Here is a 72,089-nt window from a genome sequence, read left to right on the forward strand (position 1 = left end):
ACAAGTTTTTCCACAAATTCAAATGTTAAGAAACTCTATATAGTATCAACTTAAATAATCTCATTACAAATGAAATAAAATGATCAATTTTATTGCCTATTAAATAATTTTAAGTGATTGATAAGCGTCCATGTAAATGGAATAAGTAGTTAAAAAAATGTCCATTTTATCATTCTTACAAATAAAATATAACATATTTACATAATATATATGAAAATAGTTTGGTTTAAGGCTTATTATTGAAAAAGAGTTATGAGTTGTGAGAATCAATAACTAAAAATATGACTATTCATATAGATTTCAAATATATTAAATAATAGAATCCACATGAATTGGATGGGCTCTATTACTATAATTCTCTTAAGACTTCACCGACCGAGCTAATTTAGCTTTTGAAAGTCAAAAAGATATAATTCAAATGTTAAGAAACTCTATATAGTATCAACTTAAATAATCTCATTACAAATGAAATAAAATGAACAATTTTATTGCCTATTAAATAATTTTAAGTGATTGATAAGCGTCCATGTAAATGAAATAAGTAGTTAAAAAAAATGTTCATTTTATCATTCTTACAAATAAAATATAACATATTTACATAATGTATATAAAAACAGTTTGGTTTAAGGCTTATCATTGAAAAATAGTTATGAGTTGTGAGAATCAACAACTAAAAATATGACTATTTATATAGATTTCAAATATATTAAATAATAGAATTCACATAAATTGAATGGCTCTATTACTATAATTCTCTTAAGACTTCATCGACCGAGCTAATTTAACTTTTGAAAGTCAAAAGGATATCAACTACTTGCCAACGGTCAAACTAAACATTTATTAAATTTATATAAAAAAAAAGTGATTTTGTAATATTATCTGGATTAAAAGAAAAGGGTAATTTAGTAAAATGAACGGGAAAGGAAAAGGTAGAATAATAGTGAAAGGTTTCCATTATTGAGGACAGCCTGACCTCACATGTCTCTGTACGGCTCCAAATTAAAGTCAATTAACAATTATTAATTACTATATTTTAATTTTAACTTCGTTTGAATGGTGACATGGAAAAGCATGTCGGTGGACTTTTGGGCCCCATACTCCACATGCCAATGAGATTTTCTTTTGTCTTTTTTATTATTATTATTGTTATTATTATTATTATTAAATACTCTTTCTTTGCCATTAATTAAATCATCCAAAAGTCTTGTTTCATGATCATATTTTTGTTTATCACATCGGGGCTAATTTATTATCTCTAATTTTAATATATATATATATGTGTTTTAAAGTTAAAAATTCAAAAATTTTTATTTTAAACTTAATGCTTGACTTTATCATTATTAAAAATAATAATTTTAAATTTTACTTTAATTTATTATTTTTAATTATAAATTTAATTATTAATATTGAAAGTTTTATTCTAAAATATATAATTATTTAATTTTGAAAATATAACATAAAATAAAAGAGAATTTATGTAATATAAATATAATTTCAATTTTTTTCACCTATATATATATATATAAAATAAAATTAATAATTTATTTTACAAATAATGCCTATAAGATATAATTAATATAGAATTTTTATTATTTTTAAATAGATACAAATATGTAAAAAATTGGTGTGAATATATTTTCAAATAAATATTTATATTAAAAAAAATCTTATATAAAGACTTACTAAAAAATAACTTACATATGTTTCATAGTTTTTAATATAGTTATTAAATCTAAACCAAACTAGTAAATTGGCCCTCAAATCATCTAAATTTGTAATCGAATTAAATAAAAAAGCAATAAGGTGTAACTCGATTAACTAGCCGTTGAACCGGTTCAATTAGTTAATAGAATCAATATTTTTTTTTTTAGTATTAGCAAGTAAAATGAAACTCAAATCTCATAGAGAATCTTAAAAATCAAAACTAATTAAACTAACTTGGTATTTATGTATTTGTAATTTCAAAATATATCATAATAATAATAATAATAACAATAATAATAAGTTTTTAAAATCAAAAATATTATATATATATATATATATATATATATATATATATATATATATATATATATATATATATATATTATTTTGAATAATATAATAAATTTAACAAAGTAATTTATTTACTTATTTTTTAATATATACTTAATATTTCATAAATATTAACAAGATAATTAAATATTTATAAAAAAATTTTATTACTTGAATTCTTTTATATAAAATTTAAAAATACTATTAAAATTTATGTAAATATAATTTAATAAATGATAAAGGTTGATTTTAAATAATTAAAATTTAATTAATTAATTTTATTTATTTAATTTTGTAAATTAATTTATATGTATTTAATTAATTTTTAATGACATATTAGTTGAACCACTAAACCATCAACCCAATCCCTTTATCGGGTCAATCTTTGGACCGGATTTAATATCACTGGCTCTTAACACTTGAATATCACATACCACATATGAACTTCTAAATTTCAGTTTTTTTTTTAAAGAATTATTTGTTTATAATTGATATTAATATATAAAAATATAAATTTACTTGTATCTACTATTAGTTGACACTTGACATATTAAAGCTAGAGACTAAAAGTTATTAACCAAAATTTGCGACTTGTATCTAACTAAGACATAATTAAAAAATAATAATTTTATTAAAAATTTCATTTTAATTTTTTTTAATTATAAATTTATTTATGAGTATTAGATAATCCTTAACTCGATAATTTCATCGTAATTGAGTTTGAACTTGCATTTTAATTATAATTTAATTTTTTATCAAGCCTACTTTTATAATTAAGAACTGAAAAAATTGATATATTAAGAGCCCCTTTTAAAATATTAAATTCACAGGACATTTCAACTTCATTTTCATATGGCTAATTTATCAGGCATGTTAGTAAATTATATTTTTTTATTATGTATATTAGTAAATATATATATATATATATATATATATATATATATATATATATATTAGAGATATTCAATCTTTAATCATATTTTTTACCGAATGCATTCACATTGTTTGATACTTTTAGATATGTTAAAAGATTTTTTTTTACTAATTATTTTTTGAGCTAATAATTATAATTATATCTTTTGAGAATCTTTGTTTATAAAATTTCTACTATATATTTTTAATTCGATTGATTATTTTAGTTTAGACAAAATACTACTAAATCAATATATATTAGTATGTAACTTAATATAATAACTAAATTTTTTATCAAAATAAATTATTTAATTGATTGAAGTCAACTTAATGTAAGTTAAATAAAAATTAAAAATTTAAATTATTACCGCACACCGTGCGGATAGATGACTAGTTCATAGTATAATGTATCTCATTATGTCATCATTAATGGCGACCTTTGCTCAACCATTATCGATCAAATATTCTATCCATATCTCAACATGCATGATTAAAATATTATAGGCATATAATTAACATTATAGAATAATTTTTAATAATTTATATATAAAAAAAATACAATCCAATATGACAAATAAATCCATTATGGAGAAGAAAGCAGTGACAACTTAAATGATAAATATTTTGACCTATCAATTGAAAAGTAGGGTGGGAGTTTGACATATAGAATTTGATATTGAATATTGCATGTAACTTCTATAACTAACTTGAAATTAGTGCAATCCTAGTAATAGAATGCACAAATATCACATCTTAGCAAATATTAAGACATTGCACTTGGAGGACAATATAAAATCACTCACACACCCAAATCAATTGCTAATATAATATGGGAATCGACCCCTTTACTACTCTCTCAAATTTAAATCTTGCTAGTAAATCATAGCTGAAACTAGACTTTCACTTAAATCAATCTGTGGGCGCTATTAATCCTCTACTTACGTCGGACCTACCCCGCCCACATCCAAATGCGTAATATATCGGGTTCTAAGAACTCTTAGCCCAAATTAGTCTTATCCGGTCCATATTCATAATCATATTTACCCATATATATTGTTTCCTTGGCATTATGTCTTGGTGATGTTTATTACAACATGCCAATGATGTATCTTTCACGTGAGTATGCCACACTCTCATTTTGACTATTTATAATCAATAACAACTCAATGGAGGAAGCTTCACCTTTGGCCTGGGGCATCCAAAAGGCAAAAAGGGTTGGCAAGACCTTAGGAAACCTTACGGGGGTCTTCACCAACCTTAAAGGAAGCTAATGAATCCTGCAAAACTTTAGAAAGTTGTATGAGGATCTTCACTGACCTTAGGAAAACTCTATAGAAGTCTTTAGCAACCTAAGGAAGTTGATAAATCCCCCTACACCACAGGAAGCTTGGTGACAATCTCTGTTAACCTTAGGAAACTAGAGGATCTTGTAACACCTTAAGAAGCACTACAAGGTCTTCGCTAACCTTTGAAAGTTATGGAATAGAGTGATCTTCAAAATCAAAAGGGCAAAAAAGAAAAGGAAAAAGATATTAAAAGAAAAAGAAGATAAGTTGTAATTTATGTTCGAAATGAATCACTTACAACAGGTATGAGCCCTTATATAAGCTTTAAGTTACAAATATATGCAATTATGTAATAACTTTATGACAACAACAAATGATGATTATCTACACAAATGATATCTATCTATATCTTATCTATATACAAATTAGAGTACAATTAGGAATAATATTTTGTTTAGCTCTATCCCATTCTATCTATGGCAAGTCTTCTATTCTACCAAGAAATGCATCTAGTATGCATTATTGAGAAAGGAGTCTACAATGCCATAGAAGAGTTCTTGGTGCTTTAGGACTACTATTCGAAGTGCAATTTTGTCTATGTGAGTCACTTTGTAGTTCAAATAGACTTCTATTTCATTAAGGATTCAGTCACTTATGCTCAATGAACTAATTTGTCTTTTGGTAGGCAAGAAAAATTAACATGTCCTCCTAATGAGTGAAATTGGTTTAAATGCATCAGGATTGACTTTTTGGTTTGAAGACATAATTAGAACCAAAAGCCTCCATCATTAATAATTCCTTAGAAAATAGAAATATGAGAAGGCTTTGATTGTGTGTGCACTATCCTTAAGGGAATCATAACCCTCACTATATTGTTGCTAGGTAGAATGGACAAATCCCTTCAAGATAACAAAGCCAAGATGGAATAATAGACAATAGTTCAAAAATTTCCCCAAGAAATGGTTAAAGAAGAGAATGGTTGATTGTATCCAGGAAAGAAGAGAAAGAAGAGAAAAATCATATGTTTTTTGAGTAAAACAAAAATGTATTTATAAAGCCTTTCAATCATTTTGCAATGAACACAATTGTTGGCAATAGCAGTTACTTTGGCACCTTTTAATACATACATAACTTTTGGGCAACACTATTATTATACAAATAACTATTAATTTAAAAAAATAAAAATTTAATTAATTTTTGGGTTTAAGCCCAAGTGCCCATCTTTTGACCATTAAATATTATTTAATTTAAAGGTGAAATCAATGCCAATTTCATTTGAAATTTTAGAGTTATCCTCTAAGTTTTCCCACCATCCACATTAAATTCATTTGGTTAGTAAAGGCTTATAAACACCTCTCACTCATCGCGCTCTTCCAATGTGGAATGAGTAACTTATCAATAACAATTATTAACATATGAACAATGATAAAAGGTAAATGGAGTGAACTCCAACATATTATGATTACTAGGGTTGAGTAAGGCTCTCTTATATGAATGGGCTATGTTGGGGTCCCCACAAATTATGATTTCAGGGTAGAGCTAGTCTTCCTTGTATGAGTGTGTTAGGCTGGGCTCCCCATATAACATTCCAGGTTAGAGCTAACTCTCTTATATGAGTGAGCTAGGTTGGGCACTCCACATATTATGAATGCCAAGGTTGGGTTGAGCCTCCCGATATGAGTGAGCTGGCTGGGGCCACGTACGCATGCATGCACGCCTACACACACGTGTACAAACGCACACACATCTCGAAATTATCTTGTGCATAGAATTGATGTGCTTTGTGTGTCAGTGCTACATTCCTAAAATTGCATTATACATAGATAGTTATAGAAATTATATTTATATTTAATATTTAAACCCATTAAGTCGAATGTTTATTCCTATTCAATTATTTTTTTTCAGGTGATAAGAGGAGTACTTTTATTTCAACCTATATGAGTATGTTGGGCTAAGCCCCCATATATTATGATTCCAGGGTAAAGCTAGGCTCTCTTGTATGAGTGAGCTAGGTTGGGCTTTCCTTACATTATGATTGCTACGGTTAGGTTAAGCTCCCCTATATGAGTGAATCAAGAAATTGAAATCCAAGATCAAGATTAAGGAAAAATAAAGAAGATGATTACTGAAGTTTAATGTTCCAACTTGGAGAAAAAAAAAGGCCATCTCTGATCGATCTAAAGGAGGAAGAGAACTCATTTTAAATTTGGAAAGCTTGCAAAATCAAAGACTTGTAAGAGGAATAAAACCTCTTACAGAAAAAGAGAAGAGAGAAGAAGAAAAGAAATTGAGGATGCAATGGTTGCAGATGGAGCTAGATTTATTGGTTTGGGAGAAGAGGTGCTAGACTGCTAGGTTCTTTCTAATGTAGGAGGAAGATAACCATTTTAAATTTTATTAAATAAACTTTTATTTTTTTTAATTATTTAAAATATAAAAATATTTTATTCATTAACCGTTAACTTTACTAATTTTTTTTATTAACAATGATAGTTAACACCATTAATTTTGGATTTATTTACCTTTTTTAATAATTAAGGGGTTCATTTAAACAAAAAAAAGTTTAAGACCTTTTTTTACTATCGAGTAATAGTTAAAGAATGAAAATGTGCCTTTTGCTTTTATTGTTTAGTTTTTTTATTATTATAAAATTATTGAATATATTTTAAATATAAATATTATCTAATTTATTACTTATATTGACATTATAAATATATATATAAAAAAATAAAACTCACAACATCGTGCAGGCTTTAAAGCTTATTATTATATATTACTAAAATATACAACATCTTTACTATTTCTAAAGAATAGAGTAAACACTATATTTTAGTCAATCTTCAAATTCATTGTTTGAATAATTGCAATTATGTCGATCCCCTTAATAGGCGTTTGACCGATCTCAACTAGTTATTCAACCCTAGGTCATTTTCTTTGAGCTAGTAACCTCCCAGATAAATAATAAACATCAAGTGCACTCAAACCAAGTGTTTTCCAATCTCCCGGACCTGTTTTGATTAATTTTCAGACCATCTGATTTTGTATTTTGTTTTTCAATCTCCTCATGTTCAAGATTCCAAATTCCGAGACGTCTTGTGATCAGTTACCTCCCTCGAATTGTTCAAGTGTTTAATCAAGTTAATGTTTTAACCAATCTTTAATAAGCGATCCCAAACTCATCAAATTCAGACTAAGACCTGTTCTCAAATCATTTTTATATGTGTCAAAGTTTTAATCAGTTCTCGGTCACAAGGCTTTTCGATCTCGCACTCACAATTAAATTTATTCGATCCCTTTAAATAGTTGTTTCACAATTAATAACCGATCTTAAGTTCTGTGTCCGAGCTTATCCGATCAAGTGGGAGTTGATTCAATACTCATTCATACTTAATTTAATATTTTCCGATCTCACCAAAGATTTGATCACAAACAAAAAAGAATTTTAAAATTCATTCCAAGAAATAAAATATACAAGTCATTTAGCAGGAGGATCTTCCCTAGCCTGCTCTTCAGTTACATCTTCAACATTTACTCCCTCCTCTCTCTCTTGTTCGCCCTCACTCATGGCTTCAGCACTTATAGCAAGTTCCTTGAGCCAAGAGAAGTCCTCGTTGGGATAACGTTTGACGAGCTCGACAAGGAGATCACTATGAGCTTTCACATAAGCCCCAACTTCTTTCATCAGAGCCTCCTTATCCTTTGCTTGAATCTCTTCAGAGAACTTAACCTGGACATCGTCAAGCTCCTTTTCTAGCCGAGCTGCCTTCTCTTCGTAAGACTTCATTTGTTCTTCTAGCTCGACGATTCGAGCATTCACGTCTTGAGACATGCTCGACAACTCCCTCTTCATAAGATAAACCTTCTTCTCTCTGACCACGTGCTAGGTAGCCATTACTTTCAAGCGCAAGCTCATTGAAAGGCTGAGAAGATCATCAATATTTTTAGGACCCATTCTGGTTCGATCCTCAGGGAAACAGATTGTGGCGCTCACTACTTTTGCCAAATCAAGATTGCCCCACACCAATTTGTTCTTCTCCAATGATTGGAGTAGTATCCTAGCGGCTTGTGAAAGAGGTCGTCTAGACGAAGCTCCCTACCCTAAGGATCCGCCCTCTGAAGCCGAAGTGATCAGAGGTTGGGAAGGAGTTTTAGATCGGGTGAGAGGCTCCACGGCAAGGATTTGCCCCTCTAGGATAGGTTGATCTTGGATTAGAACTTCCGAGCTCATCTCTTCAGTTCGGGCTCTCTTCTAAGCTTCAAATCTCTTCATTTCTAATACCTTCCTGCTAAGCTCTTTATTCTATTTCTGAGCTTCCTTCACTGCTTCATTTCCAGCCATACCTGCACAGAAAAATGAGATTAGTGAGATCGCCAGGGACTAAGAGATTAAAGATTTGGGTTTTACCCATCCAGGGACCCAGATCAGAGAGTTGCAGCTCATAGTCCTCGCGGGCAATCAATCGCATCATCCGCCATTTTAGCTCGGCCATAACCACATCTAAACATGAGTATTTATGAACGGTCACCTGATTTTTCAATTCCTCCACATTGGCATCCTCGTCTTTGTTTAAATTAAGCTTCTTTGGCACTTTGGGGACCAGATAATTCCAGCTACATGGAACACCCTCGAAACCATTCGAATCCTTATTCCTAAGTGTGAAGAACCGACCTTTCCAGTTCTTCAGTGAGGAAGGGAGATCGGTGAAGAGCCCGCGATTCGGTTTGGCTTGGAAAAACTATTATTTGTCGTCCTTTCGCTAAGTAAGCCTATGTAATTCAACAAAAACCTTCATCGTAGGATCAAGTCCCTTAGCTCAGCAAAGTCCTCTGAAGGCCACCATAGTTCACCAAGAGTTCGGATGCACTTGGGCTATATAGACATGCTGAAACTTTATAACAGCTTTGTAAAATTCATCTAGGGGAAACCGGAGCCCGGCTTTTAATTGTTCTTCATACACCATGATTTAGTCGGTCTCATCAAAGAAGTGATCAGCTCGCAGACCTGCATGGCATTTTATCAGCTCGTAAGAGTCGATTTAGAGGTTGTATTCTTGGCTAATTAATTAGAGATCGGCTTCCTCTAAAATCGATGGCAGTTCGTCCACAAGTATTTTTTTTTCCTTAGGGCTGAAGTCCAAGCCTGTTTGATTTAACCAGTTGACCAGAGACTAGAATAATGGTTGTGGTGAGTACAGGTAGCCCAACTTGGCCCCATCGCCTTTATCTAATGTCCATGAAATGTGGATGGAAGGAGGGCTTACAACTTTCTGACTTTCGGCGCTGCTCATTTTCAAACAACAAAGATAAATCTGACCGAAAAAAAGAACAAAACCCTTACCAAAGTATAGGTCATTTCCAGAAAATACAAGAACTGAGAGAGAGCATTGATGTTGTTCAGAGAATCAGAAAATAACATAAGTATGTAAATGGCTAACCCCCCCCCCTCCCCCCTCTCCTATTTATACTTATTTGAGCATTAAATGCTCACGAGGCCCTAGGTGACGCATCGGTTAGTAGGATATGATCATTTCAATGACGCAACAAAGGAAAATTCCAAAAGTATGGCAAGGAGATCGGACAAGTAAGATTGGCTAACGGGGATTGACCATATATCAGATAGAACAAGATTTTGAACCAAAGGGATCGGTAGAATGGGGATTCGATGAGCGATCAAATTAGACACAGTTATCAAAGATCGAGAAAAATAATCAATGCAATAATAATAAAAAAACAGAATAAACTGAATCAAATAAATAGGACTTCATTTCATTTTCAAAGGATCAGATTACATCATGTGGGCGATCTCTCAAGATCAGTAATTAAAAATGTCCCTGAACTACATTCTACCTATCTTGCTCTCATAGTTCGGATCACTCTCGATCTCAAAAAGCCGTTTAAGAGATATGTGGAGATCGGAAGGGTAGCTCTTGTCAACTATGGTAAAGACTACGAAAAGCTTGGTGTCATCATCGATGTCATCGACCAGAATCGAGCCACATGGTGATTGTCCGACATGGTTAGGAGCCAAATGAATTTCAAGATGCGATCACCGACATCAAGATTGAAATTAACGGTCTCCTTATCCGAGATCGGTCCGCAGAGCATATCAATAAACCGATTGAAGATCAACGTAGTAGTCATTTTGGACCCTGATCGGTAAATTAGCCTGATTCTCTCACCGTCATCAGATGACGCCCTGATAATTCTCTGGTCACCGGCACCATCCATTTTCAGGCGATGGGCAAGGAAGATGATCGGGAAAAGATCAAGGTGATTGTCATGATAAGAATTTTCTTTGGGAAAGTAAGGAACAGAAAGGGAAAACATTAGAAATTCACCAGAGAAGGAAGTGTGAGTGTGAGAATGACGAAATTCCGCCTCATATATATAGGGCCTTGGTATTTATTGCGTACAGAACTCGAAGCAGCTCATCAGTAATTAAAAAAAAAAATTTAATGCTTCATTATTAAGAGTTTGTCGATACAGGTTTGATACAAAGAAGAGATGAGAAGAGATCGAAAGTGAAAGGAGATCAGACATAAAAAGAGAGATCGGAATGAGGGATCTCAGAAATATAATGAGAGATCGGGTGGACCGAAGAGTAAACCTGTAGAGATCGGGAGGCTTGAGAATCAAATCACTATTGATCGTGACCCTTAGTCCATTCCCTACCGTCAGATCTGAGTATGGTATTTCTAGTATCAACGATCTTATATACTAGTTTGTTCCTCTTTGGAAGTGCTTAGTTTATAACTTTTTAGTAATACTAGCAGGTATATAATTTATTCTATCTGTATTGTATTTCAAGTGCATGCAGATTACGCAACTTATATTTTTGTTATGTTTCTTTTGCTAATCTCTTTTTCTTATTCATTCAATACTTAATTTAATTGTACTGGATTTTCATTATACTTAACTTAACTTAGCTGCCTGAATTGAATAATACTTTAATTGACTGCCCAAGTAACCTATACTAGACGACTGAACTGGATAACGGATCGTTGGCACTGGACACCGCGGTGCCTCAGGCCGTCATACCATGGGACGCAGAACGTCAACCATGTATGCAGTCAGTATGGCTAAAAAGCCATGATATCACATAATCGGGCATAAAAGCCATGCATACGGGCATAAAAGCCATGAATACGGGCATAAAGCCATGAATACAGGCATAAAGCCTTTCGCAGTACTGCTAAAACAATACCCTATTGGCATGCCAAACTATCCAAACCAATCTTGTTAGGTATACTAGGGCATTTGATACTTTAAAATATTAATATATTGTGCTTTATGACTTCATTATTTCATGATAAATTTCAATCATAATTCATACATTCATTTGATCATTTATATGATCACAATTCACATCAATTATCCTTTTATACCATTGTACTCAAAATACTTCTCCTCTTTACAATAATGAGAACTAATGTCTCATTCATACATTAATACGGTTTATTTGTCAATTCATTATGTTATTCATATTGATCACAATTCTAAACAATGGTTCACATGTACCATTGTATTCAAAACATTTTCCTTTCTCATTTATACATTCAAGAATCTACTTATGTAATTACAAATTTTATATTTCAAGTTGAGTTTCTAATATTTTATGAATTCCATTTGTGATGAGCATATGTGCTCTAACTATCTATTCACATCAATTAGGTGACTTATTTTTCATGTTTCAAGTAATCCATGAATATTTCATGGATTTCAAATTTATGGCCTAAATTTCTTTTTAACAATTTTGACTAGGATGCATAGTCCATATTTGTCATACAATTCTAAGCATTTAAGATTAGAATTGGTTCTAGGTCTTCATCTTAATTTACTAATCATTTTGATTACTATTCCTTACTAGTCAACCAAAATGTTGACCTTTTTATACTTAATGAATATATTAATTCCTATTACACCAAGATCCCACATTTTGAGTTTTACATTTGCTAGTATTAATTGCCAATTGCAATTTAAAGTCCCCTAGATGCATTTCTAATTTCAAATTTTGAATTTCAAGTTTTGGTGTCACTATTCATTTCATTAGTCAACTAAAATGTTGACTTTTGCATAAACAATAGGTACATTGGTTTTAATACTCCCAACATACCACATTTTGTATTCAAAACTTGTTGGTTTTGGTCACTTTCTCAAAGCTTAGGTCATTTTGGCAAAATTGCCAATTTTTTGTTTTGGTGACACTATTCACCTCATTGGTCAACAAAAATGTTGACTTTTGTATAGAAAATATGTACATTGACTTTGGCACTTCAAACATACCACATTTTTCATTTAAAACTTGTTGGCATTAAGCATTAATACCATTTCTAAGCTTAAACCAAGAGAAGCAAAATTTTCAATTTTGCTAACTCAACTTTACTATTCCATTGGGCACTATTGCAGTAGGAATTTGAGGAAATGGTAAACATGAAAGTTGTTCCTTATTTTGTCTAGTTGAATTTCATTTTTTGAATCACTCCATTTGGAGTTTTGTAGCTCAAGTTATAGCCAAAATAAGTTTACTGTTCAAGTGTACTGTTCCTGCTAAAATTTTGGGTTTTGGCAGATTTTGGTCCAATTTTGGTCAGTAATTTGATCAAGTTAAGTTCATAATTTGGTCTAACTTTCTTCATATTAAATGTTCTACTATGCCTTAGGTTTTCATCGGTTCAAGAATTGCCTAAATCCGAGTTTTCTAGAGAGAGTTATAGCCATCCAAACATTACTGCTCAAATGAAAATCTGCAGAGTTGCAGGTTTGAACAGTAACTGTGACTGCCATTTGGGTTAGGTTCTGGTCATAATTTGGGGTAGGTTTCTTCATGAAAGCTGTTTTTATATGTCTTAACTTGTTGCTGTAAAAATTTCAGGTCAATTGACCAAATCTACAGTGAGTTATGGCCAAATGAACAGTTACTGTTCATTTGGTCATTTCTGCAGTCTTTGTTGCGGGGATCCGGATTGGGGCCAAGTTTTGGTCCTCTTGCTTTGGTCTTTTGGGCATGGTTTCTTCAACAAAAATGTGTCATTATAAGCCTAGTTTCATGTCCAATTGGCCAAACACCAATTGGACCAACACAGCCCAAGTTATGGCTGTGTAATTGGACTGAATTTTCAGTCCCTCTGCTGCTGTCCTAGGGCAGCCTACATCTTCACTTTGCAATCCTATTTTTCAGTCCAATTCATGGTCAACATACCTAAAATGGTCACTAATTGACCATTAAAATGTGCTCTAACAATTTCCTAAGCCAAGTCAATTTTCACTCTTCAAAACCCTAGTTCCATTATAAGTTTTCACAACACCTTAAATACTAGCTCCTTCAATAATCACATGCACACATGGTTTAAACTTGATCTATAGCCCACTTTAAGTCCATCAAAACAATCAAAATAATTCCTTCACAAGGGCTGCCACAAATTCATAGTATGTATACACATAATTCTTGTTCATTTTAGTTGCAATTCTCACTCAATATAAGTTACAATTCATAAAAATAAGAAGTTTTAAGTGTCTAATGCACTAACCTTGATTAGGGCAGATTTTTCCCCACTCAAAACTTCACTTTCCTTCACTTTCTAGGCTGCCAAACACTTCCCCAAGAGGTGTGGTTAAGTTTTAATGAAAAGAAGAAGAGATTTTATGGTGGGAAGTGAAGGGAATCAAGCTTGAAACAAGAGCTTCAATGGAGGGAGAGGGAAAGATGGGTTTCACGTCTTGAGGAAGAAGAAGAAGAAGATGACCAGAATTTTTGGTCTTCTTTGACTCTTTTAAGTGATTTAAGAAAGCCTATTAACTTGTGATTGGTTGGGAGTAAGTGAGTGACATCATGTGATGTCATTATTTGCATTATTTTGATTTTTCTTTGCTTTTCTTTTCTACCACATTTCAATTTAATTTTTAGCAATATTTATTCATATTTTGAGTCATAATAATTATTTACTTAACTGGGCAAGTCGGCCAAAAATCACCTCTGAAGGCGAAATGACCAAAATGCCCTCCGTTTGGCTTAACGGGTCAAAATTGCCTGTACCGATTGAAAAATTTTTCTAAATATTTTCTTGGCATTCTAATGCCATAGGAATCTCAATGACCCTTCTCTGGAGTCCCAAAAATTATTTTATAATTTTTCCCCCGGGTCTAGGGCTCCTCGTTGCGAGAACCGCAACTTACCTCTGTTTACTCATCGCTTGGGCACCGGCTCGTTTAACATGATTGTATTTTATTTCTAAAATTTTTACTAAATTTTTCTTATTAATATTTGAGTTAATTATGGTCCCTGACTTTAGTTTAAATATTTTTCCAGACGTTCTAACTGTCCGGACCGACCCGGTCACCGGAATAGTAGAATGTACGGAGTTGCTACCGGGAGGGTGTTACATTAATATTATTAATACTTTTATATTTTTCATTTATAATTTTAATATTTTAATTAACACCTTTCAACTTTGTTAAAATATTTTTTATTAATAACATAAAATACAAAATATTTATTTATATCTAAAAACTTAAAATTAATTATAAGTTTTTTCTTTATCAACAATAATAATTACTTTATTATTTTATCTATATTTTTGAAGTTATTTAATTATTTAAAAAAAAAATTAATTATTTTCTTATTTCAATAATAAAATAGATGATATAATATAATAGATTAATAATTATATATTTATTTTAATAATATAATAAATGATATAATATATTAATTTAATAATTATATATTTAATTTAATAATAAAATAAATAATATAATATAATAAATTTATAATTTTATATTTATTTTAATAATAAAATAAATAATATAATATATACCATTATTAGTTATTTTACATATCAACAGTAATAGCTAAATATAATTTTACCAAACACTTAACATGAATAAACTATAATCAACTATCAGTTATCAGCTATCAGCTAACAGTAACAGCTATCAGCTAATAGTTATCAGTTTTATTCAATAGTTAAACCAAACAGGCCCTTCATCTTTATCTTCACTCTATCTAAATAATTCAACAAAAACTTCATTAACTCTTCTGTTGTCCCTTTAACCTGATTGCTGTTCATAACTCATGTTGTTGCTATAACTGATTTGATCTTGAAGATAATTGTTATTTCACTGACTGATTGCAACTTCAATTATGTTGTTATTTTTATGGCTCCCATGGCAGATTAGAGCATCCATTGATAGATAAGTAAGAAAAGAAATATTTGTTCAATATGTGCTTTCTTTTGTAACTGTTATAATAATCTTCATAATCTCTTTTCATTCAATGGATTAGTTGGAAATGACAAAGTCATAATGAAGTTGTTTGCTCATTCTCCAAAAATTAGTGAAATAAAAATGGAGGCAAAGGCATTGAATAGGGAAGGCATTATAGACTTTTTATGTTGCTAGGATCCCTTTGATCCACATTAAGTGTGGATCAATTCGATCCACAAAGCATTACTCATATTTTAAAAGAAAGAAATTCCCAATTCGTTGACGATTTACAGTGACAATAAGCAAGGCTCAAGGACAAACAGTATCAAATTCAGTTTATATTTGTCGTAGTATGTTTTCTCCCATCGACAACTGTAATAATACTAACACTATCAAAAAAAGTATCTGTCATACCTTACCCCTTTGTAAGGCATAACATGATCCAATAGTATACTTAATGAATTACCGACTCCGTCTACCGATAACCCATTAAATACACTACAAGGGATTTTAAAACAATTTTCTTACTTTTTGAAAGTGGTGAGCATTTCTAGCAGGCATTAAAAACATTTAATTTAAGTTTAAAAGTCATGTAAATTTTTTGTCCATTTTTATTTTTGTACAAATTTTGGAAAAATTTCGGCAGAGTGCCGGCTGTAATTGAGAAAAATAAAAAATTTTACTTGTAGAAAACACTTACAATATAACACTTTATCAATTCACAACCACCATTATAACTCAAATCAGCACAATTTTCTCCAAACTCCACAATTCAATCAATATGTCACAACTCAAAATTTCAATTCAATTATTTCTAAAAATACTAATAATTAATTACATACACATTACATTAAAGAAAAATTAATTTATATTTATAAGTCCAAAAATTACATCAGAAAATTCAAAATAATATTATTACAAAATATGTACAACTTCTCATGGCCAATTTACAAATGTACATACAGTTACATACATCAAAATAATCATGTACAATTAGGGTATAAAATTATACCCGACAAAAGGTCCAGAAGTAGCTCTGAAATCCTCAGCAGCTCACTCCGCTGCTTTACTAGTCTCTTTATCTGCGATAGCAATAAACAGTCATCGCTGCATACTATGACTCAGTGGTGCACAACATACTAAAATAAAATTTATGCATAAATCAAATCATGTTTATTCCAATATGGTACTGAAAATGAAAACAAATACAAAACACAATTTATAATTTTAGTCAAAACAGTCTCATTTCAGAAGTCCCGAAACAAATTTCATAAAAACAGACAGTTATATCATGCTATCAGTGCAATGTTCATCTCAATAGCCGGAGGCTTATGAGGAATCTCAAGGCTAGCTAGCTCAATCTATGGGTACCCATTCAATTTCTTCCTTTACTAGCACACACCTTAATACTTCAGCCAGAGAGGGAATTCAAAATTCAAAACTAATTCCTCCCACTAGGTATGCTAGTGAGGCATTCAAATATATAGTCATGACACTGTGGTTTCAAAACTATCTTAACATTTTACTAGCCATTTATTGACAATTCAAATACATACAATTAAATTTTCAATAATTTAGGTCAAAAGCATAATATTCATTCCAGTTACAAATTTGCAGTAAAAATAAATCACAATTTATTAATCAAAACAAATTATCAAAGAGAATTTACAGAAAAATTTTTGTGTTGTGCACAAACCTTGTGCGAGTCGCCTCTAGGCCTTGACTCGATATCTCGGGTTCTTTCTCGGTATTCTTTTCAACTGAAACACATAATTTTACAGTGTTTTAGTATCATAACATATAACAAATTCACAATTACTTATGTCTAGCTCTAATATGCTTAATTTAACATTATTTGAATTTTGCATTTCGAGTTTACTATTCACGATACTATTTAGTCAAATTGTTGACTTTCTTATGTTTAATATGTATGGGAATTTCAATTTCATCAACATACCACATTTTGGTTGCTTAATTTGTTGATTTTGGTTGCCCTTTCAATTTTTAGGTCTCCTCGGCACAATTTCAAATTTTTAGTTTTGATGTCCTATTTTGCACTATTCCATTGGTCATGTTGCTGTAATAATTTAGTTAAGTGTTCTTCATAGAAGTTGTTTCTTATTATCTTAGCTTTATTTTCCTTTTTGAATCACTCCATTCGGAGTTTTGTAGCCCAAGATATGGCCATTTGAACATGGCTGGCCGGATTAGTTTAACCTAGATTTCTAGGCACCTAATTTGGTTCTGGCAGTTTTGAACCACTAACTTTAAGTGGTAAAATGACTGGGTTATGGGTAGAATTTGGGTTGATGTTCTTCATGAAAGTTGTAATCCTATGTCATACCTTCTAATGCCACAAAAATCAGGTCATTTGGACCTGGATAGCCCAAGTTATGGCCACACTGTTCATTTGGTAATTTTGGTACAATGGCAGTGCACAACACCCGGGTTTGACGTAATTGTTCACTATGTTAATATCATTTTCTAGGTATGATTTCTGAATGAAAATTGTGTCTTTATGTGTCTAATTTCATTCCCAATTGGCCTCATACCAATTGGGTTAGTAATATTTTAGTTTTGGTCCCTCAAATGGACCTAGGTCAAGCTGCTAGATTAGGACCCCTAACCAATCCGAATTGCTTTTCATTCTACCAATTCTAACACATCACAATTGGTCCCAAGTGACCATTTCTAATCTCAATTAAGGTCATTTGTACCAATTGACTATTTCCTACAATTTTTCTCCCAATTTCAAGAGGTTTAAGAACCCTAATTACACAATTGTATAATCTAATACAATTAAAGTTTATAATCAACTTCTATACACCCAACTCAACTTAACTAACACTTCAATTCCATCAAAATCATGAAATTTCAATACCCCTTAATATATATAGTCCCCCATAGTTGTTTTCTTTTAAATTTTAAGTTAATTTCTAGGTTAAATGAATTAAAAGCACAAGTATTAAACTAGAATTTCAAATTAAACTACTAACATCAACTTTGATTTTCCAATCATCAATTTTCTTCACTTTTCCTTCTTGGTTTCTTCTTCAATCTCCTTTTTAAGTTGAGTCAATAAGCTTTTATGAAGTAATTAGGGGGAAAATTAGGGTTAAGTGAGGGATTTCAAGCTTGAAACAAGCTTTAATGGAGGTTTGCACATGGAGGAGCTATGGGAGATGGGGCGGCCGAAGTGAGTGGGGAAGAAAGAGTGAAATTTCTTTTAATTTGTTTGTATTTTATGTCTTATTAAATGTTTTTGACTTGGTTAAAAATGTAGAGAAATTAAAATTTCATTTATGATGTCACATATATGAGGTAAGGTGATGTAATAAAGTAGTTTTCCTCACTTTTTCTTTTTCATTATTTTTCCTTGTTTCTTTAATTTAATTCCCAATTCTGAAATTTTCGTTTCTCCGATTTTATTGGACAGTTAGGTCAGGAGTCACATCTAGGGGTAAATTGACCGAATTGCCCCTCGCTGATCTGATCCGGTTTGTTAGTTATTCAATTTTTTTTTCTAGATTTCTAACCTAATTATTTAGCCTGCTTAACAATTCTTTTCTGTGATTTTCTCTTTTTCATTGTGTTCACAATAGTCTTAAGGACCGCAGCGTCACATTTTCCAATTCAAAATTTGGGTTAAGACTGACCTCGCAGTCACTTTTCGAGAAGGTCACCCATCGTTGTGACTCCCAGCTCATTTAACCTTTTATGTTCTGTTTTTCTTATTTATACTTAACTATCTAGCAATCACTAATTATTTACATTCTGGGCTTATCTAGGTGTCTTAGTTGTGGTTCTAATTCTCTTAATTGTGCGAATCGACACCGATCACCGAAACAGTAAAATGTACCAGACTATGCATATAGGGGTGTTACAGTATCGAGGTCAACTATAAAAATCTGTATCAAGTCAAATAAAATAAGAGAAAAAAAAAAGAGAACATATGCTAAGAACGTCATCTACAAGGAGGGTCTTACTCCCATAATGATATAGAAAAATAAAACTTATATTTAAATATATTCAAAATACTTGGTACTTTCATTAAAATAATGGTAACTAATATAAAGATTTGAATATTACGGTGAATTTGTATTCTGAAGGCAATTGATCTAGTATAATAATGTCATAAAAAATTGAAAAACGCTACAAAGTTAAATATGAAATTATATTATTTTATATAGGTACTTATATTATATCAATTATCTTCTTAAATTTTTAATAATGTAAAAATTCTATATAATATCTATATCTACACACATATATATATTAAATAGTGAATATGTACAATGACTACAAATAACGTGTAATACATGTTAAATAAAAAACTAGCTTATATAAATTTCTTTGTTAATTATTTAATTGTTATTATTATTATTATTATTGTTATTATTATTATTTATAAAATAATTTTAAAACAATTTTATTTATAATAAAGTGTAATTCACAGTTTAATAATAGTATTATGATCATTTTAGTCTATTGTAATTTTTTATTTTCATTGTCTTATTTTCTTAAAATTTTTTATTTTATTATTAAAAATAAAAATTATTTTTAATTTTTACATGATACATTTTAAAATCTTTTAGCATATTTTTTTTCCTTTTCAATTGAATTTTTCATAAAATAAGGAAACTTATTTCCTTTTTAATTTTTATTTACGTTTTTTTATTTTATTAATTGAATGTTGATATTTCTATTTATTTATTTCAATATTTGTTTATAAATAAATTGGATTTTCTTTTTTATAATTTTTATTTTTTTGTTATTTTCACTTTAATTTTTTAATTATTTAATTACTAAATTTGTATTTATTATTATTATTAATTTCATAATGATATCATTTTTTGATAAAATTAATTTTGCTTTATGAATATCAGACTTTTATATCATTGAACAATGTTTCTTGCACATGTTTTATTTTTATTTATTTTGTCACAAACTATATTTTAAAATAGTAAGATTTTATTGATATTATTATTCTTTTTTATATTATTATTATTATTATTATTAAAAAATATCTATAAACTTTGGTCATATCTATACAGTTGATAATATTTATTAAATATATAATTTAATTTTTAAATAGCAAATAATTAAATTTATTTGTGCTTACGCTTAAATTTTGATATAGTTTATAATATATTTAATTTTTTAATAATTAAAAAATATTTTACAATATATAAATATATTATTTTTATATACTAAACATATTCCATAAGGCTTATTTTTTATGAATTAATTAATTTACTTTTTTAAATATAGGATTGAATATTCAAAATGCGTGTTATTCTGATACGTATATCAAATTAAATATCTTGTAAGCTCAATTTTACAATTAAAATTTTTTATTGTACAATCGTATTTTATTCCATTCATTATAAAAATTAAATAATAACTATTGTACTATTACTATTAATTGGTCTTAAACTAAATTATGTACATACAATTAATATGCAATATAATGAATGATTGAATTCACCAAGTGATTTAGATTTAATTTTAGTGTAAGTTATTGATAAATTGTGTATTTCAAAACAAACCATTTTATTTATTAAGAACTTTTTAGAATGAATTTGAAAGAATATCATTTTATAAATTATTTTAAACTCATACTCAAATAAAATGCTCTCTATATTTATAAGGCTAATATAATATCTAATTAATTGAATAAAATATATACTTTTATTAAATATAAATCTCATATTTCAAATTTTCCAATTCAAAAGTTAATGATTTTAATAATTATTTATGAATAATTTTTTTTAATACATAGGTATAATATTTTATATTATTATAAAGCACAATTAGATATGTTTTCAATATAAATATTTTTTTTCCTTTATTTATCACGTTAACATAATAAATATAAATATAAATAATATCCGTAGCGTAGCACGGATGTGAAGCTTGTTTCTCTTCTATAAAAGGGTCAGGCTTAAAAAATGACACCGCCTCACACGCAGAACCTAACCTCAGCCCATTCCCCTTTCACCCTATTTGCTGATTAGACCCATCTCCCCTCTCCTTTGACCAGCTCTACACCGAACCGCTATACCCGATACCACGAACCAGACCATCTCCCTCTCTCGACAACTTCACCTCCGTTGACCTCAGCCTCTCTTCATGCCACCTCCACCATCCCACTCTCACCCATCTCAACCTCAAGCCCCCGGCCAGACTGCCCTTCCCTTCGATCACCTGCACAGCGCCAGCGTGCAGGTACGATTCGATTTAGAATTTATAGATTTTTAAGCTTGATTTGTTTTCTTTTATTATCAGCACCTCTATTTACCTTCTGTGCAGTGTAATTGCCTATGCTAGCGGTGGTGTATTTTCCATGTCTCTTGGATTGGTTTAAAATAACTTGAATTGTCATTCCCCTATACCAGGAATTGTTTATAAATTATGTGAAAATTTGGATAGTATTGCAATTAAGAATTGCCTAACTGCTTTTACTTTGAGATTGCTTTTGGACTTTTTCCAAAGTTGATCACTGGTATATGTTGAATGGTTTTATAGTTGAAATTTGTTGTCATTGAAAATTTGAAATATGGTTTGCTTAATTGATTTGGTTTTGCAGTGATTTGGGTAAAGTGGCATGGTAATATTTCATTTCATTTTAAATTACAGAGATTGCAAAAGGTTAATTGAGTATATTACAATGGAAGGATTCAGCACTGATAAGATACTATTTGATTTACAATTTATGCTTCCATGGTTGTTGACTTGTTGAGATTATAATATTTAATTGTAATATTCAATTGGACCGATCTTGAGATTCAGCCTTTTTTCTTGTCTAGTCCAATAAATGTATTTTATTAAATTGGTCCAACTGATCTGTATTTGCAGGCCATGATTCTCATATGCAACTTTCGCTCATAAATTTTAACATGATTTTCGTAGTCAAGATAAGAAAATGTGTCAAAAATGTCCAATTCAGATGTATATAATAGTTGCTTGTTGATACAAATTTTCACATAAATCTTCATCCTTTAAAAGCGAGAAACTTCCATTTGTAGTTTTAATTGCAGTAGCTAAATCTTCCAGAAGACTTTCAAGTTCATTTATTATGCTTTTTGCTGTAATGCCCATTGACATACTTAAATACCACTTTAATATAAAAATTCCTTTAATTGGATAAAAAAAGAGAAAAATGAAATAGGCAAAACAAACATGGCAAAGAAAAATTATAACAACATTGTGATCACTTCCCTAGGAGGCCAACTAGAGAGTCATAATCAGATCCATAGTAAAATTTTGTTTGTTTAATTTTTACAATGATTTTGAAAGTAGACATTTCTGATTTTGATTGAGTAAAATTATTCTTGGATTGTCACTTAAATTTCAACTCTTAGTGAGTACGTGTCTGTTTTAGCTATAGTTTCATTCGATTGACTTTCTGGTCACAAGATGATTAAGATTTTTCTTCGTCATTAAAGTTCATAAGAGGATAGTATGCAGCAGTATATGAATTGATTGAAAATTAATTAGTGTTATGTAAATGCATTTCATTCATGCATTTCTCTACTTTCATAATTTGGATTTGTTATTCCTTGTAAATGCATTTCTCATTCTCATTCATTTGCATGCAGGTTTATTTGAAGGTTAAGTTACTTAAAATATATATTATGTATAAAATTTGAAAAATGATCATCCACTTAAAATTCACATTAATAATAGAATTGCATAATGTATGCCTGGTTGTTGTTCTTTCTTTCATTTGGCTGTCTTTATCATGGAACTGCAGGAAGGGGTAAAAAAGACAAGGAAATAAATGAACAATAAACTAGTCCAAATTTTTAACCCTGCTTTTGTATTCCTATATTCAATCAAATACTAAAATAATGTCAATGAGACTAACTTAATGGCAAAGTTGTAGTCTCGAAAACCTAAAGGTTTCTGCAGGTTCTATTCCCATTATTATTGAATTTGTGTATTAATTTGGTTATTTCACTTAGTTAATTAATTTATTTCGACACAATTTCTTTAAGATGACACTTGATATATATATATATATATATATATATATATAAACCAAACATCACAACATCTGCAGATTTTGTTTTTTCAATAATAAGTTTCTGATTATTACTTTTTTTCAGGGATTTATACTATTGATTTCATCAAGTTTTGCAACTAAAGTTTAGTCAGCCAATAAATTCTGTGGATGCTAGTGTTGTCGTCACACTTGAGAACTACTCTATATTGGTTTTGTCAGGTATATACTGAATAATTTATGAATCCATTCAAAATTTAAACTGAACTTGTTCTGTATATGTGGAAAATTCCAATTTTTTAAAAAGGAGTTGATGAAGCATGCCCTTTCCCTGTTTGTCTTACATTTTTCCTTGTTCGTCTGGCTAACTTGTTGTTTTTGTGTCCTGCAATTTTTTTAATTATGAATCGTGAGAAGAGAAAGATCATTTTTTGTGTATCACATTAATTCGTGTTCAGTGGTTGACCAATTATTTTGTCTTTGTCATAAAAATATAATTATTAATTCAAAATATGTAAATGAGATCGGAAGAGATATTAATGTGATAAATAATCTAAGATATTGCATACCGCATATACTCATAGCTCCATGAAAGAGAAGCTATATTATTCTAATGGCTATATAACAAATGTTTTTTCGTTGTATGTGCTAGTTATATGTCCTATTTGTTAAGTATGAAGTTTGCAAGAGATTAAGGAAAAGAAAGAGTTGATCTCATCATATTTAAGTGGAAGATGTTAGATATAGATTAGTTCACTCATGATGGGTCAACCTAGTCCAAATTCATATAAATGGATATGGATAATACTGCACAATAATTAAGATTATCGTGTCTGTTATTGATAAGGACCATAACAGTTAGATATTCTATTTGTAACAAAAAAGAGATACAAAATCTTATTGGTTGAGAAAAAAAAAACACTCAATAGAGAAAAGTAGCGTGATTTTTCTCTTGATTTTCTCCCTGTGACTGTGGGTCAAGAAAATCAATGAAGATAACAAAGGAAACAATTTTTTGTGGAATTTTGGAATTCAATCTAAGATAAGAGTTGCGGAGATGAGAATGTTAAGGTGGATGAGTGGCCATACTAGACTAGATAAAGTCCGTAACGAGAGTATTAGAGAAAAGGTAGGAGTGGTGCCAATTGAGGATAAGTTGAGAGAAGGGAGATTAAGGTGGTTTGGTCATATGAAGCGTAGACATACGGAGGCTCCAGTTAGACAAGTAGAGCACATTAGGTTAGAGGATAGAAAGAAAAAAAGGCGTAGACCTAAATTAACTTGGAGGAGACTAGTACAACATGACCTAGAAGTATTACACATTTCTGAGGATTTAACCCAAAATCGTTTAGAGTGGAGAAAGCAAATCCATATAGCCGACCCCAAATTTTTGGGATAAAGGTTTAGTTTAGTTTAGTTTAGTTGAGTTGAGTTGAGTTATAATTTGAACTGTGATTCAAACATGGTTATATGGGTTTATGCATGTTCATGGGTTACGATCGATGGAGTTTTATTTTTTGATCGTATTTATTTAAAATAAAACTTAAAAAATATTATTTGCTATCAATCTCTCTACATAATATCTTTTTGTTATTATTAACCAAACTATGAATTCCAATATCAAGTCTCTAAAGCACCATAACTCCTGCAATTTATTACCTTCAAGTTGAAAATAAATGTTTAGTTTGGGAACCAACAAACTTGTGAACTAAATTCAATATTGTTAGAGATGTTAAAGCTCTCATTGGGCTCTTATGTATAAATTTGAACTTTAGATTGAATGAGTGTTTGATATGGTATTAGTGTTTGACAAAAAAAAAATTAGAAAATTTGAACCTTAGATGCTACACTTTATTAATTAAATCTTAATACAAGACAAGCCTATATTAAAATAAAATGTTAAGGAAGTAGATTTTTATTGGAAGAAGTGGAATTAAGATAATAGTGTAGAACCTAGAGTAAATTTCTAGACTCTCCTTTGTCTCTAGATTTTTATCTGCCAAAAAAGAGGGTAAAATAGGAAAAAGAAAAGAATCTTTGAAGTTCTGGAGCACCAGACCAAGAAGGGTAGAATTTGGGTTGGGGGGGGGGGGGGCGCGGCGACGGGAGAGAGAGAGAGAGAGAGGTAGGTATTAAGACAACTATCAACTGGAAATTGAAAACAAAGAGTGGGTGTGAGTGAAGAGCACTAACCAAACAAGTCCATCTTCGGCCACTTATCTGGCAATTTGGCAGTGTCAAAACCAACCAAATCTTCCCTGTATCATCGATTAAACCTGGTTGGTTTGCCTTTCACCAAAAATGTGAGTTCCAATCAGAAAGGAGAAGAGGAATTGCTGCTGCCTTTTTTTTCTATTTAATTTCTGTAAAATCAATAATGATATTTTATGATTTACAGAAAGAATGATGGAGATAGAATCAATTTCCAAGGGAGATGAGGATATTGGCTACAACAGCAGCAATGTAAAGAAGGCAAAACTGCAGTCAACACTCGCAGCTCTTCTTGATGATCCTATTCTCACTGATCTCCCTAAGAAACCGACCTTATCCGATGTTGATACTCTCATTAGCGTTGAATTGGGCAGTGCTATGCGCATCTCCGTCCTCAAACTAGATGGCACCTTCTTTGGTATGTGCATCATACTCTGTTCTTGTTGGTATTATTACAATCATGTAAGATGCCACATGTGACCGCTACTAATTAATTGATTTTGTTGAAGATGTGGCAGTGATGAATTCGGCAACAGTCAAAGATTTGAAGCTTGCGATCAAGAGGAAAGTGATTGAAATGGAGCAATCCAAGATGGGTCATCGCCATATTTCGTGGTAATTTAATGTCACTGAAGAAATTCCCTTCTTCCAATTCTTTTTGCATTAATTGACTACAGTATGAGAAATACTCTTTCTGGTAATGTTAAAGTATCAATTCAGTGCTGTCGAACTTTACCATGTACAAATTTGGGTTTTTTCCTCTTCCTTTGATCAACAAGTTTTTGTGTTTGCAGGAAGCATGTTTGGGCAAATTTTGCCATATCCTACCACAATCAAAAGCTCCTTGATGACAACTCTGCACTTCATGGTTTTGGCATCTGCACTAATTCTCAGGTTTTAGTTCTGCTTGAAAATATTTAAGACCTATTTGGCATTGCTGTTGAAACTGCTGTAGAGAAAATCATTTTTTTAAATAAACTAGTTAAAGAGTTTTAAAAAATAATTAAAAATTAAATTTGATCAGTTTTAAAAACACTAAAATAATAAAACAGCTTTTTTAAAAATGCTTTTTTTAACGGCGTCTAAAGTGGTGTTTTTATTTAGAAAAGTAGTTTCAGACTCTGAAACTCAATGCCAAATAGGGCTTTAGTGGAGGTTTATAGGTTGCATGTGTATGTTTGCTCATCACAGTTCATTAAATTCTACTGCCACATCCATTATGGCGTCCATTTGCATTTCTCATATCATTTGAAATTAGAAATCCTTCTTCACTATGCTCATCATAGAAAGGTCAGACCATGTTGAGCTTGAATGAATCATTTCAAGGGTCTCTCACAACTGGTAGGAATAATGGCTTTTGGCTTTTGGCTCCCACATCACCTTTAGCTACCTAATATCATGCATAACCTAGTGAAGCCATTCAGATTAGCTGAAGATACTAGTATGCTATTCACATTTGTTAATCAAAAGAAACTAATTCCTCAAATCACTTGCATTTCCTTTGTGGAAACTGGAAATATCAAGTGAAATTGGATTTGTCTATGCTTTCCAAGTAATTCTTTTAGCTTATATCCCTAATGCAGGTTAATTTTGCCCCCTATATCATGTCAAAGGGTTTTGGAAAGCATTCCAGGCGAAGAAAACATCGTTTCTTTCATGGGCTTAACAACCTTGGCTAATCACTTGATTCATACTGTTTCCCCTAATGCTGCTACTGCAGCTGTGGAACTCTCCCCGAGTCTTCTTGGCTAACAAGTTTCTTTGCATCATGTTGTCCTGGAGATCGATTCCTTGTTGCTTGTTCAGGCTATTCGAGGAGGTACCATGCGGTGGATGCTTCTTATTGGAATGAATTGTTGGTATGTTGTTTTTATCAAACAATCAGTGAATCCTGTCGCTAATTTGTTAGCTACGGCAGTTAATTTTGAGTCTGGTTTGTACTTGTTTCTATTTTAGATGCTGCTGCTCTTTATGATTTAGTTTGATTAATGCAATTGCTGAGGACAGTGGAAAACACGGGAAACTTTCAATGCCAAAATCTCTCGTGTCTGCATTTATTAGATAAAACTATGGCATTGTTGAATTCACTTGTCTTTATTTTTGCAAAATTGAATTAAAATGATTCTCAACTTTTTAATTCAATTACACTTTAGTATTTTGATCAAAATATCATGTTTTTTATTCCCTAACATTTTAATCCTTGATTTTTTTTTTCAATAAAATTAATTTTTCCTTCTTGAAAAATCAAAATGCGAGAACCTTATAATGACGGATTAAAAAGTGTTTTATTTTAAAGAGAGATTAATATATGATTTTTTAAAATTTATATAAGTAGTACTTAATTTATTTTTCAAAAATAAAAATGCAAGTGTAAATTTTGCTTGATCTAAGTGAGGTTTCAGCAATTTGTCTGATATTTTAGTTTGGGTATGTAAAATCATTATATCCTTGAAATTTTAAAAATCTCAGAAATCATTGTCCCTACAGGGTGTGTATATATATATTCTAAAACTAAAAAAAGATTAAAGTAGGAATTGTAATTTTATTAAATATAATCATATAGTTGTACCATGTTACCTTTCTTAGTTTAATATCTTATTTTGATTATAATTCTAAATAAAATAAAATTTTATTAACTCAATTTAACTAAGCCTTTATCTCAAAAATTTGAGGTTGGATATATATATTCTCTTTTTTCATTTTAAACGATTTTGGGTTAAATCCTCAGAAATGTGTAATGCTTTTAGGTCATGTTGTACTACTCTCCTCTAGGTCATGTTAGGTTTACCCCTTCTTTTCTTTCTATCCTCTAATCTAACGTGCTCTACTTGTCTAACTGGAGCCTCTGTATATCTACGCTTCACATGACTAAACCACATCAATCTTCCTTTTCTCAACTTATCCTCAATTGGCACCACTCCTACCTTTTCTCTAATACTCTCGTTACGGATTTTATCCGGTCCAGTATGACCACTCATCCACCTCAATATTCTCATCTCCACAACTCTTATTTTAGATACATATGACTTCTTCAGTGTCCAACACTCACTACCATATAAAATTTTATTGATGAATAAATTTTATTAATTTTAATTTATATTTTCTTAATGTAACTCATTGTTTTCTTCTTTACGTAATTAATTCCTTCTTTCTATTTATATATGTTATTTTACACGTTGAGCATGTGAACAAAGAGCAAAATATGATGGATGCCTTTGCTATGACTAAGGAATACAGCCACCACAGTAGACAGGGTTATGCCACTTAAAATGGACAAGAAGTTTCTTGATTTATTTTAGTAACAATTTTCTTTGATAGATGACATTTCATGATGAGCTCAAGGAGGTGACTTTTGAATTTATCTTTGCATCTTCTAGATGTAGAGAATTTTCAAAATCCGTCAAATTTTTCTAATAAATATTTATCTAAAAAATAAATTTATTTCTTTTCTTTTTCTACTCCCTGCTCTATTGAGTTGTGCATAACTGTGGAGTGAGTTCCAAGGTAAAGCGTTTAAGATACATTGGCAGTTTGCTTATAAATTTTGTTATCGTTACGGTACTTCTTTGATTTAGATCACAGAAAAACTTTAGGCATGATAGTCAATTTTAATTTTGTGATAACTCAGGAAGCAGCTATTCTTGACAATCTTTCCTTGCTTGTATAAAGTAGATCATGTCATTAGATCAAATTTTGGCATGAAAAACTCTTTGAAAGTTGGTGCAGCAAATCTGTAGAATGGAAAACTCTCAAGAGGATATGTAGAGCATACGAATATAATGAAGAAATCAGGGCATGTTCAGGGATCGTTGAAGTGGATCATTGATTATCTCATTAATGCCTATCCTTCTCTAGATGTGCTCTATATATATTCATGTTGCCCACTTGGTCTTATCTCTTATTTATTTTGAATTCATGTTTTAATTAATTTTTATAAATATCTTACTCTAAATTTCTTTTTTTTGAAGGTGTGTGATCCTATATGCATTATTTTACTGTTTTAAATATATAACTACTTGTGAGAAAATGCTATATACTTGTGAGGAACTCCTTCGACTACCGGTAATTTTTCAATTGCAGCATGATGTTTCTATTTTATTATTTTCATTTTTTTAGTTATAATAATTATTTTTAACTTTAACTTTTTAAAAATTTTTCATCAAGCTTTAATTTTGGAAAACAAAAGATTGAATTTTGTTATAATATAATTCTATTATAACTTAGGAATTAATATAAATATATTTTGAAAAGGAAAGAATAATGTATGAAAAAATACATACAAATAAAAGAATTGACAATTATAATAAATATAAGATTATTATATATTTAATTAGTAATTTATCTATAATATATATAAAAATATATACATTTGAAAACATGAAATTAAATGCACTAAAGTGATTTTTAAAAGATCTCAAACTAAGTAAAAAATAGTTTTTATTGAGAGATATTTATTCACCTTATATTCTCAGGTTTTCTATATAATAATTCTTATAAAATTTGATTTATTATAAATAATTTCTTTCACGTAAATATTTAATTAATTAAATTATTTTTTATTGTTATTTTATTTTTAACTTACTTTATATATTTTATAATTACGTTAGACTGAATTTCAAAAATATAATTAGATTAGACTTTCATAATTTATTCAATAATAATTATTGTTAAAATACTATATCTTTGTAAAAAAGAAAATTAAAAATATAACTTAAGTATTATTAAACTGATGAGTATCATGAGGGCAACATGGTTGAACCACTTTCCATGTTCCAAGGAGCAATCACAAGAGTTAGGGCCCAGGCATTGCAAGCACTAATTCAAGCACATATTGATCAAGTATGGCAGCCCAACATGCAAGGAATTCAAGAGGAGCACAAGTGTGGCGTGTCGATGTAATTCGTTATTCAAAGTGAACTGAACCATGGTCCAGCAAAGTGAGCCAAGCCAAGGTCCAGCCAAGTGCGCCAATCCAAACCTCTTTCATCCCAAAGAGATTCTAATTCTGTCCATTTAGCAGCCTTGCACCTTGTGAGCTTTATCTAAGTTGGAAAGGAAAGTGAGAGACTTTTTTGTCCAAGATATAAAAGAAAAAACAACATTGCCATTTTCAGTTACAAGCAAAAGAAACTTTTGTATTTAGATTTGGTTTAGACTTGTAAATGTGGTTTTTACCTAAAATGGGGGTGAATGTATTTTATCCAATACTTGGAGAAACTCTTGGATAAAGGCTTTAAGTGTTGGCAGAACCATGGGCAGCCTTATAAGGCTTTTTTCTTCATTTTGTTAGTTCAGTTTTTGAAGAATCTGCCATTGTTATGCTTACAGCTTGTAAGCTTAACAACTCATTTGAGAGAGTTTATGTATGTTCTTCCTAAGTTCCACTAAGAACTTAGATTCAATATAAGTTAGTTACTTATATTGTCTCATTTTGATGTCTGGTGTAATTTGGCACAAGTTGCCCTATTTGTATAAGATCCTTGACTTTCTTTTACTAATCAAAGTGGTTATTCATTAAATGTTGGTGTTTATGTCATCTTATTAGTAAAAGAGTTGTTTAAGTTGTGATTGTTGATTGGTTTTGGAAGTTCCATGGGAAAATCATTTCAATAGAATGTGAGCTTACTTTTAGCCTAGGCATGAGCTTTCATCATTTGGTATCAGAGCTCTTGGCCTTTAAAACCAAGTGAGTTTTCATTTTTGTTTTTTTCTTCTTTGGTTTTAAAGTCTATTCCTTTGTGTTGAGCTAAACTTTTATGTCTCTTTCTCAAAATTTTCTTTTCGTGTTGTTACTCTTCCTTGCTGCCTTTCTTCAACCTATTTTACATCTTGTATTATCTTGAATATATGTGTGCTAGGAGTTGACTAAAGTTTTCAGAGTTGAAATTTGCCTTGGTTAGTCCTAGAAGTGAAATTGGCATATTTGGCCCAATAGGAGGTTTGGGAGTGAATTTTGGGAAATCTAAGCAAACCCACCCAGAAAATTGTGAAACTTAGTAGGCCAACTAGATAATATCTAAGGAGATAACACATAGAATTTCAGGCTGAAATTCCCCTCTTTGGGTAAGGTACTAAAATTTGGCCATAAAGTGGGCTTTTACTAGTTGACATAGCAAACCCTCCCAGAAAATTGTGAAATTTGTTAGGCCAACTAGACATTTTCTGAGAAGATACCATGTAAAATTTTAGGCTGAAAATCCCCTATTTGGGTGGGGTACCAAAATTTAGCCATAAAATGGACTTCAAATTCAAACAAAGCAAACCCACCTAGAAAATTCTGAAATTGCAGGCCGTCTATATAGTGTATCGGGAGTCTCCATACCAAATTTCAAGTTAAATTCAACCGTTTACCTGTAGAATAAATTTCGGGTATCGAACTATAGGTCACACTATTTCATGTAGTAAACCAACTTAGAATGAGTTGAAATTTTATGAGACATGTAATTTCTATGTGGGGAAGTTGGTGGTAAATTTTGGGAAAGAAATTTTTTTCGTTTGCTTGAATCTCTTTTCAAACAGTTTCTCAAAATTACTTCTCTTGTTTGTCATAACATTTCACTAAAGCTTTTGAGATTGAATGTGATGCTTCTAGGAAAGGTATTGGTGCTGTTCTTATGCAAGAAAGGAGACCAAAAGCCTATTTCAGTGAGAAGCTTAGTGGGGCAGCATTGAATTAGTCCACCTATGACTAAGAGCTTTATGCCTTGGTGAGAGCCTTGGAGACTTGGCAACACTATCTTTGGTCGAGGGAGTTCATCATTGATTCGGACCATGAGTCCTTAAAGCATATCAAGGCGCAAGGCAAGTTGAACAAAAGACATGCAAGGTAGATGAAATTCATTGAATCATTCCCATATGTGATCCAGTATAAGCATGGTAAGGAGAATGTAGTGGCGGATGCTCTTTCACGTAGGTATTCTCTTCTTAACACTCTTGATTCCAAGTTACTTGGATTTGAGTTTGTTAAAGAGTTATATGCTGATGATGAGGATTTTGCCACTGTATATGCTGCATGTGAAAAGGTTGCATTTCAAAAATTCTTTAGGCATAATGGATATTTGTTTAGGGAAAATAGGTTGTGTCTGCCTAAGAGCTCTTTAAGAGATTTGCTTGTACATGAATCACATAGTGGTGGGTTAATGAGACATTTTGGTGTTGCTAAGACTTTGGACATTTTTAAAGAACACTTTTTTTGGCCTCACATGAGGAGAGATGTGGAGAGGGTGTGTTATAGGTGTGAAACGTGCAAAAAAGCCAAGTCTAGAGTAATGTCGAATGGTCTTTATACACCTTTGCCCATTCCTAAGGAACCTTGGATTCATATTTCCATGGATTTTATCTTAGGAGTGCCTTGGCCCAAGAGGGGGCATGATTCCATATTTGTGGTAGTGGATAGATTTTCTAAAATGGCACACTTCATTCCGTGTCATAAATTTGATGATGCCACATACATTGCTAATTTGTTTTTCAGAGAGGTTGTTAGATTACATGGCATACCCAGACCAATGGTGAGTGACAGAGATGTCCAATATTTGAATCATTTTTGGAAGATCCTATGGAGGAAGTTAGGGGCTAAATTATTGTTTTCCACTACTTGCCACCCCTAAATGGATGGTCAAACAGAGGTAGTCAATAGAACCTTATCCACACTTTTAAGGGCTGTAATTAAGCAAAATCTTAAGTCTTGGGAGGATTGCATACCATTCATTGAGTTTGTATATAATAGGGTAGTACATTCTTCCACTGGTTTTTCTTTATTTGAACTTGTTTATGGTTTTAATTCGTTAACCCTTATGGATTTGTTGCCTTTGCCCATTAATGAGCTTGTTAAATCTTTCCAACCTATCTATGATTCCATTGCACACAACATTCATTCTTTCAAATTGTTGTCTGACAGCCTGCATGTAGAATGGATTTTCACCTTCCCCCTCACTACCATCACCCCTTCTAGACATGTTTTCAGACCTGCAAGAAAATGGTTAGTGTAAAGAAAACACCTCACTCACTCCCTTACGTGTTTAACTCAACAAGGCTTTTCCCCTCTTATGAACTCACCACTCTGTGCCTATTACCTCTCTTGGCTATGTCGGGTCCTCTAAATAATGGCATAGGCACTGGTGCTTCTTCATCAGAAAGTGAATGAGAGGAGGGCAGCCCAAGCTAACAAGGGGAGAAAAAAGATGGTGTTCCAACCTGGTGATCTTGTATGGGTTCACTTGAGGGAGAGGTTTCCTACACAAAGGAAATCAAAACTTTAGCCTAGGAGTGATGGACCTTTTGAAGTGCTAGAGAGAATTAATGACAATGCATACAAGATAAACCTTCCAGGTGAGTATGGTGTAAGTGCTACATTTAATGTAACTGATCTTGCTCCTTTCTATGCAGATGATGACAATTCGAGGACGAATTCTTTCGAAGAGGGAGAGGATGATGAGGAACTGGTTGCACCAATTCAACATCAAGGGCCAATAACTAGAGCAATGGCTAAGAAGCTTCAAGGCTTGGTGCATAAGCACATCACCAAGTCCAACCTCTTGCAAGTATTCGGTTTGGACTTGGAAGAGGGAAGCCAACCTTACTGTACATTCCTTTGCATATTTAAGGAGCCCAGAGACCAAGTGGCATCCGTCCAAGGTGGCATACATGTGGCAGCCACGTCAGCAAGTCCATCCTAGTTGGCATCCAATGTGGCTCCCGGGTGGAGTGCCTAGGTGGCAGCACAATTGGCAGCCCATCTCCACCAACCTTTGAAGATGCTTTTGTCCATTTTGCAAAGATTGGAAGCCATAACTTTGTCCAAGAGCTCCAGCCATGCTTCAACTATTTATAGGAAAAGTAAAGTTACTACTTTTAGCTTCAAGACAAAACATCTATTTTCAGATTATCTCTCATTTGTAGCCTGCCAAATCTAACCTTCCTATTAATGTTTGAACTTTGTATCTATTTTTAGGAGAGATTGGTGTATTAACCAAGACTTGCACATGTCCCATGGTTGTTGAAATGTCTTGGCAGAATATACCAACCCATATTTCTGCCTTCTTTTGTTTCATTTGGGGGATATATTGTAATTTTTTGAGCAAAATTGCTAGAGCTTTGCTTCAGAGTTCTTCTTAGAACTCTCTCTATTTTTCTTAGCAAATTCTTGCCCTGATTTGTTAAGTTTTATTATATGTTCAAGGTTGTTCATCAGCATAGGTGAATTGGTCTTGTTCTTGGCTATCTTTCTTGGGAATTATATTTTCAGTTCTCCATCTTCAAGGTGAAGGGTTGAAGGTTCAAGGTAGTATCTTAGCTTGTTTTGAAGACGGTCCTTTGGTCTTTCTTCTTAGTGGAATCAGCAACTAAGGGTAGAAACCGTATTAGTATGTGTGTGTGACTCACTAGGCTCATCACTAATTAGCAATAAGATATGATATTAACTCTTAATATCATCAGAACTCTTTCTTACCATAAATGATTTCTCTAAATCATCTTAGGCATCTCATAGACCATGGTTGACACCTAGCATAGCGTGCCATGGCCACCTAATCAGTAGCAAGGAATACCTTAAATGAACCTATAATCATATGCTACCATGCACTAGAATCTCTCTGTTATAAAATCCCAATTCGAGCTGGAGTCATGGTTAATGTCAAACCCCATTTGCCATGAATATTATGTTTACTTTTATTCCAGTTCTTGATTAATTAGATTTTCTTGTCAGAAACTCTTTTCTAACTAAATCTGTCTGTCCTGGCCAGGAACTTGAAACATCAAGAACAATTAAATGAACATAGGATTTTATCCCTATTTACTTAGGATAACAGATTCCATCTTGATCAACACCTATCTCCATATATAACTAGTAGGAGCCAACACATGCCCATATGGGCCCATATACAATACAAGTATGAAAGCAGTATTAAACTCAAACCACCTATATACAAGATAACTGTGTTATCTCAGGTCTAAAGATTTTATGCACTTATATGATATATGACAATGCATTGACAAGAGTAAACTCCATGTGCTTGTCATATGCGTCACTGGTTCGACCTACTTATCATGTATAAGTGCCTATCATGTTTGTTATATGGCATGAAACTCACCATTCCATCGTATTTATATCTCATATAAATACCTTGGGAACAAACATGATTATAATTTTTCTAGATAAGTCATGTCTTGTGTGAAGTATCCTCGATTGTGAACCAATTTATAATACTTTGTGCTAGAAATACTGTCACTCATTTTCTTAACGACTTAAGAATAAAATTTCTAACAAAATATCAATGGACTTTTTCTATTACATATAAATATTTTATGTAAATGGAAAAGTGAAATTGCCTTTTATTAATAAAATATGGACAAGATACATACTAAATGATATGCTCTAGGGCATACTGCTAACAAGAGATAGTTGGAAGAGGCGATATTGCCATGCAGAAAGTAGCTTCGGCTGACAACCTGGCTAATCCACTAACCAAGACCATGACACAACAACAGTTAGACAAACATCTTAAGAAGATGGGTCTTAGATACTGTAGTGAATGGCTCTAGGCCAAGTGGGAGATTGTTAGTTATGTGTGCCCTAGAGCATGCACTAATCTTGTAACTTGTAAATAACATTGTAAATATTATAATGGCAATGAACATTTCATTTAAATGTTATGTGTGTTTAATACCATATTTATTTGAAATTGTCCATTAGCAATATGTTATGTGTTCTATTCTTATGAGATAAGAATATGAGTGGCAGAATACATGGGACATTTGCTATAAATCAGAATTCGCAGCTAAAGGATATTTTGGTGGGCACATTATATCCAAAGAGCTGTCACCTCTTTTTATCTCCATTGATCAATATGAGATACTGATGAATATGGAATGGTGAGCCTCATGCCATCTGATATGAGATATCGGGATAAATACAGTGGGCACTTATGAGATAAGTAGGTCGAACTTGTGACGTTCAGATAACATGAACATGGCGTTTACTTGAGTCAATAAAATGTTATTTGTGTCATACTAGTGCATATAATTCTTAGACCTGAGATGGCACGGTTGTCTCTTATATGGGTGGTTTGAGTTTGATACCACTTACATATCTGTACTGTGTATGGATATTTCGGTGTGTGTTGGTTCAGATTAGTCATATGTTGGGACAAGTGTTAAGTAAAGAGGGGATCCATAGCCTTGAGTAAACAGGGTTAAAAGTCCTATGTGGATTTGAGCTATTCTTGACAAGATTAAGTTCCTGGCCAGGACGGATGACTTTGTTAGGAAAGGTGTTTCCTAATGGTAAAGTCTTATATGTCAAGAATCAGATTTCAAATAAGTGCATAAGATTCTATAAAAGGGGTTTGACTCAACCATGACTCTAAATGGAATTGGGACATAATACGGAAGGATTTTAGTGCATGGCAACGTATGATTAAAGGTTCATTATTAAGATATTTCTTGTTGCTAATTGGGTGGCCATGGCATACTATGCTAGGTGTCAACCATGGTCTATGAGATGCCTAAAATGATTAGGGGAAATTATTTGCGGTCTAGAAGAGTTCCAATGATATTAAGAGTTAATGTCATTTCTCATTGCCAATTAGTAATGAGCCTAGTAAGTCACACACTTACACAAGTTAACCACTAAGTAAATTATGATTTAATTGATTAATTAAAGAGTTTAATTAATTAATTAATTAAATAGATTCGGTTTGTAATAAGATTGCAAAGTCCCTAGCATGACTTGAAATCAAATCTTGAATATTGGATGTATGATGAAAGTTGAATTTATATTTAAAGAGTTTAAAAATGAATTCAATTGTAAGATTAATTAATGGAGATTAATTAATTAATTAATTTATATGTGATATAAATTAATTTGAGGTAGAAATTACAATTTTGGATTGAGAATTCAAAATTCATTATAAGGGCAAGACGGTAATTTTATAAGATGACACGTGGCACAATGAGATGGTGACACGTGTCACTCATGGATGTATGCCATTTGTCTTCCATGTGATGGAACATGATTGTTGATGATTTAATCTTGTCTTGACAAGTGTCATTATGAGATTAAAACACATAAAAAGCTAGATTAAATTAGAGCTTGACATGTAGCACTCCATTAATATTTTGTGTCTTGTATTAAATACAAGATAAGAAGAGGACCAAGTGAGTTGAATCTTCTTCTTCTTCTTCTACCTTGGACGATAACCTCTCTCTCTCTCTCTCCTTCTTGTGTTTTTCCTCCATTGATGATAGAAAGAAAGCTTGTTTCTTTCTTGAATCAAAGACACTAGAAAAGATTTCTAATTCAAATACATCCATAGAAATCACCTAATGCAAATACCCTAATTGTTAGTGGTTGGCAAGCATCAAAGAGAGGACTTGGGCTGCCTGAGGTAATCTTGGTGGAAGCTTGTGGTGGGCAAGCTAGAGGAGCAACAAGTGGTGCTCTTGGAGACTACTAAAGGGAGCAAAAAGTTAGATTCTGCGCCCCTTCAAGTTAGTTGTCTTTAAACCCTCTTTTAGTTAGGGTTTGCTAGGTTTAATTGTTAAACCTCAACTCTTAATGGAAAATGAATCACAAATGCATGTTAAAAGAGTGTTTTGACATGCTTTAGGGCATTAGAGAAAGGCTAGGATCATAATACACTTGTATGTATGCATGAAACCCTAGATAAAATTTTTGAAATCCATCCTCTAAGGCCCTAACCACGCTTCCTAATGCCATCACCCATTGGGCTTCCCTCAACACCATTACTTTCTTATTGGGATATTCTGAAGCAATCTGTCCATGGCCAAGGCGCTTGAAGCATTTTATGTCTCTACTTCTTTTGAGAGGGGCTAGATCTACTTCCTTCTCCTTGCCCTTGCTCACGCTAACTGGTGCTTTGGTAGATCTCTCCCTTTTATTATACTTCTTCATGCCACCTTTATCACTAGTAAGTGGGGTGCTAGTGTTAGAAGGTTTTGTGAATATTTTGGTAGTAGTGCCGTTGTATCCACTTTCATTCTTTGCCTTTCAACCTTAATGGCAAGTTTGATCACATCCTGCAAAAACACATATGGTTGCAATTCAATAGTATTAGCAATTTCATAATTCAAACCACTAAGTAAATGGGCAGTGGTTTGTTCTTGTGGTTCCCTCACATCACATCTCAACATCAGCATCTCAAATTCTTTAACATAGTATTCCATACACATTTCACCTTAGCGTAAACTTTAGAGTTTGATATACAACCCTTGTTTGTGATATGAGCACAAATCACTTCTCCATGATTCTTTTCATCTCACGCCAAGTTTGTACATCATCAAGGCCATCCCTACATCTTTGAGCATTTATGTTCTCCCACTATAAGTTTGTATAATCAACAAACTCAATGGCAGCAAGTTTGCACTTCTTTGCTTTGTTGTACTTCTAATACTCAAAGATTTTGTCAACTCTTTATACCCATTCTAGGTATTCTTTCAGGTGAGCCGATATCTCGAAAGGTTGGAATCTTCATCTTAATGTTGTCTCTTTGGCCATGTGGACTCCTAGGCAGGTGCTGATCATAAAGCACCTTCTTCAACTCCAGGTTCATCATCATCATCATTACCACGCCCTTGTTGCCTAATACGATTATGCTCTCTTTGTGGTTGGAGTGTAACTAGTCTTGACAAAGCTTGTGTGATCTGAGCAATTTGTTCTTGCATTGCATTTTGCTATCTTTCAAGTCTCAGCATATGTGCCTGATCTAATGTGAGACCTCTTAGAACTGGTGGAGGCACCTCTCTTTCATCAGACATATTGCAATCACAATCAAACTCACTAAGTGTTTCACTCGGTTAAAGGATAGGTTGGTTCACTCCCTCACTTGTTTGCAATCCAAAGGCTTCAAAGTGCTTCTTAACCAAGGCTCTGATACCAAACTGATGTGCTTTGTGAAGGAGAGAATGAAATTAATTAGTTATGAAAGATAAGAATTTATGCTAGAAGGAATCGAGGAATAAGAATAAGTAAAAATTAAGCAATATAACACCCAAATCAACTTCCAAAAAAAAACAGAAAGGATTTCTTTTTGGTATTTTATGAATTAAGAAGCAACAGTAATAAAAGACAAATTTAGAGGATAACTAAGGAATGTAAACTTTGATAAGAGTAATCTTGCCACAAAGAATACAATCCTAATGAAGATGCCACACAAGAAAATCTTGTGATAAGTCAAAACTTTGCCACAAATAAATAATATTTGATAAGAAAGAAAAAGTAGCACTTACTATTATGATTAAAAATTCAGAAATGCTTTGAGCTTACAAGAGTTGGCCTTTATATAGGCTTATTACAAGCGAGGTTACTAAATAGAAAGTTTGAATAATCTTCTAAATAAGAAATAATATTGAATTTTTGAAAAAAAAAAACACTTCAGAAATCTGCCTATAAAGTAATGCATGATTTTGAGCAGATTCAGTGACTTTTCAACCTTATTTCCTTCTTTATTTGAAAGATATTTCAATCTCCTTCTGATTTCTTTGACTTGGTCAATTCCAAATAGCAAATAGGGGCCTTTTACACACATATGGGCTTGTTTTCTTCATATCAGTCCATTATCTTTATTTTAACTTAAGCCCAAATATTTTAGTATGCGCTCATCTCACATGCTCCATGGACTTACCAAGTCTAGCCCAACTTCTTTAATTCTAAATACAAGCAAGCAAAGTAATGAGCTTAATTTTGGACCTGGTCAATGGGCCCTCATATGTCATTTCATTATGTGGCATATCACTGTTGAACTAACCTTCGCAATCTTTGGTGAAGCTCCCTATAGTAGTGTGAAGGCACAAATCTATCTCTCAATAAATTCTTCATCTTCTCCCAAGTTTGTACCATTTGGCCCCTATTCTCCTCCTCCTAGATTATAATTGGTCCCACCACACAATAATGTATTCTTTAAATTCAACTGCTGCCAACTTCACCTTCTTTTCCTCTAAATAGTGAAAGCGCTAAAAAATCAATTCTACTTGCCTTTCCCTTTCCAAATATACATCTGGATCATTCTTGCCAGAGAATGGTGTTATCTTCATCTTGATGCTTCTTATGTTCTATCAACTCTCTCCCTCTCTCTTCCATAACCATAACCATCTCTCTCCCCAAAGTCATCTCTCCCCAATTACTCTCTCATAGGAAATCTACCATCTCTTCTACCTCTCATTCCTCTTCCTCTCAGAGGTGGTGGTCGAAATCCTCTCCCACTTGCATGAGAGGCATTGATACGGTTTCTACCCTTAGTAGCTGATTCCACTAAGAAGAAAGACCAAAGGACCGTCTTCAAAACAAGCCAAGAAACTCCCTTGAACCTTCAACCCTTCACCTTGAAGATGGAGAATTGAAAATATAATTCCCAAGAAAGACAGCCAAGAACAAGACCAATTCACCTATGCTGATGAACAACCTTAAACATATAATAAAACTTAACAAATCAAGGCAAGAATTTGCTAAGAAAAATAGAGAGAGTTCTAAGAAGAACTTTAAAGCAAAGCTCCATCAATTTTGCTCAAAAAATTACCATATGAATTCTGTTCCCAAAATGAAACAAAAGAAGGCTAATATGGGTTGGTGTATTCTGCCAAGACATTTCAACAACCATGGGACATGTGAAAGTCTTGGTTAATACACCAATCTCTCCCAAAAATAGATACAAAGTTCAAACATTAATAGAAAGGTCAGATTTGGCAGCCTACAAATGAGAGACAATCTGAAAAGAGATGTTTTGTCTTGAAGCTGAAAGTAGTAACTTTGCTTTTCCTATAAATAGTTGAAGCATGGCTGGAGCTCTTGGACAAAGTTATGGCTTCCAATCTTTGCAAAATGGACAAAAGCATCTTCAAAAAGTTGGTGGAGATGGGCTGCCAATTGTGCTGCCACCTAGGCACTCCACCTGGATGCCACATTGGATGCCAACTAGGATGGACTTGCTGAGGTGGCTGCCACATGTATGCCAACTTGGACGGATGCCACTTGGTCTCTTGGCTCCTCAAATATGCAAAGGAATGTACAGCAAGGTTGGCTTCCCTCTTCCAAGTCCAAACCGAATACTTGCAAGAGGTTGGACTTGGTGATGTGCTTATGCACCAAGCCTTGAAGCTTTTTAGCCATTACTCTAGTTATTGGCCCTTGGTGTGGAATTGGTGCAACCGGTTCCTCATCATCCTCTCCCTCTTCAAAAGAATTCGTCCTCGAATTGTCATCATCTGCATAGAAAGGAGCAAGATCAGTCACATTAAATGTAACACTTACACCATACTCACCTGGAAGGTTTATCTTGTATGCATTGTCATTAATTCTCTCTAGCACTTCAAAAGGTCCATCACTCCTAGGCTGAAGTTTTGATTTCCTTTGTGTAGGAAACCTCTCCTTTCTCAAGTGAACCCATACAAGATCACCAGGTTGGAACACCATCTTCTTTCTTCTCTTGTTAGCTTGGGCTGCCCTCCTCTCATTCACTTTCTCCATTTGTTGCTTTGCTTTTTGATGCATTTGTTTCACCATTTCAGCTTTCCTTTTGCCATCTAAACTAGCAAGCTCATTAGTAGACAAAGGCAACAAATCTAAAGGAGTTAGTGGGTTAAAACCATATACAAGTTCAAAGGGTGAATAACCAGTAGATGAATGCATAGACCTGTTGTATGCAAATTCTATGAATGGTATGCACTCCTCCCAAGCTTTCAAGTTTTGTTTAATCATTACACGTAGAAGAGTGCCCATGGTCCTATTGACAACTTCTGTTTGCCCATCCGTTTGTGGATGGCAAGTGGTGGAGAAACAAAGTTTGGTTCCTAATTTTCCCCACAAGACTTTCCAAAAATGGCTTAGAAATTTCACATCCCTATCACTAACAATTGTTCTAGGAATGCCATGCAATCTAACTATCTCCCTAAAGAACAAAGAAGCAATGTAAGATGCATCGTCAGTCTTATGACATGGTATGAAATGAGCCATCTTGGAAAAATGATCAACAACGACAAAAATACTATAATGGCCTTTCTTTGTCCTAGGTAAACCCAAAATGAAATCCATGGATAAATCTACCCAAGGTTCACTAGGAACACTCAATGGCATGTGTAGACCATGCGGCCATACTTTGGACTTTGCCTTCATGCAAGTCACACATCTAGCACACACTCTCTCTACATCCCTCTTCATGTGCGGCCAATAAAAATGTTCCTTTAAAATTTCTAAGGTCTTTGCAACCCCAAAATGTCCCATTAAACCACCAGCATGTGATTCTTTAACAAGCAACTCTCTAATTGAGCATTTAGGCATACATAATTTATTTTCCCTAAACAAGAAACCATTATGCCTATAGAATTTATCATATGCAACATGTTCACAAAAGGCAAACACTTTTCCAAAGTCATCATCATTAGCATACATTTCCTTCACATGTTCGAAGTCTAAAAGTCTATTGTCAAGCATGGAAAGTAAAGTGTACCTCCTTGAAAGTGCATCAGCCACCACATTCTCTTTGCCTTGCTTGTATTGAATCACATATGGGAAACCTTCAATGAATTCACTCCACTTGGCATGGCACTTGTTGAGCTTGTTCTGCCCCTTTAAGTACTTGAGTGACTCATGGTCACTATGAATGATAAACTCCTTCGGCCACAAGTAGTGTTGCCAAGTCTCAAGTGCACGCACCAGAGCGTACATATCTTTGTCATAAGTGGAGTAGTTCAATGTAGCCCCACTTAGCTTCTCACTGAAGTAGGCAATCGGTCTCCTTTCCTGCTTCAAAACAGCTCCAATACCCACTCCAGAGGCATCACATTCAATCTCAAAAGTTTTAGAAAAATCAGGTAAAGCAAGTAAAGGTGCAGAACACAATTTCTCCTTGAGTGAATTAAATGCATGCTCTTGTTCTTCCCCCCACTTGAATCCCACATTCTTTTTTACAACTTCATTCAAGGGTGAGGCTATGGTACTGAAGTCCTTTACAAATCTCCTATAAAAACTAGCCAACCCATGGAAGCTCCTCAAATCACTCACGGAATTAGGTGTAGGCCACTCTCTAATGGCTCTTACCTTGTCCTCATCAACCTCAATTCCCTTTCCACTCACCACAAATCCTAAGAAAATAACTTTGTCCATACAGAAAATGTATTTCTTAAGATTAGCATACAAGTGCTCTTTTCTCAACACCTCAAAGACTTGTCTCAAGTGCAGCAAATGATCATTCATATTTTGGCTATATACTAGGATATCATCAAAATACACTACAACAAATTTTCCTAGGAAAGCACGCAACACATGGTTCATAAGCCTCATAAATGTACTAGGTGCATTGGTCAAGCCAAATGGCATGACTAACCATTCATATAGTCCATATTGAGTCTTAAAGGCAGTTTTCCATTCATCTCCTAATTTCATGCGAATTTGGTGATAACCACTCTTTAAGTCAATTTTAGAAAATATGCATGCACCATGCAACTTATCAAGCATATCATCAAGTCTAGGTATGGGATGTCTATACTTTACAGTGATTTTGTTGATTGCTCTACAATCCACACACATGCGCATGCTCCCATCTTTTTTTGGCACCAAAAGAACAGGTACGGCACATGGGCTCATGCTCTCCCTAACATGGCCTTTTGCTAGGAGCTCCTCCACTTGTCTTTGAAGTTCCTTAGCCTCTTCCGGATTGGTTCTATAGGCTAGCCTATTTCGAATTACAGCTCCAGGCACAAAATCTATTTGGTGCTTTATGCCTCTAATGGGTGGTAGCCCATTAGGTATTTCTTCAGGGAAGACATCCTCAAACTCCTGCAACAAGGGCAAAGCACAACTAGGAATGGATGGGTCAAGGTTAGAAACATTGGTGTAAACTCCCTTACAAATTAGCAAAGCCATTGGCATACTAGAAAAATATGCAGTCCTCACATCCTTGGCTTTTGCTAGCAAACTGACTTTATTCTCTCCACTCTTCTCACAACTCTCCTTTTGCCCCGAGCCCTTTTCTTTTGGTTTCACTCTTTTTGAATTTCCTCTCTTCTCTCTCTCTTCCTCATTTTTCTCTCTCACTTTTTCCTCTCTTTCTTTTCTTTCTTTCTCTTTTTGCACTCTTAGCTCAGCCGCTCTTTGTTGTTGCTCATTCATTGATATGAACCTGCCTAACTCCACCTCAAAAACTAGCTCACAAAGGGAGGTTTGCAAACTCATATATATAACACCCAAGACCTCCCTGCAGAGCCGATGTGGGACGCATCATTCCCGACCCCTTTAGACTGAACATCCTCGTGAAGTAACCGGGGTCATGACTCGTTCACCCCGACCTCTCCCGAATAGCGTCAGGGAACCTTTGTACATGGCCCACCGACCCATACAGAGTGAGGCTCTGATACCAAATGATATGAACCTGCCTAACTCCACCTCAAAAGCTAGCTCATAAAGGGAGGTTTGCAAACTCATATATATAACACCCAAGACCTCCCTGCAGAGCCGATGTGGGACGCATCATTCATGGTCTGTTTTATCCTTAATTGATCTTCAAAAGCTTGTGCGGGTGATAATGCTGCTAAAGTAACCCTTCATCCATCATGATCAAAGGAGTACCTATTCCTAAATCCATCATGCACTACCTTCCTATCATATTGCCATGGTCTCCCTAGCAAAATATGTCCAGCATGCATTGGCACCACATCACACAACACCTCATCCTTATACCTTCCAATAGAAAAAGCCAACATCACTTGCTTGTTCACCTTAATTTCCCCATATTCATTCAGCCATTGCAACTTGTATGGTCTAGGATGCTTCATGGTGCGCATGCCAAGCTTCGCAACCATGAGTGTGTTGGCAACATTCACACAACTACCACTATCTACAATCATGCTACAAGTTTTACCATTCACCAAGCATCTAGTGTGGAAAATATTTTCCCTTTGTACTGCATCTCCCTTTTCTTCCTTTGCTTGTGCACTTAGTGCACGCCTAACCACCAGAATATTACCTCCCATGACATGCTTTATATCACTAGCTTCCTCCAAAGGAGGCATACTATCGCTAGCATCATCATCATCGATATCATCATCTTCTGATTCGATCTCCCCATTCTGCCTCATCACCATCACCCTCTTGTTAGGACATTGAGATGCATAATGTCCCTTCCCTAGGCACCTAAAACAGTGGATATCCCTAGTTCTACCACTAGAGGTATTCTGTCCCTTGCCTTTCTCAGCCACACTAGGCTTTTCTCCACCCCTAGTCTCCTCTTTCTTTTCCTTAGAAACAGCCTTGGAATCATAAGTTTCACCCTTCTTCCAATTCGGTTTCCATGGAGCATTGTTGCTCGAATTCATACCTACACCCATCTTGAATGCTTTCTTCTTCTTTATTTGTTTTTCTATCTTGATTGCCATATTTAACATGTCATCAAGCTCTACATAGTGTTGTAGCTCCACTATGTTGGCAATATCAAGATTCAGCCCCTTTAGGAACCTAGCCATAGTGGCTTCCCTATCCTCCTCTACATTAGCTCTTATCATAGCCATCTTCATCTCCTTGAAATATTCTTCTACACTTTTGTTTCGTTGCACCAGCCCTTACAACCTTTGGTGCAACTCCCTATAGTAATGTTGAGGTACAAATCTATCCCTCATGATTTGCTTCATCTCATCCCAAGTTTCAACACCCCTCATCCCATTTCTCCTTCTTTTAGTGAGCAATTGATCCCACCAAACTATGGCATAATCTGTAAACTCAACTACTGCAAGCTTCACCTTCTTTTCCTCACTATAATTGTGACAATAAAAAATGAGATCCACCTTCCTCTTCCACTCCAAATATGCATCCGAATTGGCTTTGCCTTGGAATGGTGGAATTTTCATTTTGATCCCACTAATGTTACCATCCACTCTCCCTCTCCCTCTTGCTTCCTCCATATTACCTCTTCTCAAGTTTCTGCCTCCACCTCTTCCACCCTTGTTACCTCTCATCCCTCACGGTCTATGGTGGTCATCATGTGCAGCAGAGTGCTGGTCATCCTCTTCATCAGAATCATCATCATTTTCATCCCCCCAATCATCTGTAGGTGGTGCATTGTTCACTCTAGATCCCCTAGCCCTATTCTACCCTTCATTTGTGTTTTGTCTACCATTCACACTATTCTGCTCAATTCTTTCAATTCAGTCAACTAAGTTGCTCAATTGTCTACCAATTCTTTCCAAAGGTTGAACAAGTGCTTGTTGCTAAAAAGGATTATCCATATTAAGTCCACTAGTTTGTTCTTGTGATATTTTTAACACCTGCACAAAAAAGTTAGTAAAATAGAAAACAACCTCACAATTTCACTCAATTTTGGTCACTTAAGTGTTTGTACTCAATTTATAGGCTTTTACCCTCTTGGAGTTCTTGCCACTCAATGCCTTTTTCCACTCAAGCTTGCTTACCAAGTTCTTGTTAGAACTAATGCAATTCCAGAAAGTTTAAATCAAGTTTTAATATATGTTCAAGCATAAACTCAAGCAAAACGTGTGGAATAAGTGTTTGTTATGACACTTGAAGGAAGAAATTAAGACACCAAGCTCTAGAGCAATGAAGTGAAATAGGAGTCGAAATTAGCTTGCTATTTTTGTAAAACTGTTTTAAGAGCAGCAACAAGACATAGTTTTAGTAGGGAAAATCAAGTTTAGAGGTTCCAGAAAGCACCTTGAAGTTTTGGACTCCAAATTGGCCTAATAGGTGCTAAATTTGGTTCACCAAGTAAACGGTAGAATTTTTACACCAAATTTGATTTCTAGGCTTAATTTCGTCTACAAAGCACCCCTATGAAGTTTTAGAATTTTCTGGGTTGGTTTGGTTATACCTCTCCCAAAACAGCCACCAAATAGAAATGTTGAACTTATAATATTCCAGCTCTCAAACATACACTTTAGCACCCTTTTTTTTAACCCTTTTTTTTTCTTTCTTTTTGTTCTTTTTTTTTTAATATATCATGTAACCACACAACAGATACACTCAACACATCCAGCACTAAACACTTTAACAACACACTTCACAAGCCATAAAGATGCAAATAACCAGGTTGTAAAGAAAAGGTTTAAGGTAGAAATAACACAAATGTGACAAAACTAGGGAAACAAGGACAGATGCAAGAAAGACTCTAATATACCCTAAGATTAGTAGTATTGAGTGTTAACTCACTACTAAGCCCAGCATATGTTCAGATTTTCTTAAAAACACCAGAAAACACAAGGACTTGAAAAACCTTCAAGGCTGAAAAACAAGGAAGAAAAAAAAAGGAGAAAGGAAAAACAAGAACACAACAAAATGGATGACCAACCTGTATTGAAGAGAGCCTAAGCTCTGATACCACATGATACGGTTTCTACCCTTAGTAGCTGATTCCACTAAGAAGAAAGACCAAAGGACCGTCTTCAAAATAAGCCAAGAAACTCCCTTGAACCTTCAACCCTTCACCTTGAAGATGGAGAACTGAAAATATAATTCCCAAGAAAGACAGCCAAGAACAGGACCAATTCACCTATGCTGATGAACAACCTTGAACATATAATAAAACTTAACAAATCAAGGCAAGAATTTGCTAAGAAAAATAGAGAGAGTTCTAAGAAGAACTTTGAAGCAAAGCACCAGCAATTTTGCTCAAAAAATTACCATATGAATTCTGTTCCCAAAATGAAACAAAAGAAGGCTAATATGGGTTGGTGTATTCTGCCAAGACATTTCAACAACCATGGGACATGTGCAAGTCTTGGTTAATACACCAATCTCTCCCAAAAATAGATACAAAGTTCAAACATTAATAGAAAGGTCAGATTTGGTAGCCTACAAATGAGAGACAATCTGAAAAGAGATGTTTTGTCTTGAAGCTGAAAGTAGTAACTTTGCTTTTCCTATAAATAGTTGAAGCATGGCTGGAGCTCTTGGACAAAGTTATGGCTTCCAATCTTTGCAAAATGGACAAAAGCATCTTCAAAAAGTTGGTGGAGATGGGCTGCCAATTGTGCTGCCACCTAGGCACTCCACCTGGATGCCACATTGGATGCCAACTAGGATGGACTTGCTGAGGTGGCTGCCACATGTATGCCAACTTGGACGGATGCCACTTGGTCTCTTGGCTCCTCAAATATGCAAAGGAATGTACAGCAAGGTTGGCTTCCCTCTTCCAAGTCCAAACCGAATACTTGCAAGAGGTTGGACTTGGTAATGTGCTTATGCACCAAGCCTTGAAGCTTCTTAGCCATTGCTCTAGTTATTGGCCCTTGGTGTGGAATTGGTGCAACCCGTTCCTCATCAGGCATGGTCATCATAATCATCATCCTCATACTGATCATCTCCCCAATCATGTTCATAATGTTCTAACCTTTCATGTTCCCTCCTATCTCTCCTATCTTCCCCAATGTGAATTCCCAAATTCTCTCTCCTACCTTACGTCACATCATTCAGCCTCTTCTCAATTCCTCTTTCTCTTCCCAATTCCTCCAATTGATCATTATGCCTTTCTAACTTGTCCCTTACACCCCTCATCATGGCAAACATCCTTTCAAATTGTTGCTCTATTGCTTGCCCCCTCAATGGATTATCAACTTCCTCATTCCTCCCTTCATTTCTCCTTCTACTACTCTCTACTTCATCCCTCTCTTGTGACATGGCTAGAGCTGCAAATAAACAAAGTTAGTAATAAAAATTCCTCACTTCACTCCCTTATGTGTTTACTCTTAAGAAGGTTCACTCCACTCGTTTTTAGCATAATTAGCTTTTACCCTCTTGCCATGCTTACCACACTCAAGCCTTTTTTTCTCTCAATATACTCAATCCAAGGTTCCCTTGGAGCTCAAGTATATCCACACAAAAAAATCACAAAACAATGTCCAAGATTGATATCCACGCAAACAAGATGGAACAAAACAAAAATTAGAACATATATTGTGACATTAGAAGGAAAAAAAAAAAAAAGCAAACACCAAAATTGATGATATGACAAGCAAATGACTTAATTTTGAAGAATTAATTTAAAAGGACTCTAATGAGATGAAAACAAAGATTAAATTTGGAGGAAAAAAGAACACGCTCAAAAATCCCAAACAATAGATTTCACAACTTGAATCACAACTTGTGGTGTTAGTTGTGGCTTTGGTTATATAAGCAAATGATAGAACTTCTTCACCAAAATTTATAACCAACTTCCCCACATTGTAATTAGATGTCTCATAAAATTTTAGCTCAATCTAGGTTGGTTTGCTATAGGAAATAGTGTGACCTATAGTCTGATACCCAAACTTAATTCTATGGGCAAATGGTTGAATTTTAACTTGAAATCTTGTATCAGAACTCCTAATACACTTTCTAGATAGTCTATACAATTTTAGAAATTTTTGGGTAAGTTTGCTATGTGAACTAATAAAAGTTTGGTTTATAGCCAAATTTTGGTACTCTACACAAACAAGGGAATTTCAACCTGAAATTTTATGTAGACACTGTCTAGTTGGCTTAGACAAGTTTCATAAATTTTTGGGTGGGTTTGCTAAGGTTTCCAAAAATCACTCCTAAACCTTCTATTAGGCCAAATTTGCCAATTTCACTTATAGGACTAACCAAGGTAGATTTCAACTCTTTAAAACATTAGACAACTCCTAGCACACATACATTCAAGATAACACAAGATGCCTAATAGGTTAAAGAAAGGTAGTAAGGAAGAGCAATAACACAAATAAACAAAACTAAGGAAAATGTGATAAGGTAAGAAAAAGATTTTTTTTTTTTTTAAAGGAAACCCAAAGGTTCAGATCAACATAAAAGAACAAACTTTAAAACCAAAGAAGAACACAATGACTTCAGCTTGGCTGAAACCAATGCAACAAGGAAGAAAAAGAACCCAAGAGTAACAAGAAGAAAAAGATGGAAAACACAACAAAGATGAAAACTTACTCCGTTTTGAAGGTCAAGACCTCTGATACCAAATGATACACCCTCCATGTCTAGGCTGAAATCATGCATACAAAGTGCTAGAAATGTTTTCCCATGGAAAGCTCAAAAATAAGTATCAAACACAACATACATAACTCTTTCACTAACAAGATGACATAAACACCAATATGTGATAAATAACCACTTTGATTAGTAGAAAGGAAGTCAAGGATCAAATGCAAAATGGCAACTTGTGCCAGATTACACTGGATATCAAAATAAGACAATATAATTGATTAACTTATATTGAATCTAAGTTCTCAGTGAAACTTAGGAAGAACATATACAAACTCTTTTAAAGAAGTTCCTAGAGCGGACAAGCTTCTACAATGGCAAAAAAATGAACTACAAAAGAAGAAGAAGAAGCCTTATAAAGGTTGACTAATGGTTCTGCCAACACTTGGGGCTTTTAACCAATGGTTTTTCCAAGTATTGGTGAATACACATTCACCCTAAATTAGGTAAAAACAAAGTTACAAATTTGGATTTTGAATTCTGCCAGCCAAAAGTCTTCTTTGTCTTTGGCAAAATATAGAAATGTTACTTTTACCACTTATGTCTGGACAAAAGGCTCTCCTACTATGGCTTGTAAAGTGCAGGGTTAGTGAGTAGGCAGAAATGGGACCCTTTTGGATGGAAGAGAGGTGGCTAACCTAAGTGTGCACCATTGACCAACCATGGTTCGGCTTGGTGCACCTTGCCGGACCATGGTTTAGCTCCCTTGTGTTAGTCTCCATTTGAAAGCCGAATTGCATTAACATGCCCACTTGTGCTCCACTTGAATTCCTTGCATACAAGACTGCTGTCCTTGATCAATATGTACTTGAATTAATCCTTGCAATGCCTTGGCCCTAGCTCTTATAATTGCCCCATTGAACATGGGAAGTGGTTCAACCATGTTGCCCTCATAATGCTCATCATACATTAAAAATATTATAATAATGATTGCAAAATAAAAGTATTTTTCTTCTTATTTATGCTACTTATAAAATTTAAATTTAAAATATTTTTATATTTATCTTAAATTTGTATATTAAAATATTAACAATATTAAATTATATTAATAAATTATATAGTTTTTTTCAAAAAATAATTTATAAAATTAGTTGAACTCTTTTTATATATATTAATTCAAGAAATAAATTATTTATTAATTTTAATGAATTTTTTAAAAATTATTAAAAATATTTTCTATATTATATTTATATTTAAAAAAAATTATTACCTCTAAGGATTGAGATGGGATGGCAAAGGTCCCTTCTCCCTCAATCAGTAGTCACAGTTCGAGCCTGAGTATGAAGCATCTTTAAAACTTAAGAGGGAGTGCTTTACCCCCTTTTGTGAGCCTGCCTAATGCAAATATGGATTAGTCGAGTCAGTGAACTTTGAATACTAGGTTTTTTCTAAAAAAAAAAATTATAAAGTTGGGTGAATCAATTCACCACATTCAAGAATATATGCACCATCACTGCATTTTTCAACTCTGACCCTGCACCTCATTGCTATCTTGGTTTTCTGTTCTCTTGTTTCTCTCACTATCACTCTTTCTTTCTATTGTAAATCTATGAGGTTAGATTTCATCATGAATTCAATATGCAAATCTAGTGAGCCGAAACTCGAGATGGGTAGAGCTAGTCTGGGTTAGGTGTCTTTTCTGGGGCGATGCATATGAGTTTCAAAACTCAAAAGAGGGGTGATGAGGGAAGAAAAGGGTTCTATGTTTTTGGGGAAGGGATGAAGTTGTGGGGGACGAAGATGTGAGGGAACTAGGAGAGAGTTTTTGCTGATCTAATTTGTTCGAATTGCATTTATATTCAAATTTGGTGTTCATGTTCTTAAAGGTATTAACTTTTCATTTTTTAAATTAAATTTAATAATAATATTAAAATTAGATAAAATAATATTTTATCATTGAAAAATATTTTACTATGTGAGGACTAATTTGAACTTAAATGCAAAGTTCTGAATTTATAAAGTGAAAAAAATATTAAATTGAGCTTATTTAGACTTTGATAAAAAAAAATTTGAGGAGCTTATTTAAACTTATTATTTTTTTTAAAAAAAAAAGTTGATTATGCAATTCAAAATGTCTAATATATTAGTGCATCCTATATGTAAAAGGCTAATTTGATAAAAAAAAATACCAAACTTTTATGTCAAATCACAATTATATGAAAAACTTTTAATTTTGTATGAAATATCCGAACCTTTAAGATTTGTTACAATTGAATCCAAAGCGATAAAATTGAATTTGAAAAGTTAACAGTAAATTACAATATAGCACTTGAAGTTTTATTTGATTAACACGTAAAAGTTTTGAATATAATCGTGATTTAATGTAAATATTTAGCATTTTTGGTCAATTGATTAAACTTTATATTTAAAAATAAAAATATATTTTATATTTCTTTTTAAATAAAATTTTATACTAAAAACTATTTTTATTAATTAAAATTAATATAATTATCTTTTGAGTCGAGCCAAATAAATTTATATATCCAAATATAAAACGTAAAAATAAATTCATACCTTTTACAAAGAATTTTGAAAAAAATATATAATTGAAAAAGAATGTATCAATTGTAGTATCCATTAAATAAAATATTTATTTTATATATAGTTTACTCTAATTAACGTATGTATTTTATTTAATGGATACTATAATATATGATAAATTGGGCTTAAATATATATTTTTTTTCACTGATTTTTTTCTATTTCTTTTTTTTTTCCTTATGAAGAAAGATTAGGATTGTAAAAATATGTATATTATTGCATTGACTTTTTTTATTTTTCCCTTGAATTAGAACACAAACTCATTGATGAGTTTTCAAAGAAGTAGTGATTAATAATAGAAAAAAAAATTCATATGTAGACTTGATTTATTATGTGGATTAAAATATATGATATATGATATTAAGACATATAAATTTTATATAATTTATATGAGTTCTATACATTAGAAATCTTGTGAAAATGAAAAAGTAAAATATACAAGTTCTTCACAAATTTTTCATAGAATTATTTTTTTCTTTTTTTTTTCTTTGTGAAAAAAATTGAATTATAGAATCATGCATATTATTGCATTGAGTTCTTTTTTTTTTTTTCATTTTTCTTCAATTAAAATTCGAACTCATTAATGGATTTTTTAAAAAATTTAGTTAAAAAATTTATATTCAAACCCAATTTATTATAAATTTTAACATCTATTAAATAAAACACACACATTAATTGGAGTAAATTATATGTAAAATACACATTTTATTTAATGGATACTACAATTTACGTGGGATATATTCTTTTCAAAATTGCTTTGTAAAAAGTATAAATTTATTTTTATATTTTAGATTTGGATACTTAAATTTGTTTAACTTGATTTAAAAGATAATTATATCAATTTTAATCAATAAAAAAATTTTAGTATAAAATTTTGTTTAAAAATAAATATAAAATAGATTTTCTTTTTAAATATAAAGTTTAATTAATTGATGAAAAAATGTCAAATCTTTATGTTAAATCATTGCTATATTTAAAACTTTTACATGTTAATCAAATAAAACTTTAGGTGTTATATTTTAATTTATCATTAACTTCTTAAATTCAATTTTACCCCTTTTTTGGATACAATTATGACAAATTTTAAATATTTAGATATTTAACACAAAATTAGAAATTTTATATACAATCGTCATTTGATATAAATGTTTAGCATTTTTTGTACAATTAACCTATATAAGATTATTTTAATAAAAAATATATGGATAAATATTGTATTCACACACGTTCAATTTTTTAAAATTTACTTCTCAATTTTCAGTATTTTGTTTATCCAAATAATAGTAATTTCTTTTTATTTATTTATTTTTATTTTACAATATGAATTTGCAAACTCATCTTTTAAGATTAAAAAATTATTATTATAAAAAGTAAATAACTTTTTAATTCTTGAGGTATGTCGTAATTAACACATATACTCTTGAATTATTAAAAGTCAAATCTTTTCATCCTTAAATTTTAAATCCGTCTAATTTAAAGGTCCTTCGATCCATGATTCTGGTAGGTCAACAGGTGGTTAAAGGAGTGAGAAATATTTCAAATCTCTAAAATACCCTCACATTATTTTAAAATTAATAATAATAATAAGGATAAATTACTTTTTATTCCTTAAGATATGTCAAAATTAAGGCTTGTTCCCCGATTTTTAAATGGCAAGGCTTTGAATCTGTCAAACTCAAAGGTTCTTTCATTCATGATTTTGTCAGGTCAGAATCGCAAGGGGAGAGAGAGGCTAGGAATTGAAGGTGCTCAGCCTTGATCTAGCCACTCCCGATGTCCAACGAGCCAGGACCTGTTGCGAGATGAAAATCCACTCCCGAGGTCTTGCAGTGAATAGCTGTCGAAAGGAAAAGAATCTAGTGGGTTGAATTGTGATATGTAAACTCGACTAGATTGGATCTCACCATTCTCACACCACATGAGCCTGCCAACACTGCAAATTACCTCACTGGCACCTATGAAGCTGACTGGACCACTCATTACCATTGTTCACAAGGGAATGGATTGGCTTTTTGAGAAAATAGGGGGAAGAAGAATGATGGTTGAGGTGCAGTGTGAGTATGTGTGTATGTAGGTTTGTGTGGGTGAAGAAGAGGAATATATATGTTAATTTTAACATAATTTAAGAAGGAAAAAAGTAACTTATTTTGAAAAATATTTTAATCATATCATAAATAATTAACAATAAATCAATAAAAATATGGATGGAGTACTTTGAATCAAACAGATTTAAAATCTAAGCATAAAATCATTGACTTTTAAAATTTGAAAGATATATGTATTAATTTTAACATACTTTATAAACTAAAAACTAATTTACCCTTATAAAAAAATGGTTATATTTTAAATAAAATGGGTTTAACGGAAATAAATTGACTAAATTGTAGGTATGTGTATTAAACTAAGTAAAAAAAAAAAATCAAAGGTAATTGAATAAGTTGTGATACAAGCTCCCTTGATAACTTTCAAAGGAACCTCCACTCTTGTTGTGGGGGCTATTGGACCGTCCCTCGAATCAAGCCTCAAGTGATGTTCCACTCCTTCCCAACCCTCAATATCTAATGTGAAGAGAATTAAAAAATAAATGCAAGAATATTTCTTTCAAGAAGAAATACCCTTGAATTTCAATTAAACTTATAAGAGAACAAACTTTGTAAGAGTGATAAATAAAGTTCATACAAGAACAAAGCTCCTTAGAGCATTTCAACCATGGAACGCTCTCTCTACCTCTCAAATTACTATCTGAATTCTGAAGCAAAAAAATAAAACAAACACAACTATATCTGCTGGGGTGGGTATTTGGCCAAGCTTCTCTAATGGCTAAAGGACAATTACAAGCTTGGTTAATACTCCACACTCTCACTAAAATATGTATAAAATTCAAACATAAATAGAATGTTTTGATTTAGTAAGAGACAACTGAAAGATAAGCTGAAAAGAAGTACTTTATCTTGAAGCTGAAAGAAGAAACTTTACTTTTCCTATAAAATGGTTGAAGCATGGCTGGAACTATTGGACAAAATTATTGCTTTCAATCTTTGCAAAATGGATAAAAATATTTTCAAAAGGTTGGTAAAGTTGGACTGCCAATTGTGCCACCACCTAGACTCCACATAGGATGCCAACTAGGATGGAATTGCTGACGTGGCTGCCACAAGTATGCCACATTGGAAAGATGCCACTTGTTCTCTTGGCTCCTCAAATATGCTAAGGAATGTGTAGGAAGGTTGGCTTTCCTCCTCCAAGTCCAGACCGAATGCTTACAAGAGGTTAGACTTAGTGATGTACTCATGTACCAAGCCTTGAAGCTTTTTAGCCATTGCTCTAGTTATTGGACCTTGACGTGCAATGATGACCGGATCCTCATCAAGTTGACAACAATGTTTTTGTTGTCCCATGTGACTTTCAAGGGAGTCGAATTAAAAGGCAGAAGCCATGACCCACGCCAGCTAATGAAGAAGAAATAATCAAGAATCATCATGTGTACTGGACAAAAGCGATGGTGCATACCAACGAAAAAGACAATTTTTGTTTAGTCTTGGTATTTTAATAAAATTAAGTATTTTATTTTTTTATTTTATAAAAATATATTATTTAGTATTTTTATTTTTAGTCTATAAATGATTTAATCCATTTCATTAACTTTTTTTATTAGTTAAATTAATTAAATGAGAAATAATAATTATAAACAAAAAATGAATAATTGATAGTTTTAAAATTATAGAGATTATATAATTATATTATTCAAATTATTATGATTAAATAATTAAATTGAAAAGAAATACTTTCAAATAATGGAATATATTAAATATTTCACAGATTGAAGAATAGAAAAAATTAAATAGTTGGGTTTTATAAGTAAGGATTAAATAATTAAATATAAAATTTAAATATATTTTTTTAAAGGAAGTAATAGTGGTGGACGCCAGCCATCCAAACAAACAATAATGACATGAGCTAGAAGAAAAAACCATGCCGCCAGCTAGTTCCTGATTCATATTATCCAAAGAAAAATTGATAGTTTCGATCTTGGAAATTAGTGGTCTGAAATTAGATTGCATGAAAATTCAAGAAAAGAGAGAAAAAAAAATTCAATTAGAAAAATTTCTAATTTGGCATCTATTGTTTTTTTGATTTGTAGATTTTATTTGTTCAATTATTAAACAATTTATATAAATAATTTATTTTATTCATTTTTTAAAACTAAGTTATTGCCCTAAAAGCCCACTAATGTAATTTTTTTTTAATTTTTATCTACTTATTTTTAAATAATTTTCTAAAATTAAATAACAGAAAGTCAAAATAGAAAATAAAAATGATAATTAACCTTTTTTGGATAAATTATTTATCATTTTTATTTTAAATTATATTATAATGTTTATTTGAATTTCTATATTTTAATAAATAAATAAATAAATACATTTAAAATTTTTATTTTCTCATATACTTTCATATTTTCATTTTTTAAAATTTTTTCTATTAATAAAAAGTGAAAATACTTTATTATCCTTCATGACAAATATTATTTTGTCTAAGTTTTACTATTATAAATACTTTTATTTTTTTAATTTTTATTATTATTAATATTTTTGTTTCTCATCAATCATATCAATTAAATTAATAAAAATAAATGGATTGAAATTTAGAAACGTTCATGTTAGGGGTAAAAGATTTTAGTTTTGGTTCACAATCAATTTAGAATCTATTTAGCAACCGGAGCAAAGATTTATAATTGATTGAATTTCTAAATTTAAAAGTAAATTTCAAATATTTAAAACCTATAACTACAATTTTTTATTTAATTAAAATTTATGCTGAGACTATTTATACCATAACATATGTTAGGTTATATTTTACTAGTGAAGTTTATTATTATTAAGGTGTGCAGTTTTGGTTTGATTTGGGTTTTGCTTATGAATCAAAATCAAACTAAATTGAAATTTTAATACGATTTCGATTCAATTCAGGGTCTGTTTAAGAATCAAAATCGAACCGAATTGAAATTTCAATACGGTTTCGATTCAATTTTTTATTGTTTCAGCTCTAATTCAATTCGGTACGGTTATAAGGTAATTTAATATATTTATAACTAAAACTATTAAGAAAATATAGAGAAATGAAATATATTATTAGATTGTATTTAATTCATATATATATATTGAAAAACATATGTATAAATTTGATTTTGGGTTCATTATAGTTTCGGTTTGGTTATTAGTAAAAAATAATAATTAAACTAAAATATCAAAATAATTTCGATTCAGTACGATCTTCGATTTGGTTTGGGACACCGAGAACCGTGCACAACTCTAATTATTATGAATGTTAAAATTTAAAATTTTAACTAATTATAAATTGAAAAAATTAAATAGTTTTAATAAAGTGAAAATAATTGAAAAGGTAAAATAATATTAATAAAATAACAATATAAATATAAATATTATTAAAAGTAAAATTAAAACATATATTTTTAAGATTTACGGCCACTTAAATATTATATTATTTTATTAATTAATATATAATCTTATGTAATTATAAAATATGACAATTTTGAAATATCGAATAATTAGTAAATTCAATTTTGTGATAGCAGACTTAACAATTGATTAAATGATACTAAAATTGTTTTCAGATTTATAAGAGATATAAATTTCATGTTTAAGTAACGGTCACAAACTATTGTAAAAAAAATATGGAGATGAATTTGAATAAAATCCACACATTTGGACTTTCAATTGCATGATAGTTTTCTTCATCCAAATCTTTCCAAATTTTCAACTAAAAATTTAAACAAATGAAGAATACAGACAAGAAAAAAAGAAAAAGAATGATCATCATTTCAAGAAACAAGATCACCATCAGTCGTCAGACAGAGGCCAGACTCTCAACGTATTGGTAAGCATCAAGCCATCCAAATTGCAAAGAATCTTTACTTGAACTTCCTCCATTGCCTAACAAATCTTTAACTTTTTTAGCAGTTTTGTGCTTAAATTATAAGAAATAATCTTACCAGGTATATGCAGCCAAAGTGATGATTCTTCCTCATTCTCTTCCTCCACAACACATATCACCAGAAAACCATAACAATTCATATCTTTAGGATCTACATAGCTTCTAATCATCTCTGGAAATGCAGCTACAACATGATCTAAATCCGCTTGGTACCTAACACTCCAACTACAATACTTCTCCATCTCAAAAACTTTGAATTCACTACAACAAGGGCCATAGATTTTAATTAGATGCAAATGGCCATGGGACTCTCCAAAGTACCTAAACCTTCTCTTACCCCATCCTTCTGAGATGGGAAGATTTGGCATCTTAGCCATGGATTCTTTCTCTAAATCAAAATACAAACCATGCCCTATGGGACTAATCCAGTGGAGGGCACTGTTCCAAAACAACCCATTATCAAAAACCATATCATATGGGGCAACAAAAAGGCAACCCACAAAGACTCCAAGAGCCAATCTCAGATGAGTCATCTCAATTTAATAATGGTAGATTGAGCCAACTGTGGAACAAATGCAAATTACCTTACAATTGGAGGATTTGTGAGGATCGAAAGCTAAATCAAGCCCAAATATGGTGGTTGAGGAAGCTGTTGCATCACACAGAAGAGAAGGGAGTGTGAGAAACTGCATGGTAGTAGGATTACAAATGAAGTATGTCTTGTGACTGCCAATCTTTGGAAAGGTAGAACAGAGAAGAAGACCATTGGAAGATTGAAGAATCTTGATACCGTTTAAGGCTCTGTTTGGATGGAGTAAGAGAAGGGTAATTAATGAGAGGGTAAGAGGGGGTAAGGAAAGGGAATGGTAAAGAGGGTTACAATAAAAAAAAATCTCATGTTTGGAAAGGGGTGAATTAATGGAAAGACAATGAGAGCTAATGTATATTTTTTATATTTGGAAAGAGGTGAAAAAATGGTAAATAAATATTATAAATACAAAAATACCCTTTAAGATAAAAATTTATTCTCTATTTTTTTAACATGCAAATTAAAGCCTTTTGTTTGAGACTTGGCAACCTATAATTTGCATTTTTTATTGTCTCTTTATGCCAGACTATGGCATGTACCATTTCAACATTCAAGTTAGATACCTATAAAGTAATCAACTAATAACGCATCACAATATCCCAATTAAGAATGAGAGACAATCATTTTGCCTTTAAGACTATAATATAAAAAATAAAATAAAAATTGAATGGAACATATTATTTGTTATTAAAAATTTTATACTCTTTGAAAAAATATATTATTATCTAATTAATTATTTTTAGTGTTTTATATTTAAATAATTATAATTTATAAAAATATTTCATATTTTATAAAATATATAATTTTAATTAAATATAAAATAAAATTGACTTGAAAAATCATAGATGGGGCCATTATTTCATTTGTGAGTAAAAATCTGTACTTTTTATTTCTTATGTTCTGTAACTGCTATAATATGTTGAAATTGATAGTAGTATGATAGTTTTGAGTTTATGTATTCTACAGGTACAAGGGTTATTATGAATATATTAAGTCAAAAGGAGTGGATGTTGGCGTACCAGTTGGATTTGTTGTTCTTGTTACATATAAAAAGAAAAGATGAAGTAATATTTTTTTTAGTTTGTAATTAGATAATTTATTAAATGGTAAACCCATCATGATAAATTTTGAATTTACAAACAGTAATAGTCCACCATGAATAAATCAAAAAATTAATAAATCAAAACAATAATCGACAAATCTAACAAAGATTGAATAAAGAATAGATTATTTAGGAAAAAAAAATTGATAATTGAAACTTAATAATTGCAGTAAACTATTGAAAGAACAAATGATTTAACAACTGAAATTAAATAGAAAGATAAAACTAACCTTGTTTCTGCAAAAATTCGAAATCCACAAGAGAGAGGGAAGAGATCAGGTACGGCCACTTGAGAGAGAAGACATTTGTTTGTATTGGTAAACTAGGTTTATTTTTAATATGCATAATTGGATTTTTAATAAAAAATTAAGAACACAATATGAAAATAAAAAATAAAATAATTTTCAGCTCTCACCTCCTCCTACTTACACTCCAATTTGGAGTGTAAGAAAAATTGAGATTTGAGGGTTAAGGGAGGGTAAGGCTTACCCTTATTTACCATTAGCCTTCACTAACTCACCTTTTCCCAAACAAGGATGTAATAGTTACTTACCCCTCATTGCCCTTATTTACCCTTCCCTCATCCCCATCAAAACAGAGTGTAATAAATCATGAGAAGGTTGAGAGGAAGAGCCATTAAGAGAAAAGAAAGTGAATTGGGAGGGAGATCAGCATAAGATGAGAGCAGAGATTGTGGGATTTGGGTTATGGATAGCGTGGAGATTGGAGAAATCAGGAGAGGAAATAAGGGAGAGCTAGCGTTTGGAGATGGATTTTAAATGAAGAAGATGTTTTACAGGTAAGCGTAAGAGGATTTGGGTGATGAGATCTGGGTTGCTGCCTATTATTTCTATTGAAGAATTGCAAGATGCAATTTCTTCCATCTCTCATCAATTTTTCAAGGATAGGGACTAGAGCTGCAACCGGGAGTGAGACCTTAGACTTGCTTTTTAGGACGCATATTGTATAAATTTGTTGAGTAAAAAATAGTTTATGTTAAATGAGATTTATCGTAAATGATGTGAACCCTCAAGTAATTGGTAACTTGAAAATCCACATTCAAGAATTAAAGGAACAATATAAAAAGCACCAAATCAAGATGTATGAATTTGATTCTTTGAACCAGAAAAATCAGATTGCTATGTAATTCAAAGAAAATATCAGAAATGGTATTCTTGACCTAATTCATATGGAGAATGAATAAACCAACAATATTATACACGTTAAACCTTACAAGATAGAAATCTCAGCAAGCTAATAAGCTTCACAAGAATAAAGGCAACAACCAATTTACTCACTAATGGAGTAGAAACAATCTTTCATTAATTCAAAGTGTGTTCTCCACCTCTCTCATTACACTTGTATTTATAGCCTCTTAGCCTCAAAGCTAAAGACAAAAATATCCCTACTTTAGTAATAGCTGCAAGGAGCTTTAAGTCCAAACAGAAATTAATCTATCAAAAGACTAAAATGTCCCAACAAAAAGCAAACTTAATACAGCAGCAATAAGGGCATTTAAGTTCAAAAGAGAGGTAGTTATAATAACAAAGAATATTCTTTCAAAATGGTGCCAGCAACATGAGTTGGATCTGGTGCATGCATGTCCACAGGTTATTCCATGTAACCTAATGCTCCACATGACACCTGGTCACTTCCAAGCTTAATTTTCACCAAATTTAATTCTTTATAATTTTCTTCATGCCATTCCAGCTTATAATCCTTGCTCTTTAAGACTTCACAAATTAAATTCTGAAGTGATTTAGCTCTAGCTCTAGTAATTGCACCTTGGATGAAATTCTTTGGCGCGGATGTAGCTTGATTCTCATCATTCCCCTCCTCTTCAAAAGAATTCGTCCTCGAATCTTTTCTTGCATCAACACAAGGAGATAAATCAGCAACATTAAAGGTGGCACTGACATTATACTCACCAGGCAAGTTTATTTTGTAGGCATTATCATTAATTTTGGTCAGCACTTGGAAAGGTCCATCACATCTTGGTTGTAATTTTGATTTCCTTTGAGAGGGAAACCTCTCTTTGCGCAAGTGAACCCATACCCAATCTCCAGGTTGAAATGTTACTTTCTCCATTCCTTTGTTGGCTTGACTAGTATATTTTTCATTTTTCTTTTCAATTTGAAACTTGGCTTGTTCATGGATTTTCTTCACCAATTCTGCTTTTCTTTTTCCATCTAAACTAGCAAGCTCGTTCACAGGCAAAGGTAAAAGATCCAAAGGAGTTAAAGGATTGAAACCATACACAATTTCAAATGGAGAATAGCCAGTAGAAGAATGCACATTTCTATTGTATGCAAATTCAACAAGTGGAATGCAATCTTCCCATTACTTCAAATTTTGCTTAACCACAACACGCAAAAGAGTAGTTAGTGTCCTATTTACTACTTCAGTTTGACCATCGGTTTGTGGGTGACTAGTGGTGAAAAATAACAATTGGGTGCCCAATTTTCCCCACAAAACCTTCCAAAAATGACTAAGGAATTTAACATCCCTATCACTAATTAAACTCTTAGGTATGCCATACAACCTAACAATATCTCTAAAGAATAAATTTGCAACATTTATAGCATCATCAGTTTTATGGCATGGAATAAAATGTGCCATTTTTGAAAACCTATCATCAACAACAACAAAAATTGAATCATGGCCTTGTTTAGACCTAGGTAATCCTAACACAAAATCTATAGACAAATGAACCGAAGGATCACTAAGGGTAGGTAAAGGTGTATACAAACCTTGTAGTAAAACTCTAGATTTAGCCTTAGCACACACAACGCACCTAACACATACTCTTTCAACATCTCTTTTCATATTCGGCCAATAAAAATGTTCCTTTAACACATCTAAAGTTTTGGCAATACCAAAATGACCCATTAATCCACCAGCATGAGACTCATTCACAAGTAATTCACGCATGGAACTCTTAGGCACACACAATCTATTTTCTCCAAACAAATATCCATCATGCCTATAAAACTTCTCAAAAACATTCTTTTCATAAGCAGCATACACTCTAGCAAAGTCATCATCTTTAGCATATAATTCTTTCACATATTCGAATCCCAATAACTTTGCATCAAGAAGGGCAAGAAAGTTATACCTTCGAGATAAGGCATCAGCAACCACATTTTCTTTCCCATGTTTGTATTGAATCACATATGGGAAGGTCTTAAGGAACTCAACCCATTTTGCATAACACTTACTCAACTTATTATGCCCCTTGATATGCTTCAATGACTCATGATCTGTGTGGATGACAAATTGCTTTGGCCAAAGGTAATGTTGCCACGTTTCCAAGGCACTTATCAATGCATACAACTCTTTGTCATATGTAGAATATTTTATAGTGATTTTGTTGACCGCCCTACAATCTACACATATGCGCCATGTGCCGTCTTTCTTTAGTACCAAAATGATGGGTACAGCACAAGGGCTTATGCTTTCTCTCACATAACTCCTCAACTTGCCTTTGTAATTCTTTGGTTTCTTCAGGGTTAGTTCTATAGGCTAGACGATTGGGAATAACTGCTCCAGGTGCAAAATCAATTTGGTGCTCAGTCCCTCGAATAGGTGGTAGTCCAGGCGGCATCTCCTCGGATAGCACATCCTCATATTCCTGCAGAAGGAAGACAACAACACTAGGCAAATTGGGGTCAAGGTCAGATGTGGATAAACAAGAGTCCTTAAACACAATTAATAACATTTGCTTATTGGCAAACATGACATTCCTCACATCTCTTCCTTTAGCATACAAGCCTAATTTTCTCTCCCCTCTTTCCGCACAGCTCTCCTTTTGCGCCGAAGATTCACCTTTTTCAAACACTCTTAGAATGTTTTCTTTACTCTCTTTTCTTTCCTCACAACCACCCTTGTCTTGCTCACTCACAATATTTTTACTCGATTTCTTTTCACTCCTTTTTTTGCTCTGCTATCTTTTTGGCCACTCTTGATTTTACCTCACCCATTGCTTGCTTAAGCCTTGTTTGGTCTTCATAAATCTATTTTGGTGTCATAGGTGCCAAAATGATTTTCCTTCCATTCATTTCAAAAGAATACCTATTTTTATACCCATCGTGTATCACCTTTCTATTAAATTGCCATGGTCGGCCAAGTAAAAAATGGCCAGCTTGCATTGGAACCACATCACACATAACCTCATCTTGATACTTTCCTATTGCAAAGGAAACCAACACTTGTTTTGTTACTTTTACCTCACCACATTCATTCAACCACTGCAATTTATAGGGTCTAGGGTGTTTCAAAGTCCTCAACCCTAATCTTTGCACCAAAATAGTACTAGCGACATTGGCACAACTTTCCCCATCGATGATGACACTACAAGCTTTATTTTGGATAAGACACCTTGTATGGAAAATTGTTTCTCTTTGCAATTTATCACCAACATCCTCCTTTACTTGAGTATTTAATGCTCTCATAAACACTAGAGCACTTCCTTCAGCAGCATATTCTACTTCTGCATCCTCCTCCCCTGAAGATGAATCACTCACAATTTCCTCCTCCATTTCTATCTCACAATTTTCTCTCATGACCATGACTCTCTAGTTAGGGCATTGAGAAGCTATGTGTCCACTGCCCAAACACCTAAAACACTTCACATCTTTATTTTGGGTAGTAGTAGCAACCTCCTTGCCTTTACTTTCTACAAATTTCTTCTCCACCTTCTTTTCCTTTTCCTCATTCTTCTTATATTTGCTAATAGCCTTTTCCCTATCCTCCTTCCAGTTAGACTTCCAAGATGAAGAAGTACCTGCATTTCCTCCAAATTTTGACTTGCTTTTAAGTTGCCTTTCTACCTTCATAGCCATGTGGACCATATCCTCCAACTCAACATAGTGATGTAACTCAACAATATAAGCAATCTCCTTGTTTAGCCCCTTCAAGAATCTAGCCATGGTGGCTTCTCTATCCTCCTCCACATTTGCTCTAATCATAGCAATCTTCATTTCTTTATGATAATCTTCAACACTTTTAGAACCTTGAGTCAATCTTTGTAACCTCTGATGTAGCTCTCTATAGTAATGACTAGGAACAAATCTCTTCCTCATTATAGTTTTCATCTCACTCCAGATTGCAATTGATTGCTCATAATTTCTCCTTCTACTAATCAACACTTGATCTCACCACACCAATGCATAATCAGTAAATTCTACTGCTGCTAACTTTACTTTTTTCTCCTCCGAATAGTGATGACAATCAAAGACAACTTCTACCTTCCTTTCCCATTCTAGATACACATCCGGATCATTTTTCCCTTGGAAAGGAGGGATGCTCATTTTAATACATTTGATATTATCATCTACCCTATTCCTCTCTCTTTCCTCTCTTCTTATCCTCCTATCCTCATTCCTCCTATCTTCAGCTCTTCCCTCATACCTACCCCTCCTATGTCTTTCAACCTCAAAATCATAGTTATCAACCTCATCTTCATCAGATTCGTTGAATGGAGGTACAAGATCCCTCCTATTTGGCCTTCTCTCATTTTGCCTATTTCTTTGCTCCAATCTTTCCAACTTATCTATGATGCCATTGCACACAACATTCATTCTTTTAAAATGTTGTCTGACAGCCTGCATATAGAATGGATTTTCACCTTCCCCCTCACTACCATCACCCCCCTCTAGATATGTTTTCAGACCTGCAAGAAAATGATTAGTGTAAAGAAAACATCTCACTCACTCCCTTACGTGTTTATACTCAACAGGGGACACTCCACTCATGTTTAACTCAACAAGGCTTTTCCCCTCTTATGAACTCACCACTCTGTGCCTTTTACCTCTCTTGGTTATGTCCACAAGTTCTTATCAAACTCAAGTAACTCAAACCAAGACAATAACTCACAAAAATTTAACACACAATAAAATTCTTGCACGTGACGGATCAAAACGAGCAATGAAGAAAGCAATAATGTGACTTAAGAAGTCAAGAAAAGAAAAGCTCAGGTATGGAAATGTAATGCAATAAGGAATCAAGAAAGAATACACCAAAATAAAAGAGTAGTAAGCTGGAAAACAGACAACCTAAAGAAGTGATATCAAGCTTAAATATCCAAGTTTTACCTAGCAGTTCACACAATACACCAAGAATTGCATCAATTTAGGATCACCAAGTAAACGATTGTATTTTGATCTGAAATTGAGTTAAAAAATGCAACCCAACACTGCCTAATTACTGTTAGAATTTCAAGCTTTTCTTCACAGGTTTACTATGTAAACTAAATTTAATCGAGTCTGCCGCAAAATTTTGGCTCCCTACACAATCGATTAAATTTTGAGCTGAGATTTAATTTAAAAATAGTTCAAATGTGGCACAAACAACCTGTAAATTTTCAAGAAATTCTGGGCTGATTTGCTATGTGAACTTAATTTGATTGGGTCTACTGCAAAATTTTGGCTCCTCACACAAACGGTTGAATTTTAAGCTGAAATTTAATTTGGGAACTACTAAAATGGGATATAAATACCTTGTAAATTTACAGGAATTTCTGGATCTATTTTCTATGTGAACTTAATTTAATCAGATTTTTTGCAAAATTTTGGTTCCCATACAAACGGTTGAATTTTAAATTAAAATTTAAATTGGAAACTATTGAAATGGGGTATAAACACCCTATAAATTTTTAGGAATTTCTGGGTCTATTTGCTATGTGAACTTAATTTAATCGGGTCTATCGCAAAATTTGGGTTCAGCATGCAAACAAGATCAAACAACCCCCAAAATTGACACCCAACGTCTTAAACACACCCAAATAATGCTGGTAGAGTTTCAGGCCACATGGGTAAGTCGAGCTCAATGACCCAAACAACCTCTCATGCTTGATATCAGAATGAAGGAAGCAAAATAGATAGCTAGAATAATAGCTTTAGCTTGATTAACCCAAAACCCTAACACAAACTCAACAAAATAAATTTTTAAACAAACATATCATACTAAATCCCAAGAGCCAATTTCGGTCAAGCATGTAATGAACAAAATGTGAATAACAGAAACACAATAAAAAGCAAAACAAGGTTTAGCAAGAAAGAACCAGGCGCAAGTTGAAGAAGAAGAAGAAACTATGGAACTAGAGCCAAACAGCAAATATGAATAAGGTAACAAACACAAAGTAAGCACGAACAAGAAGAAGCAAACAGAGAATTTACCTTGTTTGGACGTCCCTTTGCTCTGATACCAAAAACTGATGTGAACCCTCAAGTAATCAGTAACTCGAAAACCCACATTCAATAATTAAAGGAACAATATGGAAAGCACAAAATTTATATGTATGAATTTGATTCTTTGAACTAGCACAATCCGATTGCTGTGTAATTCAAAGAAAATATCAGAAATGGGATTCTTAACCTAATTCATATGGAGAATGAATAAACCAAGAATATTATGCACAATAAACCTTGCAAGATAGGCTTCACAAGAACAAAGGCAACAACCAATTCACTCACCAATGGAGCAAAAATAATCTTTCATTAATTCAAAGTGTCTCCTCCACCTCTCTCATTACACTTGTATTTATAGCCTCTTAGCCCAAAAGCTAAAGACAAAAATATCCCTACTTTAGTAACAGCTGCAAGGAGCATTAAGTCCAAACAGAAATTAATCTATCAAAAGACTAAAATGTCCCAACAAAAAGCAAGCTTAATACAGTAGCAATAAGGGCCTTTAAGTCCAAAAGGGGGGTAGTTATAACAACAAGGAATATTCCTTCAAAACGGTGCCAGCAGCATGAGTTGGATCTGGTGTATGCATGTCCACAGGTTATTTCATGTAACCTAATGCTCCACATGACACCTAGTCACTTCCAAGCTTAATTTTCACCAAATTTAATTCTTTATAATTTTCTTCATGCCATTTCAGCTTATAATCCTTGCTCCTTAAGACTTCACAACTTAAATTCTAATGTGATTTAGCTCTAGCTCTAGTAATTGGACCTTAGATGAAATCCTTTGGCGCGGATGTAACTTGATTCTCACAGTAAAATTAAAAATAATATACTACAATATTTGATTAAATTAATTTATAAGTATTAAAATAGAAAAAAAATGAGTTTCTAGTTTTTTTTATTAATCTTATTAGCCTAATTTATAAGGTTAAAAATTAGGGAAATTTATAAAAAAGTGTAACACCCCGAACCTCCGAGTTATGAAAAATACAATTTTTTGTCTGTAACTAGTACTATTCAAGGACACCTTGAGGACAAAAAAAAAAGGAAAATTAATTGAGATAGACACGATAAAAATTTAAGTGAACAAAAAATCTAAGGAATCATCGAGTATTATGAAAAAGAGTTGACTTTTGACTTCAAGAGTTAACACCCCAAACCCAATGAGGGGCATTTTGGTAAATTCACTTCAAGAGTTGACTTTTGACCAAAATGTCAATTAAATTAAATGAAATTAATAAATTGAATTATGGAATAATTTTTTTTAGGGAAAGAATTCAAGTATAAAGTGAAAAAGAAAATAAAAGAAACAAAAATCTAGAATTTTAATTCCATTTTGACCCAATTAAAATTTTAGGACCAATGGAGCACCACCACCCTTCAAAGGGGCAATCACTAGGGCGAGAGCTAAGCAACTTCGAAGCATGCTCATGGACCATAAAAAGATTTTCGGCTTAGGAGGGGAGCTGCATAAGGAAGGCCTAGCTTGCTTGCTCCAAGAATCTAAGTGGATCACCATGTGCCAAGCTAGAGCTTCCATTGCCACGTCACCAGCCACGTCAGATTCCATTGCCACGTCACTAGCCACGTCAGCAGCCACTTTGGACATGCCTAATGCCACCTTGGAGTCCACTTGGTAGCCACCTAGGCACGCCACGTGGAGGGAGCTCATTGGTTCATTTGAATTAAAGAGAGCTACTTTTTGACCAAGTGGGCCCCAATATTCTGCCACAAAGAAGGATTAATTACTGCCACCTTTTGCCCTTTTGCAATTAATGCTGCTGCCATCTTTTGTCTTTATAATTAATACACTTACTATTCTTGTTAGGATAACCAACATGGCATAATTATTTGTAACTTTTGTCTTAACAATTTTAGCTTGTGTTTCTGTAACCCTAGGTTTATAAGGAAGAGAATACAATTTTCTTCCTTCAGTTTTCGTTTTCTGCTGTAGATGAGAGCCTCCCTTAGAGAGAGTTTGAGTTTTCTTTCTTGCTAGTTTCTAGAACAACTAGAACTTAGGCAACTTGATCACTTGCCTATTTTACTTGATGATCAATGTAATCTCCCACAAGTTGGGTTATTGTGTTGACACTTGATCTGCTCCTCTTTGAAATATATATCCTGGTGCTTCTTTTTCCATGGAGATTGCATCTTATTTTGTTCAAAGAAAACTTGTTTTAGTGTTGATGATCCTTGGGTTCCATTAGAGGTCTGCATCCTTAGGCAATGTTCATTTGGGGGCTTATCATATTGGTATCAGAGCATTAGGGCATCAAATCAAGTAAGTATCCTTCATTCTTTATATTCCTTAAGTTGATTTTTCTGTTTGGTTTAAGCTTCTAAGGCATTCTGCCAAAGAAGACATTTCTAGGGTTTTTGTTTTTCTTTATCTTCCATGCTTTTCATTTGTGTTTCTAATACTTGCTGCTGAAATCTTATCTAGGGTTTTAGAGAAATTTCTTTAAATCTATTTTTGATTCTAGTTTTGTCTTAGGGTTTAATCTATATTTCAGCTTATACCATCTCTGTGCTAGCTAATTTCTTTGAACTCTTGCATAATTAATTTTGATTTATGAGAGATTGATGAATTAATGACTGAAATTGGGAATTGACATGATTAGTAACTAATAGCAGTGCAATTTTTGATGATATATCTACTGCACTATTGGAGTTTGTGGTGTTTGTGCTGGAAATTGTGACTTCTTACCATTGTTGAATTGGGGGAAACTATAGAAACATGGGGTTAAAGTTTGAATTTGATTTTGAAATTTCACCAGAATCATTTGGGTATAATTATTGTGCTTCATACCAAATTTGGGGTGAAAATACCACTGTTTGCCTATTGAACCAAATTTTGTGGAGAAACTAGATTATTTTTAGTTCACATATCAAACCAACCCAAAAAAACTCCGAAAATTTACAAACCTTTTATACCTCATTTCACTAGTTCCTGTGTCAATTTTTGGAGTTGTTTGACATTGATTGCCAGGCAAACCAAAATTTTGCTGCAGACCTGATCAAATTTAGTTCACATAAGAAACCAATCCAGAAAACTCTGAAAATTTACAGGCTATTTGAACCCCATTTCAGTAGTTCCCATGTCAATTTTGGGGGTCGTTTGACACTGTTCTCTTACTGAACCAAAATTTTGCGGCAGACCTGATCAAATTTAGTTTACATAGTAAACCCCCTCAGAACCTCCTGAAATTTTACCAGTAGTTAGTTAGTATTGGGTTTCCAGTGTGTACCAAATTTCAGATCAAAATATAGCCGTTTGTGTGGTGAACAAAAATTGGAGCATATTTTTGGTAAATTATGTGAATTGCTGGTATCTGTGCTGCATTGATTATGAAATTTGATATTTGAGCTTGATATCATTTCATTAGGTTGTCTTCATTCCAATTTACTAACTGTTCATTTGGAGTCTATATTTTATTTTGACCCCAGTGTCACATTACTTATTCTTGTGTCACGTCTTGTTCCTTGTCGTTCTTGATCATTTTATTTAAAATTTGTGAGTTTTTGAATTGCCATTGGTATCTTAGTTCCAAGGGAACCAAGCAAGAAGAAGTGATGATGTGAACCCTCAAGTAATTGGTAACATGAAAAACCACATTCAAGAATTAAATGAACAATATGGAAAGCACTAAATCAAGATGTATGAATTTGATTCTTTGAACCAGTACAATCAGATTGCTGTGTAATTCAAAAAAAAAATATCAGAAATGGGATTCTTGACCTAATTCATATGGAGAATGAATAAACCAAGAATATTATGCACATTAAACCTTGCAAGATAGAAATCTCAGCAAGTTAATGAGCTTAACAAGAATAAAGGCAACAGCCAATTTACTCACTAATGGAGCAGAAACAATCTTTCATTAATTTTCAAAGTGTTTCCTCCACGCTCTCATTACACTTGTATTTATAGTCTCTTGGCTCCAAAGCTAAAGATAAAAATATCCCTACTTTAGTAACAGCTGCAAGGAGCTTTGAGTTCAAACAAAAATTAATCTATCAAAAGACTAAAAACTCCTAACAAAAAGCAATTTTAATACAGCAGCAAATAAGGGCATTTAAGTCCAAAAGAGAGGTGGTTATAACAG

At 32.7% G+C, this 72,089-nt stretch overlaps 2 protein-coding genes across 3 annotated transcripts; one reads left to right on the plus strand and one right to left on the minus strand.

Moving 5' to 3' along the window:
- The first annotated feature begins 21,368 nt into the window (after positions 1-21,368).
- On the plus strand, positions 21,369-27,730 carry LOC110640532 (U11/U12 small nuclear ribonucleoprotein 25 kDa protein). Of its 2 annotated transcripts, none has more exons than XM_021791866.2 (6): positions 21,369-21,659; positions 23,543-23,658; positions 25,835-26,065; positions 26,166-26,262; positions 26,442-26,541; positions 27,231-27,730. In XM_021791866.2, exons 3-6 carry the CDS (start codon positions 25,840-25,842, stop codon positions 27,324-27,326), a joined length of 519 nt encoding a protein of 172 aa, XP_021647558.2. In that variant the 5' UTR covers positions 21,369-21,659; positions 23,543-23,658; positions 25,835-25,839; the 3' UTR covers positions 27,327-27,730. The 2 variants fall into 2 exon arrangements, with proteins under 2 accessions (XP_021647558.2, XP_021647556.2); XM_021791864.2 differs by having other exon boundaries at positions 21,373-21,659; positions 26,157-26,262.
- Positions 27,731-41,354: 13,624 nt separating this feature from the next.
- Positions 41,355-43,640, minus strand: LOC131174514 (uncharacterized). Its single transcript, XM_058138081.1, has 2 exons — positions 43,104-43,640; positions 41,355-42,180 (listed from the first exon to the last, which is right to left on the minus strand). Exons 1-2 carry the CDS (start codon positions 43,129-43,131, stop codon positions 41,573-41,575), a joined length of 636 nt encoding a protein of 211 aa, XP_057994064.1. The 5' UTR covers positions 43,132-43,640; the 3' UTR covers positions 41,355-41,572.
- Positions 43,641-72,089: the final 28,449 nt, after the last annotated feature.

The sequence above is a fragment of the Hevea brasiliensis genome, chromosome 16 (genome assembly GCF_030052815.1).
Source record: "Hevea brasiliensis isolate MT/VB/25A 57/8 chromosome 16, ASM3005281v1, whole genome shotgun sequence".
Classification (NCBI taxonomy): domain Eukaryota; kingdom Viridiplantae; phylum Streptophyta; class Magnoliopsida; order Malpighiales; family Euphorbiaceae; genus Hevea; species Hevea brasiliensis.

Bases quoted from the DNA above. Each gene is read 5' to 3' on its own strand.
- LOC110640532 (XM_021791864.2), top strand. From the start codon at position 25,840: ATGATGGAGATAGAATCAATTTCCAAGGGAGATGAGGATATTGGCTAC. The intron at 26,263-26,441 runs GTAATTTAATGT...TTGTGTTTGCAG, and splicing joins GGTCATCGCCATATTTCGTG to GAAGCATGTTTGGGCAAATT. The intron at 26,542-27,230 runs GTTTTAGTTCTG...TCCCTAATGCAG, and splicing joins GCATCTGCACTAATTCTCAG to GTTAATTTTGCCCCCTATAT.
- LOC131174514 (XM_058138081.1), bottom strand. From the start codon at position 43,131: ATGTGGTGGCTGATGCACTTTCAAGGAG. The intron at 42,181-43,103 runs GTACACTTTACT...TTGCTAGTTTAG, and splicing joins GCTGATGCACTTTCAAGGAG to ATGGCAAAAGGAAAGCTGAA.